This window comes from Chenopodium album, chromosome 2 (assembly GCF_948465745.1).
Source record: "Chenopodium album chromosome 2, dcCheAlbu1.1, whole genome shotgun sequence".
Lineage (NCBI taxonomy): Eukaryota > Viridiplantae > Streptophyta > Magnoliopsida > Caryophyllales > Amaranthaceae > Chenopodium > Chenopodium album.
In genome coordinates this window covers 10,354,221-10,426,309 of record NC_137835.1, presented here as the reverse complement: position 1 = coordinate 10,426,309, position 72,089 = coordinate 10,354,221, and the positions used below count along the sequence as shown (strand labels likewise).

Sequence of the window (72,089 nt, the reverse complement as noted above, 5' to 3'; positions counted from 1 at the left end):
ACAAATGCTCATGGATATTTTCAAGGGCATCAACAAATGTAAACGGGTCGAGAATACTTGACCCAAACCCGCTTATTTCGTGTCGGATTTTCGTGTCGTGTCAGCTTTAGACAGCCCTAGGTGACATTTCGCACGGTTTAGTTAGGGGCAAAAATGTAAAGAAAATAAAACAAGCCATTTTGTAAGTTATTCCCGTTTTGAAATTAACGTCTGGTAACCGCTCTACTCTCTTTGTTTCTTAAAATCTCCATTTTCACTTCCTTCATCACTCAAATTGAAACCCTTAATGGAGATATAGTCAGCTGCAATGTATAAATCAAAGACGGCGACAAAATTCCTACTCTTTGGGGTTAAACATGCCCCTTATTTCACCCTTTAATCTTAGGGTGGAAAATGGTGGCGGTGCACTGGACATGGCTGAGAAGGTTGCCAAAAAAGTCGATCTTGACTGGCTGGTCGAGGAGTTGTTGAATAGCCGGGCTAATCGCAAATTTGATGACAAGTTGTTCAATTCGGAGTCGGTGGAGGAGTTGTTCAATTAGCGGGGTAATCGCAAAGTTGATAACCAGTTGCCGGATAGTCAGTGGAGGAGTTGCTCAATTGCATGTAATGGTGAATTGTTTTTAAATTTTATTGGTTGTTTCTCTCTCTTACTTTGTTATTCTCTTTTCTCCTCGCCAAGTTTACCCAGATTTCATTGAGATGGCGTCAAATTTTCCATCCAATTAAGACCTGTTACACTATTGCAATAAAATATTGCAACTACGGAGTCCTAGTCAGGATTCCACTACTTTACAAACACAGATCAGAAAAAGTTCCAATTATTTATGATATTGCCATGATATCAACATAGCTTGTTGATATATGATATTAATGGGGACTAGCTCCTTTAACTGTATCGGCATCGTACAGACGCCTGTTCTTACATAAAATGCATAGGGATCTTACTTCATCTAAGTCTTTGGACTCGGGACAAATTCAATAAACTCATCTTACTTCATAGAAATTTGCATTGAAAGATAATGAGAAAATACCAATATATCATTATGGGTGTAATGTGTAATCCAAACTATAATTAAAGAGACTAAAATTTTGAAACTTTAATTCAAAATGAGGCTTTTACAAGAAAAGGTAGGAGACTAGGAGACTAATATTGAAGAGAAATAAGGAAAATATTGAATCGAAAATATGGAGATGAAAATATAAGTTTAATGAAAGTGTTAAGATAGTGTTTGGGAGATGAAACTATAAGTTTAATGAAAATGCAAGAAGACATGTCACATGTGACATATTCGGTTGAAAAAGAAAACAGGGAAGTGTAATAAGATAGGAACATGTGTCTTTTTAGATTTGAGTTTTTACACATTAGGTATAGATATAGATATAAACTAGCTTAATTATAAGAATTAAAATGGGCTAATTTAATTCGTTCACTCAAATTAATTAAATTAAGTTAAACCCTGGTTTTAAAAAAGTTTGAAATAACTCTTATGAATATTATTTAGATAGCTACACCATCTAAAATCTTTATTTATTTCTTTGCTCTTATTAATGTAAATTGTTGCTCTATTAATTTTTTTAAAAATAGTGTATTGACATTTATACCCTTAAAATCATATGTTCACTAATTTTCTCTCACTAATCCTACCAACAACCAAAATAGTGACAATTTTGGTAATTTGGTTCTTGTTTCGATTTTTGAGTTATGTGCCTACACCTAAAAATATGCATATGAAGTTAACTTTTCTTGTTTGATCGCAGATAATACTTTTTTAGAATTTTCACTCTATGAAAAGGAAAGGGGAAGGTGGAGATGGTAATTGTGGCCCTCAAGTTTGATATGAGTAAAGCGTACGATAGGGTGGAATGGGTTTTCATTGAAAAAGTAATGCTGCAGATGGGATTCCAGATAGCCTGGATTAATCGGATAATGCAATGTTTGTCGAGTGTATCATTCTCGTTTAAGTATAATGGTGCTATTTTAGGTGCTCTTATGCCGTCTCATGGTCTCCGACAAGGTAACCCAATTTTCTCGTATTTATTTCTGATTTGTGTTGAGCCTTTTTCTACTCTGATTTCGAAAGCAGCAATAAAGAAATTGATCCATGGGGGTAAGAGTTTGCAGGGATGCGTCAAGAGTATCACACCTTTTCTTCGCGGATGATAGCATTTTATTTGCGAGGGCTAATTTTGCAAGAATGCCCTATAATTGTTGATATTATTAGTACCTATGAAAGAGCTTTCGGTCAGAAAGTCAATATTAGCGAAACGGAGGTATCCTTTAGCAAATGTGTGGATTATGAGAGAAGACAGATGATTACAGAGACTCTTGGTGTACGGGAGGTGGATAGACACAAGAAGTACTTGGGATTGCCGACTCTTATTGGGAGATCTAATAAAGCAATTTTTACATGCCTTAAGGAATGCATTTGGAAGAAATTGCAAGGGTGGAAAGAAAATTGTTATCTTGCCCATAAGGAAGTGTTGATTAAGGCGGTGGCTCAAGCAATACCAACATACATGATGAGTATATTCCGAATTCCGGATGGTCTTATTAGTGAAATCCATTCACTTTTAGCTCAATTTTGATGGGGGTTCGATGGCTCGTCTAGTAAGATACATTGGCATCGATGGGAGATAGGATTTATACCTTCCAAAATCTATGGGAGGGATGGGTTTTAGGGACTTAAAATGCTTCAATCATGCTCTTCTTACTAAACAAGGGTGGCGTTTATGTGATGAGAACAATACTCTTTTACATAAATTTTGAAGGCAAAGTACTTCAAATATTTTGATTTTTGTGGTGCAACGAGAGGGTTTGATCCAAGCAACTCTTGGAGAAGTATTTAGGGAGCGAAAGGTTTGCTTCTTGAGGGATTGAGGTGGAGAGTGGGTAATGGTTCCTCAATTAAGGTGTGGGAAGATTCATGGTTGCCTATAAGCTGTAATGCCTCAATTGAATTGTGACATTGATTTGCGAGTTTGTGAGCTAATTGATTTTGATAATATGTGCTGGGATTCTGTGAAAGTGTCTGTCACTTTTAAGGATGCAGACTGTAGGGTGATTGTTGATATCCCACTGCCAAAGGTGTGGTCGACATATAAGAGGTACTGGTGGCCAACATTAAATGGGCTTTTCTTTATCGAATCAGATTATTAGTTGGGAAGGCTAGGCAAAGTGTAGTCTTGGGAATTTTTACACGGTGATCGTGAACGTGAGCACTAGAGAGATGTGTGGGATTTAAAGGGACCTCCAAAACTTTATCACTTCATATGAAGGGTGTGCAAAGGATCTCTCGGTGTGATGGATGTCCTATATATTTGCTCGTTATATTTGACCATCAAGTTCATTCTCTATTTGTGGAGCTGCGCGCAATGTTCCATTGCGCTTATGCTAACAGTATATGGCAGCACAACGAGTTTATGAACCCGATAAGTGAAGGGACCTCTTCCTTTTTTCATCATTTCTTTAGTTGAATTATGAGCAAAATTGATAAGACTCAACTCATGAAATTCCTATGTCTTGTGTAGGCGGCATGGCATTTTAGAAACAGGGTCATCTTTGATGGGGATTTGCGGTGAATGCGGTGATGGTGGTTTCTAGTTTCGTGAAATGGTACGAGGAGTATGTTACATACAATGCAAAGGTTGGGGGCTGTGTGTTTGCTCCGCTCAACTAATCCAAAGCGTGATGGTCTCGCCCTAATCATCATTGTGTTAGGGTGAATGTCGACACATTTGTGCCGAGGGATATGGATGTATGCTTTGGGGTGGTGATCAGGGATGAACAAGGGAGTCTCCAGCTTGTAGAGCCAAGAAGACAAATTGTAATTGGACCCCTGAATTTGCAGAGGCAACAACGACAAGGTATGAGATCGAACTTGCTTGTAGAAAGGGTTATGGCAATGTGATGTTGGAGTTTGATTCTTTAAGTGCTGTGAAGGCAAGCAAACTGAACCAGGAGGGTGCGGCACCTATATTTCATTTCTACGAGGATGTATCTCGTATGAGTATTGCTTTTATTAATTTTGAGTGTGTTCATGTACGATGGCGCGGGAAACATTGTTTCTCACCTAATGGTTAGGTGGGATACGAAATCTAGTGATGAATTTATTTGTACGAACTCTTTTCCCCAAAGTTTACAAGCTTTGACGAACATTGATTTAATGATATAAGTTTCCCGCGGCGGTTTAAAAAAAAAACATCTACTATGGCACATATACAAATTTTATGTGCCTACACCCCTTTAGAAGTGTGTATGTAATGGATTAGGTTTTAAATGGGTCATCCTAAATCTGTTCAATATTAGCTAAACTCTCTTATATACAAATTTTTACCTACACTAGAGTGTAGGTAGAACTCCCTATACCCCATCCCCACTGCATCATCCTACACCTCTCTCCACTACATCTCCTCCCATCCTTCCCCCGCTCATCCCAAGTTATAGCAGCTATAACCATTCACGGCATCTTATCTACAAATTATATACATCATTTATCTTTATTAACTCTAGAGAAATCCATTTTCAGCGATCTCATCGCCATTATCTCCTTCCCCAACGATATTATAAACCTCGACTCATTTGTGTAACTGTCGTGTTATAAAATCCAGTTGAATGACAAGACTAATCACTTAAAAACACTTGATTTTGATAAGGAATCTTTGACATTTGAAATTAAATTTAATGGCTGTTTACACAAATTTCGAGTCTAAATAAATAAAGACGGGAAATAAAGTAACAAATGAATTTATATTAATATGTGATTTTTGGGTACAATCTCTGTATAAAAGTTTATAATAAAATAAACTAAGTCCTCTGATTCTGTTTCGCAGCTTGATGATGACACGTATGTGACACCTGTAGGTTGACGTTTGATGACGTCGACTTGAGTTTGAATGCAGGGTGACGTTTGATGATGTCAACCTATATTCAAGGGTTTTGTTTGAATACACCTGAACGAGGGCTTTGAAGATTAGTCCCGTTCAAATGTGTTTGAGTGTATCTGAACAAGTCGGCACGAGTTTGATATGCTTGTTGACTTACTTCAGAGAGAATTCCGTTTGAGTTTTATGAGCTCTTGGAATAATGATTTCTGGATCCCCTCAACTGATGGAGGAATGGTGTATTTATAGGAGATGAGAACCCCTTAAGTTAACTTAGTTGTTTAGGGCCTGGCCCATTTTATGACTTAAAAGTCTTTTAACTGGTCCATTTAGCTTATTTTATAATCCGAATTGTATTTGATTAATTCGGATTAATTATTTGGGTGGGCCTAAAAATAATTAAAATGGATCATTCATATTATTTAAACCTAAATTAATTTATTTGATTTAATGTATGACACTTATAAAATTTCCGTGTCTACAAATTGCCCCCTCGAGACTGTGTCACATACACGATTTGAAGTGTTTGGCATGACAAGGTCTCGACCCTTTTATTTGATCGACTTGGAAGTCACTAGTACTTTTTTTTTTTTAAGTACTAGGTTTTGTTCACGGGAATTCTTGAGCCCCAAGGTTAGACTCCTAGTTGTACTAGGTTTTGATCTCCTAAAAGATTGTCGTCTACCATAACTTATAAATCAATGTAAACCTAATTGTCAACAACCCTTTTCTTGCCGAGTTAACATCCCCACTTTGATCACATCATCACTGTCGTTGGCCACGCTAAACCAACTAACATAGTCAAATCAAGGTAGTTCTCTTCCACCCCAAATTTAATCATTCGTCATCTAGGAGCAAGGAATCTCAACACCTTGATCCTTTTTATGTAGGCACTGTCATTCACAAGATTAATTAGGCTACAGATATTTGCTTAAGTTACATATTGACTTTGTATTGCCTAACTTCCTTGACGATTTGACTTGCTTTGTCACAAATTTGATAGATTAATTAATCAATCTTGCTCTTCTCTTTATTGGTGTGCAACACCAAGATAATAAGAATTTGGGTGACTTTGGATTTTGTCTGCAGCCGAAATCTCCAAGAGACTACACAGATATATAGTCCTTTACGTCCATCCAAACCAATAAGTAGTCTGAACGGCTCCTTTTATTTTAATTTTTTTTTTGCATTCGCACAGTTAATTTAATTAAAGAACTAATCAATTACTTGTTAAATTTGCCACCCCTTAATTTGAGTAATCGTCAAAATCGCAATCTTGGCAAAGTTACACCAGTAACCAAAGGTAATTGTACCAAATTTAGGCGTCTTTACTACTCATATTCATGTCAATATAATCACAATCAATCATGATTACTTGTTTAATATGAGAGAGTAATTTTTCGTTTGCGGGTGCTCAGTCAACCACAATTATATTATGATACTACCTGCATCAAGTAATATCTTCCTCTTCTTCTTTTTTTTTTTTTTTTTTTTTTTTTTTTTTTTTTTTTATCAATCTTGATATTTTTTTTTCTTTTTGCAACCTAATATTTATTAACTGCTCCTTAATCCTAGTTGCAATCCAAACCAAATCAATACCCAATATTTGTATTGTGCACTTTGCTGTGGTTTTTTTTTGTGTGAAATCTGCACGTATATATCCTACAAAAATACACTTTTTTTTTTCTTGTACTGTATATGTTTGTTCTTTGTAATGTTGTGCATATGACAGATTCACAAGGTAGCCATACGTTGCCGCCCATGTCGCGGTGGGTCAGGACTCTTTGTTATGAACCCATCGGGGATGTCAAGTCATGTATGCTAATCGTTATGAACTTGACATCCTAAGACTGGCCGTGTAACTTGAAGATTTGAAGTCGCCCTTGTCGCGATGAGTCAGGTTCCTTTGTTATGAACTCATCGGAGGCGTCATGTATGCCAGTCGTTATGATCTGGACGTCTTTAAGACAGGTCTGATAACTTGAAGATTTGAGTCGCCCATGTCGCGATGGGTCAGGACCCTTTGTTATGAACCCATCGGAGATGTCAAGTCATGTATGCTAGTCGTTATGAATTTGACATCTTAAGACTGGCCTACTCGAAATTCCAATACGAGATTGACTTCATGACATACTCATTATACATGTGCCATGTCAAACACTAACGATTTTTTTTTGCCTTGACGTTCACAGTTTATACTCTTGTGAGCTAGGAGGTTTTTTTTTTAATTACCGTACACAATTTAAACTCTTGCGGACCAGGAGTAATTTTTTTTTGTTTGTTTAGCCGTACACAGTGTATACTCTTGCGAGACAGGAGTAGAGATTTTTTTTTGTTTGTTTAGCCGTACACAGTTTATACTCTTGCGGGCCAGGAGTAGAGATTTTTTTTTGTTTGTTTAGCCGTACACAGTTTATACTCTTGCGGGCCAGGAGTAGTACAATGATGATGATTTTTTTTTGATGTGGCTGCACTTGATTTTTTTTTTCAAGCTGCCTACGTACTTACTAAATAAACGGGTTATCTTGCAAGATCAAGCCAACGTAGTTCAAACAATGCTTTATTTTTTTTATTTTTTTTGTAAGTAGTTTATCCTCTTACTTGGGAGTTGACAAGGCTTTCACTTCATGAATAGTAGCACTTTAAAAACTTGCCATTAATTGGACCTACGCGCAATCCCTCAGCATCAACAATTTTGTATGCTCCATTAGTGTAGACTTCTTGTACCACATAAGGACCATCCCATTTTGATGTGAACTTATTTCCAATTTTGCGCGAAGTAATGATAGGCCTTCTCACTGCCAGGACCATGTGTCCCACTTGAAAAGAATGAGGTCGAACCTTTTTGTTGAATGCACGTGTCATGCGAGCTTGATAGCATTGCAATTTCTGTTGAGCTTGTAATCTTTTCTCATCAAGTGCTTCAAGCTCAGCCAATCGAAGCTTGTCATTTTCATCACTAGTTAAATCCTCTTGAATGGCAATTCTTAGTGATGGAATTTGAACTTCTAAGGGTAGGACAACTTCAACACCATACACCAACGAATATGGGGTAGATTGTGTTGCATTCTTTTATGTCGTCCTATATGCCCAAAGTGCTTCCCCTATCTTTTCATGCCAGTCACGCTTAGACTTTGCAACGACCTTGCTTAGCAAATTACAAAGCGTTTTGTTAAATGCTTCAGCTAGACCATTTGCAGGAGCATTGTACATGGATGACTTATGTTGCGTGAACTTGAACTTTTGGCAAAGGCTATCCATCAAGTTGTTGACGAATGGCTTTCCATTGTCAGTGACAATTCTTTGAGGAATTCCATACCTATAAATGATATGGGTGCGAATGAAATCGACAACATTTTCTTTTTTCACCTCACGAAGGGGAATAACTTCAGCCCACTTAGAAAAGTAATCAGTGGCAACCAATATATAAGCGTGACCACCAGATAACTTTGGTGTGATCGGACCAACCACGTCAAGACCCCATCCTTCGAATGGCCATGATGTCACAGTTGGATGTAGTGATTCTGGAGGTTGGTGAATGAAGTTTGCATGAAATTGACATGCTTCACACTTTTTAACAAACTCCATGCAATCTTGAACCATTGAGGGCCAATAATACCCCGCTCTTTTGATACGATCATGAAGCTTAGGACCAAATTGATGAGCTCCACAAATCCCTGAATGAAATTCCTCTATTGTTTTGACTGCCTCTTCATCTTCTAGACGTCTCGACCATAGCTTGTCAAAAGATCGTCTATAAAGAGTCCCTTTGAAGAGAATAAAACGAGAGGCTCGACGGCGGATTTCTGTTCGATGTCGTGGATCATTAGGCAGCTTTTGGTAATCCAAATAGTCGATGATTGTTTGACGCCAGTCTTCTTTGTCAATTTGGCAGACAGTGATAATGTCAACCTCCTCGACCTCGTCATCTTCGACTTCATATTCTTCAGGTGCAACTACCCAATGATTGCAAACAGGCACATACATGATTTCCTCTGCCCCTAGTGCCAAAGTGGCTGCGAGACCAGCAAGCGCGTCAGCCATCTTGTTGGCACTCCTTGGAACATGGCTTATCTTGACAATGTCAAACTTGTCGAGCAATCTTGATGCATGTTTGTGATAAGGAATTAAATCCTCTTTCTTGACTTCATATTCGCCTAAAAGTTTACTTATGACGAGTTGCGAATCTCCATAAACATCAAGATCTTGAATTCCCATTTCAACCGCCATTTGAAGACCCATAATAAGAGCTTGGTACTCAGCCATGTTGTTTGAGCACAAATGAGTAAGGTAAAACATACTTTTCTGGCGACACAAAGACTACCCCTGCTCCTGCGCCGTCTTGACAAGAAGCCCCGTTAAAATACATTTCCCATGGTGGTAGTATTTCGATGTTAAACACATCTTCTCCAAGCAAATCAACGGACATCTCCCATTCAGGTGGTACTGGATGGTCAGCAAAGAAATCAGCGATGGCTTGTCCTTTGACAGACTTTTGTGGTACGAACATTATATCGTACTGTTTGATGTGTACGACCCATTTAGCTAGTCTTCCTGACAACACTGGTCTTGAGAGGATGTACTTGATTGGGTCAGCTTTTGAGACGACATGGACTGTATGAGCTTGCATGTAATGCTTCAACTTTTGAATGGCAAAAATTAACGCAAGACAAATTTTTTCAATTGGTGAATAATTCAACTCAGCACCCACCAACGTTTGAATCAAGTAATAAAGAGATATCTCCTTGCGATCTTCAATTTCTTGAGCACACATTGCCCCCAATGATCTTTCTTGAGCAGCTATGTACAGGATTAGAGGTTTTCTTTTAACTGGTGCCCCCAAAACCGGCGGAGAGGACAAATACTTCTTTATATTGTCGAACACTTTTTGACATGACTCATCCCATTTGAAAGGAGCATCCTTTTTCATGAGATGACTAAATGGTTGACATCTGCCTGCAAGATTGGAGATGAACCTCCGAATCTATGCAAGGCGCCCTTGGAGACCACGGAGTTCTTTGAGATTTCGTGGTACAGGCATTTCTTGAATTGCCTTAATTTTGGTTTGGTCAATTTCAATTCCCCTATGTTTTACGATGAAACCTAAGAATTTTGCTGAGGTAACACCGAACGCACATTTGAGAGGATTTATTTTCAATTGACATTTGCGTAGTCTTTCAAAGATTTTGCGAAGGTCACCTAAGTGATCCTCCCTCTTTTTAGACTTAACCACTAAATCGTCCACATAGCACTCCACAATTTTGTGCATCATATCTTTGAAGATCTTTTGCATTGCACGTTGATACGTGGCCCCGGCATTTTTTAAACCGAACGGCATAACTTTGTAGCAAAATATCCCTTTTAGGGTGCGAAACGTCGTGGCTTCTTGATTTCAGGCGCCATGTGAATTTGATTGTATCTAGCTGTGTAATCCATGAATGACAATGCTTCATGTCCAGTGGTGGCATCGATCATGATTTCTGTGACTGGAAGTGGGAAGTCATCCTTGGGACATGCTTCATTCAAATCGCGGAGTCCACACAAACTCGCAGTTGCCCATTTTTCTTCCTCACAGGGACAATGTTTGCTATCCATGTAGGGTATTTGACTTCACGAATGAACCCTGCATCGATGAGTTTGTTTACCTCAGATTCAATTTCCGGGATCAACTCTGGCCTGAATCGCCTTTGTGATTGCTTTTTTGGACTCACACCTTTTTTAATCGCTAATCAATGGACGACGACTTTCGGGTTAAGAACTGACATTTCTTTGTAACTCCATGCAAAGACATCTTTGTACTCAGAGAGTAATTTGAAGTACTCTTGTTCTTCCACTTGGGTAAGAAGAGCACTAATGTATATAGGGCGTGGGTCTTCAAGAGTGCCAAGGTTTAACTCTTTTAACTCATCTACTGTTGCTTGCCCCCCGTCTTCAAGTGTCTTGGGAGCTTCATCAATTTCTATTTCCTCGTCGGGATTTGGCGCCTCTTCAGCCGTCACATGATTCAAGGAAACAATCTCCTTATGTTCCTCTATAGCATGGTCTGACGACTCATTTTGGTGAGTGAAAACCACAGTGCGAACTCTTGCCTTTAAAGATTGTTTCTCAGTGATATCTATGTCTTGCTTTCTTTTCATGCGAGAGGGAACAACACTTTTTAACTCATCAATTTTCATGACATTATCTTCCCTTTTCTTTATGCGACTAAAATCTTACTGTCTTTGTTCTTTGCTATACGCAGTTAAAGACAGATACTTTTTGTCTTAAAGGTTGAGAACTTGAAGTTTCTTTCACCCTATGGTCACATTCTCCAAGCCTATCAAACACTGAGACATGATTCCTCATAGTAGATGGTTGAAGTCGATTAAATACAGAAGTTCTGGGTGTGGGGACATCGTTCTTACCTTCACCTTCCTTGAGTTCCTCGGTAGTAATGTACTGTAAGGAAGAAGCGTCTACTTTATGCCATACACCAATTTTGATTGGTTTGGGGCGTTGAAATCCTAGGGCTGCCTTGGATTCTTGATAACTAGAGCCATAGTCAAGCAGTTTCTTCTGAGTATCATTGAGTCCGTTAGGTTTAATGTCTATGACCTTACCCATGGGTGTTGGATTTTCAAAGTCATATCTGCCTTTGCCAATAGCTTGTATGCATTTTGGCCGAACTTTGCTTTGTTAAGCTCTTCTGCCTTAGATGACTCTGTTGATAACTTAGAAATTGGGCTTTGCGCGCCTTTACCCAATGGTACAGTTGTTTTACTCTTCAAGTTTTGGAGAGTAGTGTCATCAATTGGCTTTGCTACCTTAGCATCAAGGTTAACCTCTCGACACACAAAAGGTGATTCTCCCTCCTTGCGACGTGATTTTGGGATGTATCGCAAAATAGGAGTTGACAACTTTGGCTTTTCTTTTATGACGAGCTGAGAGACACTCTTTTCGTCCACTTCTACCTTTTGTTGAGACTTCTCCTCAGCTGGAGATGTCTTTTTGTCATTTTAAACCAAAGCAATGCTCTCCTTAACTTCTCTTTTTCCTGTTGAAAGGACTTGGGAAGGTAGTATCTCACTTGACGCCTCTTCTTCTTCAAAAAACTTGGCGTCAGCAAAGTAAGAATCTGCTTTGCTAAAGGGTTTGACATCCCCATTTATCTTATTTTCGCCTCCACAATAGTACTTGAGACATTGATGGAGGGTCGATGCTACCACACCATTCTCATGCAACAAAGGGCGTCCTAGTAACATTTTGTATGAAATCTTTGTGTCAATCACATGAAAGAGAGTTGATGACGTTGACTCTCCCATTGTGAGTTATAGGCGTATTATGCCTATTGCACGCTGACTGTCAAGGTTAAATCCTTGGATCACTATGCGACTGCTAGAGAGTTCATCCATCTTGATTCCTAACTCTATCATAGTGAATTTTGGCATGATGTTGACAGAGATACACCATCAACTAAAATACGACTCACTTTTTGTTCAGGGATGTACCCTGACACAAACAAGGGTCTATTGTGGGGTTTTAACCCCATCAACAAATCATCATCTGTGAACGTCAAGGCTGCGTTGCACGACACACATTTCGTGGCATCTTCCACAGGTTCTCCAGCATTTTTCACCTTATCGGCATACAACTCTGGTTGTTGAAGTGCAAGAGTTAACTGTTGACACATTTCTTTAGGCAAATGAAAAATTTGCCTCCATCCCATGCGTGAAGGAAGAGCATCCAAGACAGTAGATATTTTTAGATTTATTATCACCTCGGATTGTTGTACAACTGCTTTTGTTGATGTATCATCATCAACTTGTTCCTCCTCACTTTCCACAACGGAAACCATATTCACCGTAACCACTGTAAAGTAGTCTTCCGGGAAATATTCCTCCAAAGTACAGGAGACGACGGCTCTTGCTCAAGCAAATCAATAGGGAGGACCTTTTGCTGGCCTTTTTTTCTTTCTTTTTATCCTTTGAATGCTTGGATTTCCTCTTCTTTTGTTGCTTTCTTTTGCGATGAAAAGGTTGTGGTTTAGGATTATGCACTTGTTTCCTTGGCCTTCTCCTTGTCACCAATGTCCACCCTTCGTCATCATCTTCATCTCGGGAGTTAACACGTGTTTGGTGTTTGTAGGGAATAAATTCAAGCATTAACCCCTTGCTTGAACCCCACTGTGATCATACACTAAAATACGGTGGCATCCAAAAGGGAAGAAGATAGAGTAAAAGAGTCGCCAACAAGTTTTAGGAACTTGTAAACCGTTCACAGGGTGAAGGTTACACCCCTTAACGATCCAAGAGATCGTCAACTCCATAAGGTCTAGAACCAAATAAGGGTTCGGGGATGAGGGTACAAATCCAACCTAAAAGAGATTGAATCTGCCCTAATAATAGGCCTCTACTTTATTCTGATCGTATTCATGTGCGCTTTTTGACTAACATGCAATCAATAGGATTAACCCTAAACCTGTTTATCTATGTTGGTTGAATATAATGCACAAATAAATCTATTATTGGTGATCACTTGAAATCATAATCAAATTAACCCAAACAAGATGATTAAACAAGATGATTAATTATCTTATTAAGCGTGATTACAAGTACAAATTCCCTTTAAACATGCATAAAAGGTGTGATAAAGCAATAAAAATAAATTATCAAGCAACATAATAATAATAAATATCATGACAATAACAATCATCATAACAATAATAATAATAATAATAATAATAATAATAATAATAATAATAATAATAATAATAATAATAATAATAATAATAATAATAATAATAATAATAATAATAATAATAATAATCGTCATATTAAAATGATAATCATCAAAATAATAATAATAATAATAATAATAATAATAATAATAATAATAATAATAATAATAACATTCATAATCATCATAAATTATAATCATTATAATCATAATCATGTTCATGTTAATATTAAAGCATAATAATAGCAAGATCCTAGGCATGATACTAACAAGATTAATAACAAATCCTAGCATGTCACTTAAGCAATAAAAATCAAATATTTAACCCTAACATGATACTAATAATCATAAGTATTAGGAAGAAAATAGGAAGCATCGTAACAATCATATTTAATATTAAAATTACCCTAGACATGATACTAGGAATATCATAATAACAACATAAACATGATTTCTACATCATAACATCAATAAATCAATTAAAGTACTTACTTTGATGCCTCGTACCTTTTTCTAATAACAAAATACACACGTTAGTAACTTCAAGGAAAATAATAAACAAACAATTAAACTAAATAATTGAAATAGAGATTTGGGACCAAACCCTCAGAAATTAAACCTTTCACGTCTAGGGCGAAGGCAATTTCGAATATGGCTAGGTGTTTCTAGATCTTGTGAATGCGGAATTTTGTATGTAAAAACAAGTTTAGAAAAGAAAAAGAAAGAGAATGAATGAATGAAGGATTAAGGAAATCTTGATCTGATGAGAATTAGCGAATGATTAAAGAGAATGAAAGAGAATTGAAAACTGGTTGTAGGTGAATGAAAACGGAGTTTTTAATACGTTATTTATAGAGAAATCAGCCAAAAAAATAAAATTACAAAATAGAGCATCTGGCGCATGTCAAACAGAGTTGGCGCCAGCACCAGCTGATTGGCGCCAGGCGCCAATACTAGCGCCAGGCGCCAATACTAGCGCCAGGCGCCAATGCCTGGCGTCAGGCGCTAGTCCTTCTTTTGACGCGTTTTTGAAAATCAGATAAGTTTTTGCGTACAGGAGGATAAAATCGTATCTTTTCCTCGAAAATGCTTTTTGATTTTAATTAAAACTCTGAAAAGTCAACAAAAGTCAATCTATCAATGCTAATTGAATTAGGAATGAAAAGAACCTTCTAGAAGAATCTAGAAGACTAAAACCATTCCTAATTACATTAGGAATGATAAATCATATTAGGCCCTCCTCTAGATCATTGGGCCGCATATAAGGCTCAAACCGGGCCCAGTTTAGTAAATTGGCCATAACTTCCTCAATATTCATCGGAATCGGGCTTATAATATATCGTTGGAAGGCTCTTGTCAAGCCCCATCCAACTAAACTACTATTGGACCCTTGCCATGGACCAACCAAACTGGATTGACTGTCTTCTTAAAATAAGTTTTAAAAAACAGAGAGAAGAGAAAAGAAATTAAAACTATCCGCAACAATAAACTTTCCACACTTTCGCTTCATTCGATTATGATTCGACGTGAAAGGTACTCATCACTGGGTTTGGTTTTGGGGAGACACATTTGGGTGTCTACAGTGTTCAACCTGAGATGAGACTTCGTGTTGAATAGGTTGACTCTCAACAAGTATGATCACAGGCTCCAAACTTCCAAATTGCAAAGTTTGAGCCTGAAATGATGGTTCAGTAGCTACCGAGGCATGATTTGATGTCACTGGCTCGTCGACATCTAGCTCGATTGTCCCATCCTTTGCCAATTGCATAATTTTCTCCTTAAGTGATACACTTTTCAATAGGATGACTGATCAACCTATGATATGGACAATAATTGGGATCGGATGTCTTGTTCATCTGTTCAGGGCGCTTTGACTCAGGCAACTCGATGATTTTGTTTTCCAGCAATTTGTCTAACATGCCAGACAAGTCAGAGTCTGGGAAAGGGTACTTCTTAGCTTGAAGCTCTTTCAAAGTGGGTTTATCTTTGACAAATCTCGAAGATGAACCCTTACTTTCTTCTTTCTTCTTCCCTGAAACTTTGATGGGTGCAGAAGAAGTAGTCACAAAGAACGTCTCCTTATTTAAACTTTTGGAGGACTTGTCATTTTTATAATACTCCTTTTTTTCTTTCCTGACTTCTGAAGCAAGCCCCTTTTTCTTCCTGTTGTAGGTGATCGAGAGTTCCATGTCATGAGCTCTCGTCGCCAACTCTTGAAAAGATCTTGGTTTGATACCCTTTAGGATGTAATGTAGTTCCCAACTCATCCCATTGATGCACATTTCTATGGTGGAAGTTTCAGTGAGTCGATCCTTACATTCCAAACTTAGAGCGCGCCAGCGGATGTAATCAATGACTGGCTCTTCATCCCACTGCGTAGTTTGAGTTAGCTCAGTCATGATAACGACACGCTCAATGCTGAAGAATCGCCCCAAAAACTCCATTTCCATTTGATCCCAACTGTCAATGGACTCAGCCTCTAAGTTGGTGTACCAGTCAAAAGCAGTTCCCTTAAGAGAACGAACGAATTGTTTAACAAGCAAGTCACCCTTGGAACCGCCATTGTTGCACGTCTCTATGAAGTATGCAACATGTTGTTTTGGGTTACCCTTTCCATCAAAGAGTTGAAATTTTTTGGAGGTTGGTATCCAAACGGCATTTTCAGCTCATCTATCCTCCTAGTGTAAGGCTTCACATAACGTCGACTATTATATGAACCTCCCCCTCCAAGTTGGCTCCTGACAGCATTGACTATCATAGCTTGAACTTGTTCAGCAGTGATTAAATTTTGTGCCTCATTTGGCTTTAATTCTGTCGATTTAGTGCTACCATCTGAGTTGTTATCGCTTTCAGTCTCACTCGTTTTTTTCTCAAGTTTCTTTGTCAAAGCAGCAATTTGTTCATTTTGCTATTTGATTTGAGCATCTTTTTCCTCCCCATCTTTCTTCAGCCGTTCAAGGGTATTGCTCATTTCAGCCAGTTGTTGTTCAACCGTCTTAGTGTGCGTCACCATAACAGCAACAAAAGTAGGTTCAGGTGAACTTACACTAAACTCGTTCTCATGTCCTTCATAAGAGTGATCGAAGGATGAGTTTGTATGGATGACAGGCTCTAATGAACCAAACACAAGACTCTCATGTGGTTCATGAGTGGAGGACGTGAGAGACCTCACAGAAGCAGCAAGACAAGCGCGACTTTTTCGCGCTTTGGTTGGGATTGACGCGGCACGCAAGCTTCTTGCGGCGTAGTCAACAACAGCTTGCTTCATTCCTCTAATAGCGATGCCCTCATCAGTTTGGCTGTTAAGCATTTCAGCCAAATCAGCAGCCCTTTGTTGAGCTGTAGCAGAGAACCTTTTGACGACAGGGGTCTTTGAGGCCATTTCAAGTTTTTTTTTTGAACGTGCGAAAACAGAGATGAGAGGCAGAGATAGTCCCACCGGGCGTGCCAAAAATTTGTTTACACAAATTCCGAGTCTAAATAAATAAAGACGGGAAATAAAGTAACAAATGAATTTATATTAATATGTGATTTTTGGGTACAATCTCTATATAAAAGTTTATAATAAAATAAACTAAGTCCTCTGATTCTATTCCGCAGCTTGATGATGACACGTGTGTGACACCTGTAGGTTGACGTTTGATGACGTCGACTTGAGTTTGAATGCAGGGTGACGTTTGATGATGTCAACCTGTATTCAAGGGTTTTGTTTGAATAACCTGAACGAGGGCTTTGAAGCTTAGTCCCGTTCAAATGTGTTTGAGTGTATCTGAACAAGTCGGCACGAGTTAGTTTGATATGCTTGTTGACTTACTTCAGAGAGAATTCCATTTGAGTTTTATGAGCTCTTGGAATAAAGATTTCTGGATCCCCTCAACTGATGGAGGAATGGTGTATTTATAGGAGATGAGAACCCCTTAAGTTAACTTAGTTGGTTAGGGCCTGGCCCATTTTATGACTTAAAAGTCTTTTAACTGGTCCATTTAGCTTATTTTATAACCCGAATTGTATTTGATTAATTCGGATTAATTATTTGGGTGGGCCCAAAAATAATTAAAATGGATCATTCATATTATTTAAACCCAAATTAATTTATTTGATTTAATGTATGACACTTATAAAATTTCCGTGTCTACAATGGCAGTAGCAGTTTTGCTTCTGGGCAACAATTGTGGTTGTGATAGTAGTCACGGTTATGGTGGTGGTAGATGTATCTTCCATTATATGTAATAGCGGCGGGAAATATTGCAGTTGATATTCTATCCCATCACCACCACCATGGATTGTTTGTCATGGAGGAACTGCAGCTTGAGCTAATTTAATTGGGATGGCGCGGCGAGTTAGAAAATCGAACAGGGGAAATTGTTGGCAAACTTTTATAATTGAACATTTAATATTTTTGAAATGAACATTTTTTAATAGACATAAATGAACAATTTTGTTTTTGATTGTAAATGAACATTTATAATTTTATAAGTGAACATTTAATTATGGAGCATAACATATTGTGTGTGTCACAATTTAATTATTTGATCAATAAATCAAACAACTTTTAAAGAATATAATTGAAAAATAAGTACTACGTATCTAAAAGTCAATAACATAAAAAATTTAAGATATGTCAATTAAAAAATATTTATAACTTATATATATATATATATATATATATATATATATATATATATATATATATATATATATATATATATATATATATTATTTTAATGTTCATTTGTATATGCGCAAATGTTCATTATTACAATATAAATGTATAGAAAAAAAACAACTACTTCACGATATAATAGGTGTTTTAGTATCAAAATGAACATTTAAGTATATGTATATGTTCATTTAAAATAAATGCATTTACTTGTTCAATATGAAATGATCATGAATCATAATGAAAATGGACAATTATCAATATGAAAATGAACATTTACATATTATAAAATTAATTTATTTTTTGAAAAGTTAGTAAGCATATATGTGTACTATGGAAGGATGGAGTTTTAATATGTTATTAATGATTTTATATATTTAATGGGTAAGATGTGTAATTACTAATATGAAGTAATTTTTATCTTAGTATATATTTTTTGAGGAAAGGTTGTCTAACAATAGTTCTAAAAAAAATTTAATTAGAGTATAAGTATATCTTTTAGTCTATTTTACCCATTTTACTCTAGGGATTTAAGGTATACAAGTATAGCTTTTTGTGACCATTGTGAACTGTTTAAATGATCATGTAATTAGTAGAGAATACCTTCTTTTTTTTTTTTTTTTTTTTTTTTTTTTTTTTTTTTAATGTTTGACAAGACCCTGTATGTTATTATAATGTTTATGAATATTTGATGATATGGTCATAAACATATAGTTAAAGATGATATAATGTTGAGAATTTAATGAATTACTAGTACTGATATGATAATTTCACATTTTTTATAATAATATCTAGCAAACAATACTACTATTGTATGAAATATGACATACAAAATATATAACTTGTTTATACATCAAATATGCTAAAAACAATGTTCTATTTAAAGCAAAAAGAAATTGCTTATATTATAACTCATTTATCAATCTTCTTGATGCCCTTCACTTTTTTTTTTCAATACATTTCATTCAAAAAGCATTAGTTGAGGTGTGCATTCCATTTGCAGCTTCCTGATTTGATTTTCCTGTATATCCACAAAACCAATATATATTATAAAGATAAATGGTTTATTATTGAAAAAAAAAAGTGTCTAAATTTTAATAATATAAAAGTAATAAAATATGGCGTAGAACATTCAATAACATATAAATGAACATGAAGAAGTATGATTATGTACAATTATATACTTAAATTATTTGTCTTAATGTCACAAATCCATTTTTTATTAGGGTATTGGATACACACACGCAACAAGTCTATATTAAATACTAAATACCTTATATAAGGGTTGTCTACAAGTACGTAATGTTATGGTTCTGCAAATATTAGTACATATGTTCAAAATAAACATATTATTAGGAATGAATGAACATTACATTTTTGAATATGAACATTTGAATGATTATTTGAAAATCAATTTTAAATTATTAAACATTAATTAAGCTCATTTTTGAATCAACAATATGTATATGAACATTATTCATTTTATGAATGAGCATATGTTATTTTTTACAAATTAAATTAAAAAAGAAAATGAACATTCATTAGAAAAAAGAATTCCCACAATAAACTACATTTACATTTCAATCTCAACGAGTTTTGATCAAATTAAACAGAAAATTATTACAAGTAAGATATGTTTCTAATTTTTTGTGTCGAACACTCTTATAATTTAATAACTCACCACAAAATAGAGTACATGATACATAATTTAACTATAATAATAGGAAACCACAATAATTTCACATACATCATAATTTGATGGCTAGAATTTTCTGGTGAAATGGAAAAATTCAATAAAAATATATAAATGAGTTAGAGAGTGTGTTACTGTGCCTTAAGATGAATTTTTGTTTGAATGACGACGACCTAAATTATTACACTGTATTCAACAATCAAATTGGGGAAAAAATAGAGTAATCCAAATAGTCATTGAACAATCATATCAAATTACTTCAAATGTTCACTTTCATTAAACAACAATTCACAAAATAATACTACGTAATTACGTAAATCAAATTGAAAAACAAGGGAGACATTGGTACCTTAGCTTAATAACAATCTTGGATTGACAACGAGCTGGTGAAGGACAAAATGAATATAGGCAATTTCTGGGAGTAATGTACAACACTTTATTTTTTTAAAAGAGAGAATATGGGGGAATAGCAAGGAAACTGATATGCGAACGCGGAGCAATATGAAACGTGTCGTTTTGAGTGGGGGTGTATGTACATTTCCCTACTCTTGAGTGTAGGAATAGATAATTACTCTCTTATATGCCAATCTAACACATTTTCAAGTTTCAACCAATCAACCATCCAAAAGCCCAGATCTACTCACCCAACACGAAAACGGTGCCGTTTTAAACAATCAGTGAGCAAGACTGTCTGAGACCAATCCACAAATACTACTCCCACATTGTTCAATCTCTAACGTCTTCTCCAACCTTCAACAATGGCTGCCACTTCCCAATCTATCTCTAGAATAATACACTCACAACAATTCCCAGATTTCAGAAAACCATTAAAATCATCTAATTGCATTTCTCTCTCTTCACAGAATCCATTTCTGGGTAATCTTACTTTCTCTTTCATCAATCCTTCTTCAACGAGAACATCTCAATCACTCTCAATTTCAACCAAACGACGCCCTGTTTCTGCCGCTGTCACTGTCAGCCTCCCAACTGTGTAAGATTTTGTATTCTCATTGCTTTTGAGAAATACCCTTGTAATTTTGGTTTGAGGGTTTAAAGTTTCAATTTTTATTTGTTTTGTTTGGGCAGGAGTCCAAATGGGGTTGTTGGTGATAAAACTCCCAAGTGAGTTGAAAATTGTATACCTTTTTGGTTAATTTTATGGTTTATTTATATTGGTTTAATGTGTTAATTGGGTTTTTGATGATTGGTTGAATTAGGTGGTCAGGGAGGGCTATAAAGTCATTTGCAATGAGTGAATTGGAAGCTAGGAAGCTCAAATACCCTACAACTGGGACTGAAGCACTTCTTATGGGTGTACTTATAGAAGGTTAGTCCCTATGATGATTTGATGAATTGGGGATGATCAAACATATGGTTATGAAATATATTTCTTGTTTCAATTTTCGAATTCTATTGCTTATTTTGTATGTCAATATGTTGCTTAAATTGAAAAAATTATGCTACTAAGATATGACAATAATTATGTATATGCTGTCCTTATCCTAATTTAAAGGGAACCAATGTAATGAGCACTAGAATAGACCCGGTGTACAATAACTTATTGTAGACCCAACCTTCTAGTATATCATACGAATATAATTATATCATACGAAATGTGCTTATATTATTACAAAAGTGATTATATCACCTTGAAACTGTTATGTAAATGTATCACTTAAAAAGTGAATTTATCATTATAAAAAGTATCAAATTAATAAATCACATCATTTAAAAGATGATTTTTAAATTTTATCATCCTAAAGATAATTATATAATCTCATTAAATGGTTTGATATGAGATCAAAATATGACTCACAAAAAAATAATTATATCATCTAAAAAAGTGATTATATCATCCAGAATGTGATTATATTATTTGAATTATCAAATTTTGAGTCTAAAATAATTTATTGTAGACCGGGTCCATACAAGACCAATTGAATGAGCAGAGACGGATCATATAAGAGACTTATCGGGGCTTGGCCCCGGATAGATTTGGAAAAAAATTATACTATATGTAGAAGCCTGGTATACTACGTATATTGAGCTTTAATCAAGTTATCTAATAAAATAGAATGTGGAAGGCCGAAGGCCCAATAAAATAACAAAACGGAATGCTTTATTATTTACCTAAGATTATTAATACTCAGCTTTAATTTCCCACTCTCCAAAATAAGATGGACCCACAAGTCCACAACCCATCCCTCTCTTTTAGAATTACCACGTACTACGTCATCACTTTGTCAATATCCATTTGCCAAGTTACAATTCAACCATCAATTTAATTGAAGAATGAAATCATCGACATCACACCATCATTGTAATTTACTACGGAGTATTTAATGAATTCGTTTATTGCTATTAATCTTAGGTGTCGTTTGGTTGCTATGGGAATTTACTTCCCATAGGAATTTGTATTTCATGGGAATTAAATTCCTACATTAAATTCATGGGAATTGTATAAAGTTGTTTGGTTGACAGGAAGTTGTAAATCATGGGAATTTTGACTTACCTGGGGGGTTGGGTAATTAACTTCCCATGTTTTGTGAGAAGTTGCAATTCTCTCATTTACACTTTTTAATGTCAACCAAACAACTCACCCATTTTCAAATTCCCATGATTTTTCACTCCCCTCAGTTTCTTTGTGCAACCAAACAACCCCTTATTATTGTTGTTTTATTTCGTTTTTTTTAAAAAAAAAAAAAAATGTATTGTAAGAACTTTTTTTTTTGTGCAATCAAATTGGTATGTTACTTTGATTAATTTAAACATTCAAAAGAAAATTGATAATTGTAAGGCCACTAGATAATTTTGAGGTTAATAGATATCTCACTTAGAAGTATTGAGTTTTTACCTACCGTATGTTGTTATTTTCTAATATCTATCAATTAAAGGCTTGTTTTCAATACTTGTTATTTGATATTGCATTGATAATAGTAATGAACATATGAACCTATGAAAAATGCATTCAATTGTAAATTTATAGGTTTAATTGTTTAGAGTTAGTTTCTTGTATATGTTCATATTATATTTTAAAATTGGTTGCTTATCTTATTCTTTTCTTGTTTTATATATATACTTTATGTTGGAAGTTATTGGCCCCCGAAAGAAAAAGTTTCAAGATCCGTCACTTGTAATGAGTACTATTGATTTCCTTAGTGTTAAATATTGAGAAAATATTTATTGACCATCTGAATTGAATATCGTTGTTGGATTGATCTTGCGAAAAGATCCTCGATTCCTAACTACTTAGGGTTGACAATTGTTCATCTAGATCAAGCTTGCCAAATGCTAGGCGAGAGGATCTGTATTGGCTGGTCTTTGCTGTGAGCAACCAAGATTCAGTATTTTGTGTGGTTAAGGATTTTTGGATTGTTTATGAGTGTTAGTATCCTTAGGTAGCAGACTAGCAGCAAAGAACAAAGACCTTTCTTGGGTCATGCAGTTTATGGAGAAGTTGATGGATGTGTAGGGTCATACTCATAGTAATGGAAATGGTTCCTTTGTGGTGATTGCCTTTTGTTCATCAATTTCATCTTCTCAAGTGCCTTAGGTTTCTAATTCCTAGAGAAAGGGATCATGGCAGTAATAAGAGGAAAAAATATAATATGAAATTGTCTAAAGCTATCATAGGCAGTTTTAGGAAAATGAAATACAAGGGAAAAAGAGGTTAGAACATTAGAGTCAATTAATTAGTGTCCGGCATTAAAGTCTCAAGGATGCTAAAGAACCAAATGTGATTTCTGCGGTTGAAGTTGACGATATGTAGATGTGGGCCATGCAGTGGAATTTTTATATATGTGCTTTTAGGGGATGTTTGGTTCAAAAGTAAGTAATTTAGGTCCGAGTTGTGAGGTTTAAGTACCCTAGGGGAAGGTGGGTAATTCGGGTGAGACTTATACCATACCTTTGGGTGTCAAATAACAGAAAAGGGTTCATTCCCTAACAAAATCAAACCCATGGTATTAAGTATCAAGTTTCAACCCCATGCCATCATAATTTCATTTTTAATTCCAAATCCGTACCACTTAGTGAATCAAACACCCCCTCAACAATTTGGACGATATTGATAGTTGTATATGTGGTCTAATTGCATCAAATTCAAGTAGGAATAGGAGAAAGCTAAAGAAGCTATGTGAAAGATGAAGATTGAGAAGGCCAGTGGGCCATCAACTCTTATAGTAGCTTGGAAATTCCTTTAAAATGAGGCATTAGTGTATTCAGATTATTAATGTTGTTTGAAAGGTTAAACAATTAGCGGTTTGCCATGTTATAATTCAATAGAATAATCCAAAACTCAATTTCTTCTTACTTTTGTAGCCCCACTTTAACTCATATGTTGGAATTCTCCGTTCCATATTACATTGTAGTTGCAACACTTTAATTCTTGAAAATTTAGACCAAAAATATAGTCATTGCTCACCGGCATGTTAGAAAGGATATTGTGCATGGATCTCTAAGTTAAGTCTCCACTCTCAAATAACACTCACTCAACGTAGTTCAAAATTGAGGGGATTTTATTTCAAGTGGGAGAAAGGGAAATGATTGAGAAGGGGAGATTTGTGTCTTGTGTGTGTGTGGAGCATTGGGAAAATAATCTCTAGTTTCGCTAATAGTTTAGTTAGGGTTTAGGTAGTGGAAGAACTATATTCCATTAGTTAATGTTTGGTTTGAGAAGGTGATTCAGACCCTCGTATAATCAAACAATGCCACTGCTTTCGCCTCTCTAGTTTTCCTTTACACATCCAACATAACCATAATCACAAACTTTTAAAAAATTCGGGTGTACAATAATTATTGTACATCCATTATAAAGATAACCTAAATTGATTAAAAGTTACCCCTAAAATGAATAAAAGTTACCCCAATATGCGTTAAAGTAACCCAATTCAAGTAAAAATTATCTACCCTTTATTAATAACGAATCACATATTAAATGACTAAAAATCAATTATTAGTGATTGAATGTAATTAAATTACCTCTATAAAACTTTTCTTGTTGTTGATTTATATAAAAATTGTATTATGTTTAAAGTTACCCCAAAAAAGACAAAAAGTTACCCTAAAATTGGCTAAAAGTTACCCTTATACGGCTCGATGTACACTAATATCAGTGTAAACCGGATGTATACAAAAGTTTTTGAACCGTAATTGTCGAAACTTCCATTATGGCAAAGTGCATGGCCCCATCCATGATGGTTATATGACAATACTTTTATTATCTCTGGGGTTATGCCATTGTTTGCACCTCTTGCTGTTCGACATTACCCCAGTTGAAATTGATAGTTTTTTCTCTATGGACAGATTCTAATTGAATGGAGGGGGTAGAAAGGATCTTGTGCATGGATCTCTAACTTAAGTCTCCATTCTCAAATAACACTCCCAAATACCTTTTCACTCAATGTAGCTCAAAATTAAGGGGATTTTTTATTTATTTATTTATTTATTTTAATTTTTATTTATTTATTTATTTATTTATTTATTTATTTTTTAATATTCAGGCGTGAAAGGGAATGATTGAGAAGGGGAAATGTGTGTGTTTATGTGGAGGATTGGGAAAATAATCTCTAGATTCCCTAATAGTTTAGTTAGGATCTAGGTAGGGGAAGAATTATATTCCATTAGTTAGTGTTTGGTTTGAGAAGGCAATTGAAACCCTCATATTAACCAAACTATGCCGCTCTTTTCACCTCTCTAATTTTCCTTTGCACATCCACCGTAACCACAATTGTCAAATCTTCTCTGATGGCGAAGTGCATGGCCCCATCCATGGTGGTTATATGACATCACTCTTATAACTCTGGGATGATGCCATTGTTTGCACCTCTTGCTGTTCGATATTACCTCAGTTGAAATTGATTGTTTGATCTCTGTAGACAGATCATTCAACAGAATGGAGGTTGAATTTGTATGGTGGGTAATGGATGCGGGCATGTGGCTGTGATGATGAAATCGGCTTGCAAAGCTGTGATGCCAGTGGGTCATGTACTCATGGGTGTACAATGATGATGCCTTTTGTAAAGAAAGGGTAGGAGGTGTTTGGGTGAATCTAAACGTTTAGGGACAGGGTTATGGGAATCAGACTGGAGAACATTGGACACAACTTTAACTGTATAGAGGGGAAAGGGTATTGGAAAACAATGAACTAAACACCAGCCTAGGAAAAAGATGTTATCGAATGTCTTCTCTTTTATGGACACTTGTGTATCAACTGGCCCTTGTATGCATTAAAGTTAGAGGTGCTAGAGATCTACATGGTGAAGGTATTTTGAACTTTGGAGGTTAGATTATATTGGCGGTGGGGGTGTTTAAAGTTTCCTATTGATATTATGTACTTATATCCGTATAATCAAAGTATTCCAACTTTGAGTCCGTTTCCTAATACAATAGTCTAATTAGAGAATAGAATTTTTTTAGAGAGAAAAGGGCTTCAGATGAAGTAAAAAAGATGATGTACGAGAATGTGACCTCAAACATGCTATGAATGTCACTGTTAAAATTTTGGATCATTGTACTGTCTATATTTATTCAAGGATTGCTTCAGGCGTCTTTTGTTAAATTGAAGTTCATTGTACTCAGTACTAATGCTTGATGAGAAGATGAGGTTCTCGGGGTATTGAGCATTAGATCTAAAGAGAGAGGGGGGGGGGGGGGGGGTCATTTCCTGGAGCTTTTATGTTGCAGTTATTATACTGTGCAGGATCCCGTTTTCCCTGTTTCCTTATTGTGCCTTTTTCTCTCTGGTTAATGAGGTTATCCTATATGGCTGTTGGTTTACCTTTAACAAAAGCAAAGTAATGGTAATATAGTAGAAACTATACTTATAAGGAAAGGTAGACAAAGATCAACCCAAAGGGCCGTAGTGCAGTGGCTGTCTTTTTCTGTGCTATCAAAGCTGTAAGCTGAGTTAGGTGTTTATAATCATGAAGTTGAATATTCGTATGGATGTGATGACAATTCTTTCAGTCTTCCTAATATCAACTGTTTATGTTGAATTAGACACATAAGCTATTTAAGAGGATTAGCTTTTGTAAACAAGAGTGCAGCCACAGATGATGGCAACGATGTTGAGCTGGTTGCAGATAATTGGTTCTTCTGCCTTGATCAAAGAGTTCGTTTTCTGTAATTGCTGAAGGACCAAACTATCACAATTTTCATGCCGCAATGGTGAGATACTGAGATCCTGGGTTGATTCCTGCTGTCTATCGCATTTGAACTGGAAATTGTTCATATTAGTAAACAGTGTTTGTTCTTGAGTTTGAAGATGTTCTATGAGGATTATTCAGGAGATTTTTCTAAGGATTAAGTTGTTGAAGAATGCTACTCAGAAAATCAGTTGATTTATTTTTCCTTCAAAATATTCCTGCCCTTTACATTGCTACTTCTTTGTTAGTGTATCATTGTTGTCACTAATCTGCTTTGTACTAATCTGCTTGGCAGTGTATCTTTGTTGTCATTTACTCTTGTAAGGAGCTTTTTTTTTGGTATATTATCTCCCTCTTTTTAATTTTTTCCATAGAATATTGGATAAACAAATTGGGCTTGAGATATAGCCATAAGCTGTAATCATCAATTTTTCTGAAGTGATTGAAGTAAATTTTTTAGGTGCATTAAATATTTAAAGTACTCATCTATCATTGGCTCTTACAACTGGAGCTTCACCTTTGGTTCTCTGCAGGAACTAGTCCTGCTTCAAGGTTTTTAAGGGAAAATGGAATCACACTCAATAAGGTCAAAGAGGAAAGTATAAAATTACTTGGAAAAGGTGATTTGTACTTCTTCAGCCCAGAGCATCCCCCTTTGACTGAATCCGCTCAAAGAGCACTAGATTGGGCATTGAACCAGAAGGTGAAATCGGGTATGCGTTTTGTTCATATTATCTTGCAGCTCTTCAGCATGCTTGATTGTAATGGTGTTACTATTATCTTAAATCTTAGTGATTTGCTGAAATGATGGCATAGCTGGGTCTTAGTGTTGTCAATAATAAATTATCTCTTTAAGCTCAAAGCTTACTACTTGATGACCAATAAGGTTATATAAAAAGATGGCTTCTTTCATTGCTTGGTTTAATTGAAGGTTAATGGACAGGGGGATGGATGTGGGGTCATGGGGAAAAGTTAGTGATGTAGCTGTCAATTACTGGTGCCGGCAACTGGTTGGTGGGGGATATGTGTTTTGTAATGAACTGTTACTTCCTCCGTTCTTTTTTTCTTGACCTAGTTTGACTTTTGCAATATTCAAAGTTCAAACATTCATCTATTACCTTTTTTGTTATCTATACATAAGGTAAAACACTAAAACATAATCATGTGGATCTTGTTTGACTTGTCTCAATACATAATATCATAATATCTATTTGTTGTAATTTTTACTTTACAAGAATTTAAAATATTGATGGTTAAATGTATACATTGACAAGCGTGTAAATGAAATAAGTCAAGTGAAATAGAACAAGTAATTGGTCTTGTATGGACCCGGTCTACAATAAATTATTGTAGACTCAAAATTTGACACTTTCAAATAGTATAATCACATTCTGGTGTAATTTACTATTTGATACTTTTTATAATGATAAATTCACTTTTTGAGTTATACATTTACATAACAGTTTCAAAATGATATAATCGCTTTTGTAATAATATAATCACATCTCGTATGATATAATCACATTCGTATGGTATACAAGGTTGGGTCTACAATAAATTATTGTAGACCGGGTCTATTCTAGTCTTTGTATTTTCTTTTCTGTAAAATATATGCCAATAGATATGATAATTATTGCAATGTTGTAAATTCTGTTTGGTATTGCTTCTGATGTTCAACTATATCATTGTCTGAAAATTTTTCCAACCAAATCTTTAAAGGGGCCAATTATAATATCCTTTTGTTGTGGATTGCACCTGTAATAAGTAGTGAGTACTGACGACACATTACCACTATCTTTTGGATGTTGATTTCACTTTTGTTTATGGTTTATTTTTTCTATCAAAATTTAGACTGCTGATTCTGAACAAAGAAAAAAGAAATGGAACTTCAGTTTATATTATGACTCGTTACGCATTGTCCTCTATGCAGATGAAAATGGGGTGATTACGACAATTGATTTACTTCTTGGCATATGGTCTGAGGAGGAATCTCCTGGCCATAAGATATTGGCTGCCCTAGGTTTCGATGATGAGAAGGCCAACAAGCTTAAATCAATAGGCTCTAAACCTGGTTTTGATGAAGATAAGTAATTCATATTTAACTTTCGATGTTGCTAACATTGTAATTCTTTGATATTAGAAAGCATGTGAATGGTGACTGAGCTCAAGTAACGTGCTCAATTCATAGCTTTTCGTACATTCTTCAGTTGCGGAAAGTCCCTTTGCCACTCCACATGCTTTTTGTGTACTACCATTCCCTCGATGGAAAAATTTCCAGATGGGAAAATCATGATTCACTTATTCTAGAATTTATGAATTATAAAATCCGAATTACAATTGTTTGTATCTTCGGGTTTAGTATATAGAAATTTCATACAATTGTCTCTTACATTTACATTTGTATCCTATGTATCGCAGTGATTCATGGACATAGAAGATTAAATCATAGCTGAATCCATTGTTTTCCTTCAGTCAGATAATTTTCTTACTTGTAGGTGTGTCTGAATTCTCTGTCTTAGAATGCTGACCAATAGTGATCACGTAATAACTTCAAAATTCTCTCTTTTTTCCAAGGTTTTAACTGAGCCCTCATTTGATAAAAACTCTTCGCCTGTTGAGGCGCGTACTTGAGCCTTGCCTGCCTCTTTGACCCAATCAATTCTTGCTATAAACACCAGTAACAAAAGCAAGCAGGTTGATGCACCTACCAAGAACCCCAAGAAAAGACCCCCAAGCCCGAGCTTTGCTTTGAAACCCAATGCACTCCCCAAAGGTAAAGCCAGCAAGTAGAACCCACCAAGGCTTGCAAATGTACCAAGCCATGGCCTTGCTGTTCCTCGGACAATCCCTCCGGAAACTGTCAATGGAAAGTTTGCCACTTCAATCATAGCCATCAAGACCATCATTTTTTTGACCCCTCTGATTACCCCCTTGCTATGGCTGAACACTGAGCCCCACCAACCCCGGGCTGCCACCATAACCATGGCCCCCAAACATCCAGAGAACGCTGCTGTTATGAGGGACACATAGGCTGATTTGTAAGCATTTTTTGGTTGGTTTGCCCCGAGCTCATTGGACACCCGGGTTGATGCACTTACAGAAAGGGAGAGCATTACCGAGAAGAGCAAGTAATCGAAGTTGATCACAATTACAAGCACCCCAACCGCTTCCTTAGCATTAGGAAGTCTCCCTGTGAGAAGGACTAGGATCTCGTAGCACCACCACTCTAAGCAGGTTGTCAGGCAGCATGGCCCGCATAAGCTGAGCAAGGCAAACCATTCCTTGATACCCTGATCCCACCACCCCCCTTTCTGCCACTTTTCTCTCCCCCTCAGTTCCATGTGTAGCACGTATAATGCGAGCAGTAACATTACTAGAAGATCACTAATCCAGACTGCTATGGCTACCCCTTCAATACCCTTTGCTTTTATCAAAAGTATGTTGATGGGAACATGAAAAACTACTGCAAGAGTAGAGCTTAACATAATAGGAACGGTGATACCCTGAGCACTCAAGTATGCTTTCAGAGGGCAAAGAAAGGCGTTCACCATTAAATCAGGGAGCAGATAAAGAAGATAGCGTTGAGCCATAGCTACCATATCCTCTTGTTGCCCAAAAATAGGAAGAACTTTGCTAATATTCAGCCAAAGGATAGAGATTGGAAGGGTGGCGACGAGCAGCAAAAGAGTTGCCATGAAGAGGGTCCTATGAAGTAGTCTGTAGTTCTTTGCACCATATGCTTGACCACATATTGGTTCCATGGCTCCACACAAGCCCGTCAGTATAGAGTATCCGGTTACATTTGCAAACGTGAACCCTAGAGCACCTCCAGCCAATTGTAGCTCACCAAGTCGCCCCAAGAAGGCTACCGTGATTGCCTGCTTAATAAACCACGTTAAGTTCATCATCACCAATGGGACCGCCATCCCCTGTTGCTTCCTTAGCTCAGAAGTAACATCTTGGACCAAGTATGTTGTCCATGACGCCACTGTAGGAGGTAAAGATTGATGATTATCTTCTAGTTTCGGTATTGGCCGTGGTGTTGTAGACATGGTTGTTATCTATTGAAGGTGTGGATGATAGGGTATGGCAAAGTTAGTGGAATAGACTTTGATAAATAAGCAAGGGGAGATAGTGAGGGGTGGGGTTGTGGTCAGATAAAGGATGATTAAGCGTGAGTGCATGAGTTTTGTGATGGTTTTCTATTTGGTAAAGAAATTGTGTAAAAAAAAGTAAAGAAAAGATATTATCTTATAATGTGGAATTAATTGAGCATACAATAATTCATGAAGATTATATCATCAAGTGTGTAATGACAAGCGATGAATCATAAGTAGGCCAATGCCAAAGAAACCTCCCAACTCCTTTGTTTAACATTTTACAATATTCATATTGAGCTCTTTTTAATCATTTCAATTGTGATTTATACATAAATGAATATAGTCAATATATGATCTTTTTAAATTTGTATCGATTAATATAATCTAAATATAATGTTTTATGATTTTAAATATTAAAAATTAAACATATTCATAAAATGCATAGAATTATATAAACAAGCTAAGGAAGCATATATATAACTGTATCATATGGTAAAATGTTAATTAATTATATGACTTCTTGTTAGTGTAAAATTTGTTAAAAATTCTGTTAACGATAGATTACGTGTGCATTTCGATTCTAATTTTATTGTTTCTTTCATGCTAGATAGCTAACATATCAAAACTAAGAGCTTTTTTTTTTTTTTTTTTTTTTTTGGAAAGTTAGCCGGAAAATTTATTGCAAATCAAGTTTCGCCAAAGTTAAGATACTTTGGGGGAAAGAGTTCATACAAACACGTTCGGAACAATCATTTGTATCCCATCTAGCTACTAAATGGGCCACGGCATTCCCGACTCTCTTAACATGAGAAATAGTAAAAAAGCTAAAAAAACTCGAAAGCTTCTTAATTTTAGCCCTAGTTGATGTATCAATTGGCCAGTAAAGTTACTTTATTTTTGGTGGAGTTAAAGCTTGACCTCTTTGTTTTGTCCAATTGTTTGTTATTCAAGACAATCAATTTCCAATCACAAACAAAAGAAAAGTTAGCTTTTGAGAGCCAAAAAAGTTATAAAATAATGCAAATTGTCAAACGCGGGTCTGGGCCGCACCCGCAAACTAAGAGAGAGAGTCCACTTCACAAGTCCAAGGAGGTTCCATCCCAAAACCATATGGCAATAGGAGGAGTAGCCCCTTAGCGAGAGGTTATTCTTCAACACTCCCCCTCACATATAAGGTCCCTTTTAACTTTGTCTCATGTGATTTTTCGGGCTAGAGTGCTTCTTCACTCCCCCTCACACGGACCTACTCTTGGCCCAGTGAACTTTAGCCATTTAAGGTCCCATATCGTGGGCCTGGCTCTGATACCATGTCAAACGCGGGTCTGGGCCGCACCCGCAAACTAAGAGAGAGAGTCCACTTCACAAGTCCAAGGAGGTTCCATCCCAAAACCATATGGCAATAGGAGGAGTAGCCCCTTAGCCTTATAAAGTGTTTAACTCTCTCTTGTTCAATCAATGTGGGATACTTATATGTGGTGACACTTAAGAGGTTTATTCTTCAACACAAATCAAGAAAGCTTAGGAAAAAAAAAAAAAAAAAAAAGCAACCCCACTAGATGATCGACTATCGTATTCAATTCAATAATCTAACTTTTATCAAGTGTAAAAGAGGGTATCATTTGCCCATTGCCAATTGAAATCTTATGACATTATAAAGAACTAAAGAAGTTGCTCCAATTCAAGGCTACTAGGCAATTAGTTCCTTGCACCATGGTGTTGCGTCTTCAATTCAACTGAGCAAGAACAAATATGATAAAATGCCTCTTTCATATCCCGTTTATTAAATAAAAAAGTGCTACTCGTGCATAATATTTATCATATGGAAGGTTGACTCAAATTCCGTTTTAAATTATTTCCTTAGCTTGGAACCTATAGCCTTTTAGAGTGAATCAGTGAGACGGTGATGCCAAGATAGATGTGTTTTTTTAGGGGAGAAGTCTTGCTAGCCGGAGGAATTGGGGATCCCACACTTGCTTATTGGAATGAGAATTGAATCCCGGGTGAAGGAGGTTCTCCAACCATTAGGCCAACAAAAAGTACTCCACAAGTCCATATAAGCAAATAATAAAATATGGAGTACAAGTACAACGTATGTGTATATGGAGTTATTGTCTATTAAATTTTAAGATTGTAAGGAGTCTTTTTAATAATAATAATAATAATAATAATAATAATAATAATATAACTAATATATAAAGCTAAACTTTTAGCCAGGTCACGAGGTATTGACACTTGGCGTTTCAACTTTTCGCCAAGTGTCGCGCCACATTTGATAGATTTAAATAGACGATTAAAAAATTAATTTAAAATTCTATTTGGATACAATTTTAGGATAAAATTGTTAGTTTAGAGTTTTATTTTCAATAAAATACTAATATTTCAGAGGTACAAATTGAATTATAATTTTGTTAAAAAAATTTCAATAAAATATAGCAAATCGTCATAAAAGCACATCAATTTCCTAATTAATTTTGTATCAATGATATATTTAAAAATTTGACATATAGATTAAAAATTTATCTTCAATAAACAACACGGGTATCGCACGGGCACAAAACTAGTAATAATAATAATAATAATAATAATAATAATAATAATAATAATAATAATAATAATAATAATAATAATAATAATAATAATAATAATAATTATTATTATTATTATTATTATTATTATTATTATTATTATTATTATTATTATTATTATTATTATTATTATTATTATTATTATGAAAAAAATGTCCTAACTAATTTGCTAAAAATGCTCTTAGTTTCTTTCTTGGCTTCCTCCCTCCCTCCATTTCCAGAAAATTTCTCTCTAACAACATCTCTATGTCCTCTTCATTCTGGTGTTGAATTTTTGGTGCACTAGTCTTTCAATCATGCCCTTTTCATATTAAGGTTTTGCGCCCTTCTCTATCTCCCAATTTTATTTTATTTTTCATGTACAAGTTAATTATCTATCAAAATCATGAGATAATTAAACAATTGATGCTTAGAATTATTATTACAAAATTTAGCTACGTTTTGGATAAAGAAACTTGCAATTTGCGTTATGTCAAGGGTGTTTGTTTATATATTGCACATGTACATTTATTTGTTATGTTCAATTCAATGTTATTTATTTCTTGATATTACACAAAATTTTGATAACAAAAGTATTTAATAAAATGGCGCGTCTTCTCTAGAAATCGAATAAAAGCTTTCGACTCATTCATTCGTGCGTACTCCACATCGCTCATTTGGTAGAGCGTTACTCTTACAATTGTGTCATTGCTATATATGACACCTTTGTCTTATGTTAAAATGTATGTGTTCAATTAAAATCGACACAATATCTAGAAGTCGTGTCATTCAAATTGTTGTAATAAGGCTCTCATGTACGATTTATAGTCGATATTGCTATGCATAACTTGTACAATTCTAGTGCAGGATTATTTTGTCAAGTTGGTGACATTTGATACAGGTAGTCGTAAATATTAATTTCGCGACTGAAGTATTGACAGTCACAAATATTCAGTAGCAAATTCAACAATTTGATGTAGTGTATAAAGAGCTTACTTCCTCAATTTGCTTTAGTTGATCTACTTCTCCACGAATTTAGATATGTCGGCTTACAAATCACAGGTCATGAATGGTCAAAGAGAAAAATTCGTAAGGTATACGAACTCATAATCTTGTAGCATTATATGTTCATAATTAACTTTAGCTATAGGTTGCTCTGCTTTAGCTTCATTCTTATACTAATTGTTCGTGTCGAATTTTGTTACATTGATACTACTAGTCTAGATTTTGTTTAAAAGTGTGGCAGGTATAATGGTTTCTTATATTTTGACAGACTAAATAAAATGGACTCATTCTCAACAAAGAACAATGACTCTACAAATCGTTTTGCCTTCAGTATAGAAGGACTGAAACGTAGTGTTTATAAGTCACAAAATTCAACAAGGTCTTTTAATATAGGAATGATGAAACCTCATGGACTAAGGACAATTGGTAAATCACTACGATCAGGGGTTACTCGAGCAGTGTTTCCAGAAGATCTGAAAGTGTCTGACAAGAAAGTGTTTGATCCTCAAGATAAATCTCTTCTTCTTTGGAATCGACTTTTCGTTATATCTTGCATCATTGCAGTGTCTATAGATCCTTTGTTCTTTTATCTACCTATAGTTGAACATCAGAAGAATTGCTTAGGCATGGACTATGGATTAGCTGTTACAACTACGACTTTGCGTACCATGATTGATGCTTTCTATCTTATTCACATGGCTTTTCAATTTCGTACTGCATATATTGCACCATCTTCTCGAGTCTTTGGACGTGGTGAGCTTGTTATTGATACCGGAGAGATTGCTAAACGTTACCTACTGCGCTATTTCATCATAGATTTGTTAGCTGTTCTGCCCTTACCACAGGTATTATATGTACTTGTAATATTTTCTTGATGATGTCAAGTAGAGGCAATGTTATTTCATTGATTCGTCGTTCTTGGTTGTGCAGATTGTGGTCTTAAAATACCTTGTTAAAGCTCAAGGGAAAGGTATACTAGAGACAAAGAAATGGTTGCAAATAATTGTATTTTCACAATACATTTTTAGATTTGCTAGGTTTTATCCTCTGACTTCAGACTTGAAAAAGACTGCTGGTGTATTTGCTGAAAGTGCTTGGCTTGGAGCTGCTTATTACTTGCTGTGGTACTTGCTCTCTAGTCATGTAAGCGCGTTTAAATGTTATTACACTCTTTGTAAGTGCGTTCTAGTCTTGTTGTGGTATGTTTTGCTACGTGGAACAAGCATGGAAACACAATTCGCTACCTGATTTTGTTAAACTAGTCTAAAAGTGTACTACTAGGCCATGTACCATGTACCAATTCGTAGTTTGTGAGGGTATTAGCGAATTTGGTAACAATGGCCGGGTTTGTTTGTTTTAGTCTTGAAGGCTATATGCTAAGTGTCGAGGACATCATTGCAGATTGCTGGGGCGCTATGGTATTTATTTGCTGTGGAACGCATAGATACATGTTGGAAAAATGCATGTCAAAGACAAGGTCATAAATGTGATAACGATTTTTTGTATTGTGGGAGTCATGATATGGCTACTTTCGAGGTATGGCAAAATATTAGTGTGGATGTTCTTAATAAGATGTGCTCAGTTGAGGAAGAAGATTCAAACTTCAACTTTGGAATCTATACACAAGCACAATCCTCTAAAATCGTCGAATCTCAAACTTTTGTTAATAAATTTTGCTATTGCCTCTGGTGGGGTCTTCAGAATCTAAGGTTATTCGCAACTACTAAGCATTTCTAGTTCTGCTAAACATGTTAGCTATTTAGCCTTACTTTTTAACTCGTACATTTGTTGTACTAACGGCTCAAAAACGTTAATTTTTGCAGTACATTGGGTCAAGGGCTACAGACTAGTACCTATCCAGGGGAAATTATATTCTCTATATGTCTTGCTATATCCGGTCTTATTCTTTTTGCACTTCTGATTGGAAACATGCAGGTATTTCCTGTTTCGTACACGATTTTCTATTGATTACTAGTCAGTTTTACCTGAAAATGAAACATTATTAAACCATGTAGGGCTTAATTTTAGGAAAGAGATGTGACTTTGAACTCTGTAACTTCATGTTGTTGTTTGCAGACGTATCTACAATCACTTACTGTTAGGCTAGAGGAGATGAGAATAAAGAGGCGCGATTCAGAGCAATGGATGCATCATCGTTTACTGCCACAAGTTCTTAGGGAACGAGTAAGACGATATAACCAATACAAGTGGTTAGAAACACGAGGAGTTGATGAAGAGAGCTTGGTTCAGAGTCTACCAAAAGATCTTAGGAGGGACATCAAACGCCATCTCTGTTTAAATCTAGTCAGAAGAGTAAGTGTCTGAACTGTCAACTATACTAATTGTCAGAATGTTTTCTTTGAATTTTGGTGGTTCTAACTTCAACTTAATATGTATTTCAATTGTGCTTGGTATCTTTAGGTTCCTTTATTTGCAAATATGGATGAACGACTGCTCGATGCCATATGTGAGCGACTGAAGCCTAGCTTATACACCGAAAACACCTTCATTGTCAGAGAAGGAGACCCAGTCGACGAAATGATCTTCATCATAAGGGGACACCTAGAAAGTGTGACAACAGATGGTGGAAGAAGTGGATTTTACAACCGAGGATTGTTAAAGGAAGGAGACTTTTGTGGCGAAGAGCTTTTAACATGGGCCTTAGACCCGAAATCCAGCATAAATTTACCACAGTCAACAAGAACTGTGAAAGCTCTCACAGAAGTAGAGGCCTTTGCTTTAAGAGCAGAGGAGCTGAAATTTGTTGCAGGGCAGTTTCGAAGACTTCACAGTAAACAGGTGCAGCACACCTTCCGGTTCTACTCTCAGCAATGGCGGACTTGGGCAGCTTGCTTTATACAAGCTGCCTGGAGACGCCACATGAGGAGGAAGATAGCTGAGCTTCGACGATTAGAAGAAGGGGAGGAAGAGGATTATAATGATTATTTAGAACATGGAAACAGGTCAAGTAAGAAGCGTAGAGCCAAGGGTGATGAAAGTGGCTCTAGCCTTGGTGCTACCATCTTTGCCTCAAGGTTTGCTAGGAACGCTCTTCGTGGAGTCCATAGACTTCGTAGTGGGAACAGCACCACCGGCTTGGCGTTGCAGAAGCCTCCTGAACCTGACTTCTCCAACATTGATTGAGGTTTGTAGTCATGATTTTAGTTAGCAGTATAACCTATGTTATGTGATAGAGTTGTACTATGTTTTGCTTGGGCCAATTAAATTGTATAGTTACTTATATAGTTTGAATGGTATAAGGTGATATAGAATGTACTTTGTATCATTTGTGTGTTACATTTAGAAATGACTAGAGGAAATTGCCTAGAAAATAAGATAATGAAAACTTAAAGAGGCAATCAAAGAGAGATGAAGCATATGAAGTATGAAGTTGATGATTATTGTAGGTGATACAAAGAATTTGACTCCATGATCTTGTTATAATTTAGGTGTACTCAATTATCGTGTCATCGTGAACAACAAAATTTGTTTAACGTCTTGCATATAATTTACTTGAATTCTTCGAAACCTTTTTTTTCGTTCCTGTTCACAATCTCCATAGTGCAAAATTTTGTTTTCAAATTTGCATTTCAGAAAAGCTAATCTTTACATGATTAATAAAATTTATTTGCCACTTCATTTGACTCACGTTTTTTTTCCCATAATTCTTTTGTTATTATTTTACTAAAAGACATTAAAAAAAAAAAAAAAAAAAGTAATTGTTTCTTTTAAAATAAAACAATACAATTTGTCCCTATAAATGCTTAAGAACAATGACTTTTTCTTAATGCTCTATAACTTTTTTTAATTCTTAAATAGAAAGTTCTCTTGATATTAGTTTTCAAGAAAAGATGAAGGAAATAAACAATGTTTATTGGCACTATCAAGATTTTTAATTTTAATCAAACTCGTTCTAATGGATTTTGTAATGGACCGTTTTTCATGAGTGGGCCCGTCTTCTTTTAGATGCAGAAGTATGTTTGGGCTAGGAATTCTAAGAACTTTCGTCCAATCCTTTGATTCTCAACTGCCAACTCGCTTAAGCTTAAGCACATTGATCGTCAATTAGTAGTGACAAAATTAATTTGTTATTCTCAAATTTCACTGTTCAAATGTTCCATTCAAAGGGGTGTTTGTGGACTCATATTTAATGGGAACGTTGTTACTTTTTAAGTATAACTCCGGACACTGGTGAGTTTGTTCTGTAAGACACTTAAACGGATACCACAAAGTCTTATATGTGGCTGGCCGGTCAGCGCTAGCCACTGTAGGGATTACTTTGCTAGTGTAATGGAGGTTACTTGATCAGTATTAAAGGGGTTACTTCGTCATTGTTATGAAGTTATTCGGTCAATGTTATAGGGGTTACTTTGCAAGTGTAATGAGGGTTACTTGGTCAGTATTAAAGGGGTTACTTGGTCATGGTTATAGAGTTACTCAGTCAGTGTTATAGGGGTTACTCGGTCGGTATTATAGGGGTTACTTAATCAATGTTACAGGGGTTACTTTAAGTGGCCACACGGTGTGGCCGACCGCACACAAAACGGGCTTAACAGATAAAGATATGAGCTTTAACTTATAACGTCTCATAAACTAATTCGATGTATCACAAATTGGTTTTATTAGAATGATCTCTAAATGAGATTTGATAGGAGATTTTAATTTCACTGTGTTTATTACTATGAACTACCATTGTCCATTAACGAGTAGACTTTTTGAGTTTTTTGTGCTTGTAGTATCGCTCGTTACCTTGGTTACTGATAGAGTATAAAACATATTCCTGGGCCTCAACCATCAGTTTAAGCTTTTGGTTGAGTTGGTCCTCTAACACTTACGATGAACCTAACAACAACATGCATTATTAGCACTGATTAAACTGTAAGTTCAATGGTGATAGAGCTCATCGAAAAAAAAAAAAAATTCTTATCTTGGCATTGATCAACTGATGTGTAGTTCTTATCAACGGGTTTGTAATAATAAAAACATGCATTTAATTTGCAATATTGAATAGCTTATTGAGATATAACTAATTGTTTTTATCCAAAAAATTATGTACATAATACATCAAATGTTCTTAATGCTCATAAGATCAAATCTATATAGGTAATCTACTTAATTTGGTTATGAATGATAGCCATTTTACTAGTGATATGTTAGTGGTTAATTATGTGAGATATCACATCAAAAGTTGAAGATCATTTTTCATGTTAATGGAAACACAACACTAATCAAATATTATCAAAACCAAAGGTGATCAAACCAATCCGTATATTATCAAATTAAAGATGAATAATCAACTTGGATCATACCCAGTATATGACTTTGACCTAATAATTTTACATCAAATATGTGATCCCTTTGATTTATTTTTCTCCATACATACTTTGCACTCTCCCAATCCAAATTTGATCAGACTAATTTTGTTTTACACGTATAATTATTCCTGTGACAGTTTATTCTACTTAATTTTCTATAGATAAATCTGAATTGTGATTTATAAATATATGCTATGTATAAGGCATAAGAATGTCATATAATGTTGTATATACTATATAAAACTTACAGTATTTAGGTTATTTTTGTTAATCAATGAATAGACTATTGACACAAATGCACCACATCGGGTAAAAGAATGCCATTTAATGTCTATTGTGCACCAAAAGAACACAAGTACATAAAATGAGTAATACAAGTACATATGTGATAGAACATGTGATTTTATGTGATAATAGAACATATTTTACATTATCTTGTTCCTAATGTCATGCTCTTGTACATAACCACATGTGTTTACAATACTACATGGTATAGCATATCAAATTAGTATTAAATCCATGCATCTAATTAATTTAATTATTAAGGGTGTCTTTTATTAATTTAACTTTTATAATTCAATTCAACTCATAAAACAATCTCACAATAACTTATGATAGAATTGAGTTTTTTTTTTCCCATATTTAAATTTTGAACAAAAAACTTTAATTTGTAATCTCCTAATAACATATATATACGAATGAAACACATAAACAATATCATATAAGACTATCCCGGCCCTTAATATAAGGATATACCATAATATATATGGCCATATTGTTTAAGGGTTTATTCTCTTCAACTTAATTTTAATTCAATTCAACTTAGTTCAGCTCAGTTTTTATTTTCCTTCTCTCGTAAACAATTCATTTCATCAACTCAGTTCAGTAAATTAAAACAGGCCCTAAATCCGCAATGTTCCTACGTGAAATCCAGAAGATTGGACAGTTTACAATATAGGAATAGAGCCAAAAACAAGAAATGAAAAAGTGGGGTAAGCACTTAAGATTGAAGCAAGCAATTGAGCCTTTTGGAGGTGTTTCTACTACAGGGGTTGCATAGGCTGACTACCTCGAAAAGGAGCTCTGATCTGTTTTAACTGTAACGGCAGTGCACGTGCAACTCAGCACCCACAATCCTCATTCACCATCTTGTCGACTAACAACCCATTTATGCATGCCACTGCTCTTTCTTTCTTTCTCTCTCTTCTTTATGTTTTCTCAAATTTAATTTTTCATTCATTCTCGTAAATGGAATAATCTATCTATCAGTCACCTAGAGGTGGCCAGTGGGCCGGGTTGGACCCAGCCCACCCTGACCCGCACGGCTGGTGGGTCAAATGGGTCCAGCCCGGATCCGACTCGGCACAACCCGGCACAACCCGTTTGAAAAGGTGGGTGCGTCATGGGTCCAAAAATTCTAGGCCAGCCCATTTCGACCCAGCCCATTTTGACCCACATGATTCGGCCCAACTCGTTCAACCCATTTCGACCCACGTGATTCGACCCACCCAACCCACGAACCCACCCAACCCGACCCATCACGCACGGCCCACCCAACCCACCAACCCGCACAACCCGCCAGCCCACCCAACCCGCCAACCCGCACAACCCACCAACCCGCCCAACCCGCCAACCCGCACAACCCGCACAACCCGCCCAACCCGCCAACCCGCACAACCCGCACAACCCGCACAACCCGCACAACCCGCCTAGCCTAACAGCCATATTCCAAATAATTTTCAAAACTAACGGCTACTTTTTTTTTGAATTTGATGAAGAATGTTAACGGCTAGTTTTTTTGTATTGTATGATCATCCCCTCAATTTTTCCTATAAATACCAATTCCATTTCATTGAAATTTCCACACAACTCAAGCTTTCTTTCTCTCTTACTCAAAAATTCTTAATTGTTCTCAAATTCTCAAGTGTTATTTAGTGTTATATAGAGTTTTATTTTTGTTAAAAAAAAATCTCCTTACTATTATTATTAGTATTCTTAAGATTCTAAAAAAAAAAAAAAAAAAAAAGTTCTTCTCCATATTATAATTAGTAATCATAAAAAAAAAAAAATGGGCTCAAGAGGAGGAATGGGAAGGAGTCAAAGTGGTGGTCGAAGTGGTGGCCAAAGGAGTGGTGGTGCAAATTTTTCGTATGAAATTAATACGGAAAATTTAAACCAATTTGTCAATGAATATGGAGATTATGGTTTAGGAGATGGGCAAAATATTCAAACGTCTCCACCACAACATTTCTCCCACCAATCATCGAGTTCAACTATGCCACCTCCATCACAACCAACATCTCAACCTTCATCTCAAGGTAATTTCTAATTTAATTTTTATTGTTATGAATATTTGAAAAAAACTATTATTAATGATTATAAAGTTCGTTTAGTTCCAATTTTCTATGATTTATAATTACCATGAAAAATGCGTTTAAATAATTATAATTAAAATATTTAAAATTTAAAAGCTTATTTTCATGAATAGCGTTTAAAAATTAATTTCAATAATTTGATTTATGAAAGGTGGTGGCGGTGAAAGTAGAGGTCGAGGACACACTTCTTGGGTGTGGAAACATTTTGACGGTGTTGACGTCACACCCCCGGGATGGCAACCCGGTCAACCAAAGAGGTTCACGTATACATGCCTAGTTTGCAAGGCGCTAGGTGCAAATGACAAGTCATATAGTTGGAAAACGGGAGATGGAACCGGAACCTTTAGTCGGCATTTGCAAAATAAACACGACTTGTTCGAAAATGGCCCCCGTCCTTCGGGGGGTAAGTTGCCCGTCCAAACACAATTGGGTGGATACATGAGCCATCTACCAGGCGGAGGTACACCTTTCCATTATAATAAAGATAGAATGATTGATGAAATGAGTACTTTAGTTATTGCTAATGAATACCCTTTTAGTTATGGTGAAAATGCAAATGTTGAGCATTTTAATAAAGTTGCATTACAACCTGCATTTACTCGTGTCCCCCGAAACACCCTAAGACGTTATACACAAACTTCTTATTATAAATATAGGAGTGGTTTGATTGAATTATTTCGTACTTTTGATGGTCGTGTTAGTTTTACAAGTGATACATGGACTTCTAGTATGGGCGAACCTTTTCTTTGCATTACTGCTCATTGGGTGGATGATGATTGGTTTATTCAAAAACGTATACTATGTTTTCAAGCTATGGAAGAAAGGCATACCGGTTTTAACATCAAAGTTCGTATTTTGGATTGTTTAAAAGAATTTCACTTGAATAATAAAGTTTTTTCTTTGTCTCTTGATAATGCAACTGCAAACACAAAGTGTATTGACTATTTGAAAAATGACTCCGAGTTGCATTTGTTGTTGGGTGGTAGTCTCTTGCATGTTAGATGTTGTGCTCATATTTTGAATTTGTCTGTTCAAGAGGGTCTCGCTGAGTTGCAACCATTGCTAAACCCAATTAGAACAGTTATAAAATGGATTAGGATAACTCAGTCAGTTAGACGAAAGTACATAGCTATGTGTAAAGAAAGAGGTCTTAAGAAAAGACAATGGTCTATTGATACCCCTACCCGTTGGAATTCTACTTTCAATTTGTTGAATGATGCTATAAAGTATCGTGATATTTTGACCCAACTTTACAACGAGACTCGTGTTGATCCTACTGAGTTATTAACCGAAAGTCAATGGACTAATGCTTCTTTTGTTCGTGATGTTTTAAATGCTTTTGATAGTGCAACTCATATTTTCTCTTATATCTACGAGCCTAACATTCATTTAGTAGTAATTGAGTGTGTTAAAGTTGTTCACACCATCGAAGAGCATATGAAGATTGATGAACTTCGTCCCGTTCTTGATAGCATGAAACGTAAGTGGCATACTTATTTTAGTGAATTTCCAATTATTTATGGAATTGCTGCTATTCTTGACCCCGGTGTCAAAGCTGAAGGTTTGGAAAATCTTTTAGAATTTTATTATACAAGTTTAGGAATCGATTATGATGTTAGTGAATATATTAACAAATGCAAATCTGTTTTGGGAGACCTTTATGATCATTATGCATCTATTTATGGTTTTGATTTAGCTACACCAACTAATACTAGTACTTCCGATTCTAGATTTGGTTTTCTTGATAAAGTTATGAAAAAAAAACACAAAGCATCTACATCATTCTCATCATCATCTTCTTCAACACTTGCTATTAATGATTATTTGTCATATCAACATGAGACCAACAACAGCTTTCAAATTATAAAATGGTGGCAAGAACATCAAAAAAGTTTTCCTATATTAGCGAGAATTGCAAAAGATATACTTGCAGTTCCCGCTTCATCAGTTGCTTCCGAGTCTGCTTTTAGTGCAGGTAGAAGAGTGTTAGATGAAAAAAGATCTCGCTTAACTCCGGAAAGCATTCAAATTTGTGTTTGTAAGAAAGATTGGGATCAAGCTGAAAGAAGAACTCAAGGTTTAAAGCAAGACGAAGACGATGAAGATGATCCTGTGATGATATTGGAGTCGTCAACGGATGATGCAGCTTCCGGGGATGATGATGCAACAAACATGGGTGGCTAGAAAAGTCTTAATCAGGTACGCTAAGAACTACGTGGGCTTTGATTCTTTCGGGATACGTAGGCAACTTATTTTTCGAAAATTAGAATTTAATTGAAAAATTAAATTTTAATTTTCTAAAGATAGGTCCAAGCCCCCCTTCCTCCCCCAAATTCCAAAATAAGTACAATATAAGAACTACGTTGGCTTTGATTCCTTATTTTGTGATATAAGGATACGTAGGCATCTTAATTAAGAGCAAGCCATCAAATTGTTAATTTTGTAAAAATTAAAACATCACACACCCCATTTAGCCGTTTCACCCACCCGACCCTAACACACGAACCCACCCGACCCTAACACACTAACCCAACTCAACCCAAACCCACCCTTTGACCCACCCTAACCCATGAACCCACCTCGACCCACCCTAACCCACCTCGACCCACCCTTTGACCCACCCTAACCCACGAACCCACCTCGACCCACCCACGACCCGTCTAACCCACGAACCCAGCTCGACCCACCCACGACCCATCTAACCCACGAACCTAACCCTAGTGTGTCCAACTTCTCCGACCCAACCCACGACCCGGCCCACCCTACCTAACGTGTGTCGTGTCGTGTGTCATGAAACCCCAACCCGCGACCCACCTAACCCTAACCCAGCTCGCACGACTCGCACGGTGGACACCTCTACAGTCACCCTATTACTCCTCACTCACTTCCATTCATTTCATTTCTTCCTTTGCTTTTAATGCTCTACTCTACGCACTCTTTCACTCCACCCCCCTTTTCTCGGAGCTCTTTTTACCCTTTTTTTTTTTTTGGATTTACATTCATGCATGAAACAAGGAATGTTGGTACCTATACAACTTTCTTTTACTCACCCCTTGCTCCATCCGGGATCATTAATTGTCACGATGCTAATACTGAAACGAGTAATATGACAACTAATTCCAGGCAGAAGTGAGAGGTGGTGGTGTGTACGTGTTATTTTATATATATTATAGGGGACAACGGATAACAGTTTCATATGATGGAGTGTCATGTTGTTTAAATATGTGATTTGTTTTTTATCAACTTGTTTAGTTAATGTTCAATGATCAAATACAAGTAGATAGGTTGTTAAGAGGAAAGTTAGAGGAAGAATACAAAAAAAAAATATAAAGGATTGGTTAGTTAAGATGAATGAAGTTATGTTGATTATTGTTGGAAATTGTGAGTAAATGAGCTTTGGACCAAGAATAATTTCCATTGAATAACAATGTACAATGATATATCATCCTCAATCAAAAATTAATAAAAGCATCATGCAATCTCACAAAAATAATTAAACACCAACTTCAATGACCAACAAACTACCATCAACTTTAAAGTAAGGAGAAAAAAATTGCAGCAATGGGTGCACCAAACCTTAAATCTCCCCAAAAAGAAACAAAAATAAAATTAAAAACACATGGCAATTAACAGTTTTTTCTCATCGATCAGCACTCATCTTCTACCTACAATGTAAGTAAAATTTGAAAAGTAGAAAAAAAAAAAAAAAATCCTAAAATGAACCTCTTGCTAGCTACTTACTTAGCTTGCACTACCAACAATTAACCAAAGAGTTTTCTCCAAGCGAAATACTTGACTGACCTTTCTTTTTCTTGGTGATTCATTCATTGTAATGCACCGTCCTTGCATTTGCGTTCATCACGTAACCAGCATCCCCCGTCCACAATTAGTTGTCACATTTCTGGTTCAAATTACAGATAAATATTTCAGGAATATTTAAAATTGAGGTCGGCCAGAACCCCAATACCCCTCCGGGGGCATTTGGACAGAGTTAAGCAGATTAGGCGGCATCCCTTGGAACAACCCGGCCCCTCCGTTTGGATCGTTTCCAAGCAACTGTTGAGCTGACGGTGGCATCCCTTGATGATCCATACCACCACCGCCACCACCGAGTTGACCACCACCCCCTTGCATTCCTCCCATAGGCCCACCACCTTCTTGGTCTTCCTCTAATGGCAATCTTTCATAAGCAGCATTGCTAAAAGAAGCAGCCATAATAACAACAGGACCAGACGCTAACAATTGCCCAACCACACTACCACCCACAACTTGTCCCTGCCCGCCCGCTAAGTATATGCTAAGCCCCGTAGCAGCGGGCGGGGCAGGAGGCGGAAGAAACGATCCCGCCAATGACAAGATCTCGAACCTCCCGTGAAGCGTGACAACGGCGGGAGGACCGCCGTTGCCGCTAGAGGTCGAACCCGGTTGCCGTATAGTAACATTAGCAACCGTCCCAGTACCACTAAGAATACATACACCTCGTTGTCGAAGGCGAGCAAAAGTAGCAACACTTTCCATTATGTCACAACCATCAGAAACCTCCATAACATGGGTTCGGAGAGCGTTAGCGCTATCTCGAGTAATGATGATAGGCGGCTTAGGCTTGTTCTTAGACCCAGCTGGTCTCCCCCTCGGCCGCCTCGTCATCATATTGTGGTGATCTCCACTTCCATCTTTGGAATCTTGGTTGTCGGTGCCGGTATTATCGGTGGTGCTTGTGGTATCGTCGTCTCGCTCTCGTTTACCAACCCCGCCAAGGCGGGGGGAGAGGTCGGATTCGGAGTTGTTCTGAGGTTGGAGTTGGTGGAATTGGTGGGGGTGGAGATGGAAAGGAGGTGGAAGTGAGTGCCCATGTGCCGATGCCGAAATCGGATCCATATTCATCCAACAACTACTCAATAAGCTTACCTAGATCAACTTGTTAAAGAACTCAAGATAAAGGAAATACAGTACTTTGTAGAAAGTAACAAATAATATAAGAAATTAAACAAGGCAAGAAATAATCTTGACAAGTATAATTAGTGGGTGATTAGCAAACATAGTGGAGGTGTAAAGGTTAAGAAAATGGAGCGGAAAGGAATTTGTATTAGTGGAAGTACAACGGATGGGTTGGATGAATAGTATGTAATATAAGCTAATAAGAAGAAGACTTTTTTCACAAACTTTTTTTTGGGTTTATCTAACTTTTTGCTGGCTTAGCTAGCTAAACTTTGGTACTTTGTTACAGCTTTCGAAGGGTGTTTTTTTTTTTTTTTTTATATCTCTATTGAATCATAGAATTGAAGAAGAAGAAGATTATAATAAACTCACCATAATATTTGAATTGAAGTTGAAAATTGTAGCTAGCTACTCAACTCTGAAAGGAACAATAATTTACAAATTAATAATCGATCTGAAACCGAACCGAATGGATTAGCTAGAGAAGAAGAAGAAGATTTGAGAAGAGAAGTGGAAGGATGAGGGGAGTATGGGTGTTTTTGGGAGAGAGGTGGGTTAGGGTTAGATGAAGAGAGGAGGAAGAGAGAAATGAGTTAATGATATGATGGGGAGGTTGGGTTTTTGGTAAATATAAAAAAAAAAATTAAAAAAAATAAAATAAAAAAAGAAAAGAATAAATGGGGTCCATTTAATTTCAAGTCTTGCGCCTCCCTCTTCTTCTTCTCTAATAATATTGCTGTCTATGTCAGTTGTATCATGAGAGTGTATAGGCCAATAGTTTCTAAACCATCATTCAACTATATCCTCGTCTTGTAGGTTTTATTTGCCTTTTTTTGAATTTTTTCATTTTACTAGATTTTTTCTTCTTTTGTTAGATTGCTTGACTTTCTTTTTACATTTTTTACTACTAAATTGATGGCTTAAAATTATAACATTATTTATAGTCTTAATTAGCGTCATTTTTACATTTAGAAAATTATATATATTCCAACGTTTTTTGGTCCTATTCGTGTGCATACGAATTATTGTTAATAGTGTTGATGGTTGGAAAGGCACACATATTTGTCAATTCTAGTTTTGAAATTATGTTTAGTCACTGCACAACTACAAAGTACAAGACTAGCATTAATTGTTAGTGAGACGATGATTGATATAAAAGGGTTTTAGAGATGTTGAGTAGGAAATAAGAGTGTAGGATCCCTAAATTGATATTTAATCAATGAGTGTAATGATTACATGGTTCAAATGATAACTTTTTTTGAAGAAAGGTTTAAATGATAATTAGTTGCATTGTATCCCAAAGTGGCCAATAGGGCAGTATTTATTATTGAGATTAAGATTGTAGCCTAAATAAGTAGGCTTTACCCTTAATAACTCTTTTGAAAATTTAATACTCGCATTGATCATCAATATTTTCTCTATGAGAAACTATATTACGACTTATGGCCATTATGAGACTCATTCTATTAAGTTTGATTATATATTCTTCATCAGTATAATGCCCTTAGGATTTGTTCTGTTCAGCTTATTTTCAGTTCAGTTCAACTCCAATCAGTTCAGTAAATCAGAACAAGCTCTTAATATTGATATGTGGATCGGGTGAGGTTTGTACTAAAATATCTTTACCAATCATGCAAGAGTCTAATCAGTGTAAGCTATATATAAGATATTTTTAATTTGAAACAACGTTTTTAGGTTAATAGTTCTATATGCCCATTATTTAACCTACCGGACACTTAATTTAGCAAATAAAGCTTTCTAAGACATTCATTTTAATAGATTCATCATTACCATCTCTAGGAAGCTGACCTAATAAGGTACTCTATATGATCTTAGCAGCTCGAGTACAGGTAGATAATGACTGATTGATGAAATTTTTTTATTTTAAGACCTTGTTTGGAGGTAGCATTTGTGGCAGTAGATATAGTATTTGCCTAGGTCAAAATCACTAAAAACACTAGTTCGAAAAAATAGAAACATTTGGCAAGGTAGTAGATACTGATAGAAAAAACGTTTGGATATATAATGTTTCACATGTTAGAGACCATCTCAACCAAAAGCTTAAACTTATGGTTGAGGCCCAGGAATATGTTTCATACTCTATCACTCCTCCTCGCATGAAAGGCCCTTTGGGCTTGAAATGTGGATGCCACACAGACCCACCCATACCTGGTGCGAATTAATTCCACTTAAAAGGAGGGGTGGATGAGATTCAAACCCGTGACCTCTATGTCACGTTGGCTCCGATACCATGTTAAAGGACCATCTCAACCAAAAGCTTAAGCTTATGGTTGAGGCCTAGGAATATGTTTCATACTCTATCATCACAAACGTTATACTTGTATATAGTAGCATTCGAAGATATCGAGTAACAAATAATGTCAATCTATATTTTAGATAAATATATAGCCTCTATTGTGTAGCTTACAATTAATGGCTACTTTTGCGAAACACTAAATTAATACTATCATCAACTATTTTGAAAACTGGCCTTTACCAAATACTAGTTGATAGCTACTTGTTTCTCTGTACCCAACAACTAACAGCAACATGTTACCACTAGTTTTGCCTATTAGGGTATTATAACGAATATGCGTAATGGAACGATATGAAAACTCACCCTCTTATACAATGTAAAATAAATAGAAAAACACGATAATAAAAAGAGACCACGTTTATGAGGAAACACCCAGCCACCCCCTAGTCCCTCCCCCAATACCCTAGCCCCTCCCCCACCCTAAAACCCTAGAGACTAGGGTCTTGTGGTGGGGGAGGGTGGCTGGGTGTTTCTGAAGGTCGGGGAGGAGTTATAAGGAATTTTTTGAATGAGGGAGGGTTACAAAGGTTAGGAGGGAGTGGGTCTTGGTGGCACCGACGCTAGGGAGCTAGGGAGGTGGTGTCTGGCTGTTAGCTGACGCTGGGGGGTAGGGAGGTGAAGCTAGCGTGGGTGGAAGGGGGGTGGCTGCTGGCATGGGGATGGGTGGTTTTTTTTTTTCAATTTTTAAATTTTTTTTAACCAATCTTGTGTCACTTGTTGACCGGTTGGGACTACTACAGGTACAGGTAAAGTGATAGCATAGTTGGGATTAGTAAAAGTATATTGTCCATGAAGGGAGTAGTTCAACACTACAAGAAAAGGGCCGTTTTGCGACGGAAATAATTCGTCGCAAACTGGCAAAATTCCGTCGCAAAGTGACTTTGCGACGGATTTCCGTCACAGGCATGGCGTCGCTCGAACTTTCGTAGCAAACAGTCCTTTTGTGACGGAATATCCGTCGCAAAACGAATTGCGACGGATTTTGCGACGGAAAGGTAGTTGTAGCTGAAAACAACATTTGCGACGAAAATTCCGTAGCAAGAGGAGTCATTTTGCGACGGAATATTCCGTCACAAATTTTGCGACGGAATGTATTTCCGTCGCAAAATGGATTCTTTTGCGACGGAATATTCCGTCACAAATTTTGCGACGGAATTACATTCCGTCGCAAAATCAAGTTTTTTGCGACGGATAATAATCCGTCGCAAAATACTCCATTTTGCGACGGAATGTAATTCCGTCGCAAAGTTATTGTAATTTTAATTTTTTTTTTTTTTGTATTTTGTTTTTTTTTCCTGGAACCTGTATTCCTGCAATCCTGTTTAATTTTTTTGTATTTTGTTTTGTTTTCCTGGAACCTGTATTCATGCAATCTTGTTTAATAAAATACGTGCATTTAAAATAATTTCAGTCAAAAAGTCCACGCCCTAACATAATTCAAATATATACAACACGTAGCCGTAACTACCAAGTACGGTACATGATATAATTTTTTAAACTACAATGTCATCCATATACAAAAATCGAAAAATGACACCTAACTAAACACAAGCTGGCTGTCCTTGGCCTGCACCACCACCACCACCACCACCCGGGTCGTTCCTGGGGTCTCGAATCTGAGGCTGAATCGTAGAACAAGTGAAAGGAGTGGTCAATCCTGTAAATCTACTGGCTAACTCCTCTAAGAACTCCTTGTTCTTCCTCTCGATTTCAGCCATCCGTTCTGCCACTCGAGCCTCCACTCGAGCATCGAGCTGTTCCGCCACACGGCTATCGATCTGGCTCTCAATTGCTTCCACCCTCTCATTCAACTCCTTGTGGAAGTTTTCCTGCATTTGAGTTATGACCGACGGTACGTATTGGCTGGAAGAACCCGATCCTCGTCCCCTAGATGTGCCGTAGTACAAGTCAGCACCAACACCAAGACCTCTAACACGACCCTTCTTATTACGACCACCAGCCGCCTCAAAGAAAATTTCATTTTCAGACAGTTGGGAACCCTGGGTTCTTGATTCCTCCTGTCTGTGTTGGTACGCCTCCTGTAACAAACAAAGGATATACAATGCAGAAATAAAAATAAAGAATGAGAACCAATAGTTTGAGGCTTGATATAGTTCATAAGTGGCAATATAGGTTCACTAGGTCCTAAAACTAGGAAAATTGGGTGAAAATGGGGCGTTTTTGGTTCTAACTTGTCTATTTCTCACATTTGTTATCTAATGAACCTATTTTTGACCTTAATACACCTAACTAACATAGTTACTTGAGTTTGAGGCTTGAAATTGTTTATAAGTGGCAATATAGGTTCACTAGGTCCTAAAACTAGAAAAAATGGGCGAAAATGGGGCGTTTTTGGTTCTAACTTGCCTATTTCTCACATTTGTTATCAAATGAGCTTATTTTTGACCATAATACACCTAAATAACATAGTTACTTGAGTTCGAGGCTTGAAATAGTTCATAAGTGGCAATATAGGTTCACTAGGTCCTAAAACTAGGAAAATTGGGTGAAAATGGGGCGTTTTTGGTTCTAACTTGCCTATTTCTCACATTTGTTATCTAATGAACCTATTTTTGTGACCTTAATACACCTAACTAACATAGTTACTTGAGTTTGAGGCTTGAAATTGTTTATAAGTGGCAATATAGGTTCACTAGGTCCTAAAACTAGAAAAAATGGGCGAAAATGGGGCGTTTTTGGTTCTAACTTGCCTATTTCTCACATTTGTTATCAAATGAGCTTATTTTTGACCATAATACACCTACCTAACATAGTTACTTGAGTTCGAGGCTTGAAATAGTTCATAAGTGGCAATATAGGAAACAAGTGGCTTGAAAATGGGCGAAAACTAGTTATTACCTACATGAGGTTTTAGATGACATATATCCAGGGGTCCTTATCACTCCAACCTAACCCATCCTTGGACATCTTATCTCACTAGTGAATGTATGCCTAGTGATGAAACACATATAATTAACACACAATTACCCACATTCAAATAAACATACATACACTAACATGTATTTTTAAATTAACATATATTTTAAACTAATCTAACATATATTTTAAACTAATCTAACATATATTTTAAACTAAACTAACATACATTATAAACTAACTAACATATATTTTAAACTAAAATAACATACATTATAAACTAATCTAACATGTATTTTAAACTAAACTAACATACATTAAACTAATTCTAACATTGCAATATATCTTAAAAATTAAACTAATTCTAACATTGCAATATAAATTAAACTACACTACACTAAACACAAGTAATTAAATAATAAAATTTAGTTACAAATTAAATTAAAAAACATAATTAGAAAAAGTTAGGGTTTACATTAAAATTAAATTGAAAACAAAAACAAAGGGGGATAGTGGAATACTCACCGGGATTTGAGGGTGTTGTGGCGGAAATCCGGCTGCCGGAAGGAGGGTGGTGTGGTGGCTGCACACCGCCGGCGAACGGAGGGGCGTGAGTGGGCTTGAACGGAGGGGGTGGCGTGGGTGGGCGTGAGTGCGCGTGAGTGGGAGTGAACGGAAGGGGTGGGCGTTAGTAGGTGTGAGTGGCCGGATTCCGGTCGTTCCGGTGGCGACAGCGGCGGTGAAGTGGCCGGATTTTCTTTCTCTCTCTACGCTTTCCTCTATCTCTCTCTACGCTTTCCTCTTTCTGTTCTTCGTTTTCTTTTTCTCTCTCCTTCAGCGAAACTTCAGTTTTTTTTAAAAAAATTTAAAAACTTTTTGCGACGGAATTTCCGTCGCAGAATCCGTCGCAAAATGTTTTTTTAATTTTTTTTTTAATATTGTTTTGCGACGATTATTTCCGTCGCAAACAAACTTTTGCGAGGGAATAAATTCCGTCGCAAACTTTGCGACGGAAATTCCGTCGCAAAAGTTTGTTTCCGTCGCAAAGTTGCGACGGAATTTATTCCCTCGCAAATTAACCCTTTTTGCGACGGAATTGTAGTCCGTTGCAAGGTTTCCGTCGCAAAATGACCTATTTCTTGTAGTGTCAAATTTTTGCTTATAGAGTGATCAACATAAATTAGATCCTACAGGTAAGAGCGTATGTGATATACATCCTTCTCTCAAAAGAACATATATAAAATTTAATAAATAGATTATATTGTTTCAAATTAATGAATACAGAGTATATATTATCGTCATATGGATGTGAAATATGTGCATGTAGTAATATTGTTTTGCTAAACTAAATAAAAGCATAACAAAGAGGACTTGTAGGTGTAACAAAATTAAAATTACTATACATAATGATCTTGAATTTAAAATCTAAGTGTGAGGAGTTTAGGATCAATAGTTCTTCGTGATCTTCGTAACTAGGTCACTTATTAACTTAAAAAATCACCTCTCGATCTTGTTAGTTCTCTTGTATATAATAAGATTAGTAACAATCCATAATTAATATGATTGTATGATGAGATATGTAAGATGACTTGATAGTGTTATGAGCTCCATCTAAACTTATTTGAAGCTATCAATGGTACTTGTGTGATGATGATACGCATAACGGCACAAGTATATTTTACATCAAGCATTTTCTCAATCATCATCACCATTAATATACAATAAATAATTGTTACATGTTTGGGGAAAGGTCTAAGTTGATTCTATTAATTTTGTAAGTCAAAATGTTATATTTTTGAAACTTTTCGAGTCATTTTAGATAATCTTTTTTTAAATAAAAACTTATAGTGTATAATAAACAAATTACTTATATGTATTTATTCAACATTCGTCGTTAATCACCTCATCTTAGGACTCCCACTCCCACTCCCACCTAAGATTTTGTTATAAAAATATAAGAACGATTATTTGTTTTGTAATATTCTAGTAGTTGAATGAAAAATAAATAATAAGCGACAACATAAATGGGTTAAATAAATAAAAAAGAAGTGATAAAATGATGAGTCAATGACAAAACTAAGTTTGACGAATAAATGTAGTCCTACCATAAACCATATAGAGATGGATGTTGAGAGGGGGAGAGGTGGGGCCCATTGGGACGGCTGATGAGAGCGCAGGTGGAGCCCACATTAAGCAAGTCTGATGTATGTACACCAACAGCAAGTTGAAGTGGGACCCACACACACATCCAAATACTCGTCACCTGATTGATTCCTCTATTTTTCATCTTATCGCGTTCCTCTTTAATTTTCCACCCCGTTACCATTTGCGCTAATTTTTGACTAACCACTAGTCAAAATAACGCAATCAAAATTTAACCACCGTTCATGATTACTTATAAGGGGCCGTTTGGTTGGGGTAATAATCAAAGGAAAAGGGAATGAACAAGCCCTATTCCCTTTGTTGTTGTTTGTTTGTTACTATCAATCATTCCCTTTACCCTCTTTTATTATTGACTTTACCCATTTTTCCTCTAAAGTGATTCCCTACCCCTCCTAGACTTTTCCATTCCCTTTCCCTAGCCACCATATCCACCCTAGCTAGCAACCTTCTACAGCAGAACCACCACCCAGCCACCACGCCGTCCCTCCGCCGGCAAGCGCCGCACCTCCCACACCCTTCGCCGGAACACGGCGCACCTCCCCCACCCACCCCTTCCCCCCGGAAACATCTCCCCTCCTCGAAAAAACGTCCCCCACCCTAGAATAACCCTAAAAAACCCTCCCCCTCCCCTTAAAACCGTCGGCCGCCCCTCCCCCCACCCTCGAAACCCTAGCCGCTAGGGTTTCGAGGGTGGGGGGGGAGGGGCGGCCGACGGTTTTGAGGGGAGGGGGAAGGTTTTTTAGGGTTATACGGGGGGGGTAAGTTTTCCGGTAAATGAAGGTCAGAGATCGAACGGAGGGTGAGGGGCGGCGAGGTTGGAGGAAGGAGGGTGAGGGGCGGCGAGGTCGAAGGAAGGAGGTTGAGGGGCGGCAAGGTGGTGGTTGAACTGTAGGGTGGCTGGGAATTGAAGAAAAAGAGTTGCTATGGTGGATGTGGTGGTGCTATGGTGGAGGTGATTCCCCTGTATTTTTTATAAAACAAACAACATGCTAAATGGAGAGGGATTCATTCCATTCTCTTTGATACCCTTTCTCTATTCCATTCCGATTCCACCGTGCAAACCAAACGACCCCTGAGTATAATCTACATACTTTGATTTGGCCAGTTATAAAAGTAGTTAGAGTCTTAATGGGTACTATTTAAAACCCGAGATTAAATTTTGTCTACATTATTTATATTTGTAGTAATCTTTATACTAATAAATATTTTTTAAAAGTTATAAAAAAAAATTAATATGGAGTACGGAGTAGTATTTAAAAAATATTTTGTATATGAAGATTAATCTAATAATACTTATCACAAAAAGGAAAAATATATTTTAATAATCCCTATTATGTGTGATTTATTTCTTTTCTATTAATCGCAACTAAGGTTTATTATCTAATAATAGTGACCTGCTGAAAGTTTTTTTTTTTTAATTGTCACGTGTCAACACGCGAATGGTCCAAAAGTTTTTTTTAAAAAAACTTCTAAAACATTTAAAAAAATTAATAAATCAAAATCCAAGCCACCCTTTCCCTACCCCGAACCTCACCGAAACCCTAACCCCTACCCTCAATCTCGCCGAAAATTGGCCGGCCAACCCCACCTAACAACCAAAACAGTCAGTCGTCTTCCATTACCCATCCCCAACCCTCGAAACTACCCAGCCAGCTCTCCGAAATCCCTAAAACCACCTTAAAACCCACTTAACCACTCGAAACATCTTCCGCTGCCAATCCCACCACAGATGTCATCTCTGATGAGAGCATTTCTTCTGACAACCACCCTCCTTCCCCCGTTAGCGAATCAATTGTACGACGTGAGCTCGAGATATTCGGTGAAAGAGCCGTTCAGATTGAACGAGTCTCGAAAGGAATTGTACAGTCACCGTCCATTTTTATGATCTGAGGGCTGGGTAGGTGTTTTCGAGGGTCGAGGATGGTGCTAGAGGTTGGACGACCGATTTTTGTGGTTAAGGGATTGGCCGACCGATTTTCGGGCGATGCTGGGGGTGGGGAGTAGGGCTGTGCACCGGTCCAAAACCAAAACGGGACCGGAATGGACCGGAACTCAGAATCAATTTTTTTTGGAGACCGGGATCGGACCGTAATCAACCGGTCCGGGTTCCAGTCCAGACTTGTTTAATCCGGTCCTGTTTTGGGCCGGTTACATTTTTTTTCATTTTATTATCTTAATGTATACATACATTTTTAACGTCTTGTTTTTATTTGTGTGCTTTCCTATTTTGCACCTAGAATTTATAAATTACAAGTTTTGTACCTAAATTTTTTAGAAATTTAAACATATAGTTTAAAATTTTCACCCAAAAAATTACAAAAATACACTTTTCGATCCATTCCGGTTCGGATCGAAAACCTGAAATCCCCAATTTGTGAGGACCGAAGATTGGATCAGAATCAACCGGTCCGGTCCAATTCCGGTCTAGTCCCGGTCTATTTTCCTGTCCAGGTCCATTTCTGCACACCCCCAGTGGGGAGTGGGAGGCTGAAATTTTTTTTTGTTTTTATTTTTTAAATTTTTTTTGGACCAATCATGTGTTTATACATGTTATGGTCGCATGCTATAACAAGTCATTAACTCGTCGTTGACCGGTTTGGACCATTGGAGGCAAACTGACCCCATATAGTTGGGATTATTAAATAATAAACTTTAGTTGAATTATTAGAATTAAATCGCCCATAATTGTGATTGTTAATGTGTATTTTCCTCACAAGAAATCATTAAGAAAATGTAATTAGAGTTTATATGTGAACAATGTTAAGTCATATTATTACAAAACGAAGGAGTATATGAGTAGCATTTTGACCAATCAACATAGCTTGTTGATTTAGAATGCTTAAAAAATTGGCTTAGAAGGTTGTGTTATACTTCAAAGATGTCCTAGAGTAGTATTTATAGCACTTATTAGGGTTTTTTTGGTGCCATTGGGAGTACGACGGCTGGTTAGGAGACTTGGTCTTCAACGGAAATATCTTTAGGAGAGCACGATTGGAGATAGTCCTTAGACTAAGTCAATACTTATCTTTTTCTAAAAAATCAAACAAGAGGTTTTTTCGTTACCACTATATAGTTCAGGTAGTAATAAATTAATAATGACATCTTGTGACCACTACTAGTCGCTGATGTTGTCACTACTTTTCAAAATTACCCATATCTGTATTTAGGGTTCAATGAACCTTATGGCTTACTCAAATTCTAATAAAGTCTAATCACAATCAAGTAAAGTGTGACATGTATGCTCATAGATTTTGAAAAAAAAAAAAAAAAAAAAAAAAAAAACCACTCGTAGCTAAGATTTGACAACTTTGTTAAGAATAAAATTTCTGGTAAGAGTACAAGGTAACTCCCTAATCCCTATGGTATAAGTACGTCGTACGTTAGTTACTGGTAGTCAGTAACATTGATAGGTGAGTATATACTGTGTGAATGAATAGACATCAAATCAAACGTCGTATCAATAAAATAGAGTACAAAACAAATACGGAATAGATATTACTGTTTGTATGAATTTCTGCGCTTTAATAATAATCATCTTGTTCCTATGTACTTGGCCGTGGTACGTTAATTTACTTTGATCTTTGATTTTCAAAGTAAGATTATTATGACTTAGAACTATATAACACATGCACGGGGATATAGTCAATATTGGCTTTATATATTTTTGTGGTATAAATTGATTGAATGAGCAAAAAAAGTTGCAAGCTTATTTATATATTTGGTGGAAGGAGACTCTCTAACCAATAGGTCAACCTTATTTCTCATATGAAGTACGGAGGTACTTCTTAGTTAAATTTTGAAACAATATGAAATGGGTCTGGACAACTCGAACAAGGAGGAGGAGAGTTTGGTCCACAAATAAGGCTGAACTTAGAGCACACCAGAAGGTACAAATATAAATCCTCAGCTCTTTGGGAATGAACATTCAATAGAGGCCCCTTAACCAGTGGCTTGACAAATGCCCAGTTATAAACGACCCAACAAACCTGGGCTCTGATACCATGTTAAATTTTGAAACAATATGAAATGAGTCTGGGCAACCCGAACAAGGAGGAGGAGAGTTTGGTCCACAAATAAGGCTTTGGAGCTTCCTTACTAAAACCAATTGACAATATTAGGAGTAACTCCTCTACCTTATAAAATGGAACTACCTCTCCTCTTTCTACAACGTGGGACACTCACAAGTGGGCTACAATTGGTTTCAACAGTAGTAGTAATACTTTGTATATATGTTAGCATGCGATAAATTACATTAGCCTTTAAATAGCGTGGAAAGTAGATGTTAAAAAAATGTAAATAAATAACATGAAAAGTATGACAAAATTGAGTACCTAGTATGTTATAATAAATGCACCAATTCAAGCAAAATATTTGATATATATGACCTTCAAAACCAATACTGGCATACTGCTATATAAAATATAAAGGAGCCATATAAAAAAAAAGGCCTATTATCAATGGTTCATCCTAATCTCCCAAACATCCTTATCAATATTCAATAATCATATTTTTTTTTTCCTATTTTATTTTTCTCCCTTCGTGGTGGTTCTGACTTTCTCTTTATCTATTCTTGTTCCTCTAGCTCCTACCTAATTAAATTTTGCTGAAACTAATATTGACCTTTTGTGGTTGGATAGTAGTGATTGCAAGAAAGAAAGGGATTGGAGGCCAAAACCATGTGTTACAAAGTACGGAGTATTACTTTTTTAAAATAAAAAATACTCCATATTATATATCAATACATAGTCTATTTTCTTTTAAATTGCAACATATTATTATATGTTTTTGTCAATATATAACTTTAACGATCTATTTAAATATTTAATAATATTTAGAAATTGTCTTGAATTAAAAGGTAAATACAATAATAACATTTCTTTTCGAAACAATATGAAAATTTACTAGTGAGCCTTAGCAAGAGAAAATATCTATAACGTTACACATGGACTTTAGCCCTACTATAAGAGTGTGTGAAAATTGAGATGGTTGTGAGTTATCAAATATCGATGTACGTTCGCCATACACTTCTAAACAATTCCTTCTTAGAAAAATAAAATAAATAAATTTTGTTTCCTGAGATCTTAAATTAATCTATATTTGTTAATATTTGTAACATATATAAATTTATAATGAAATTACACAATATTGTGGAAAAATTCAGAACTAATAGATGTGGTACATTATATTCAAATCTACTATCATATAACTAATATATAAAGCTAAACTTTTAGCCAGGTCACGACGTTGCGACACTTGGCGTTCTAACTTTTTGCCAAGTGTCGCGCCACGTTGGAGCGATTCAAATAGACTTCATAAGATTAAAAAAAAAGAATTTTAGGATAAAATTTAAGTTTATAATTTTATTTTCGATAAAAGACCAATATTTCAGATATACAAATTGAATTATAATTTTATTCAGAAAAATTATTAATAAAAATTATCATATAAATTTAATTTTTTATGTCATGATATTTTTTTTAGAGCGAAGGAATTAGTTTAAAGTGTTAAACATCTATTTATAATATATACTAATCGGTTAAAATAATATACTTCACAACTAAAAGAATTTTATTACTACATAGACCTGTCAATTAAGGTTGAGTCATGAATCATCTCGGATTGGGTCACTTTAGGCTACGAGTCAAGAAATGTTCAACCCTTGCCCAAAGTTTTGGGTTCGGGTCAACCCAACGGGCTTTGAACATTTATCTTATTTAATTTATTAATTGTATTTTTTTAATGTATTAAATCTATCGAACATTCCCACCAATATTTATTTTTGCTTGATTTTCTGGATCTTTATGCTTGATTTCCTTTTTTTTTATTTTTTTTTATTTTATGCTTGGTTTTCTGGATTTCGTCTGTGGGTTTGAATTTCCTTGTTCGATTTTTTTGCTTGTTCGAATTTTTTATTTAGTTAATTTTTGTGGGTGATTTGATTTTTGGTTTGCTATTGTTAGATTTCTAGTTCGTTTTCGTTTGATTTAATTTTGTGGGTGATTTGATTTTTGGTTTGCTGCTGGGATTTTTTTTTCGATTTTTTTTATTTTTCTACTGGGTGACATTTATGGGGGTGGCTAGGTGAGATTTATGGGGTGTGCTAGTGTTTTCGAGGTGGTTGGGTGGTGTATCGGGGGTGCGTGGTGGTGTTTTAGGGTGGGCATGGGTGGTGGGGCTGGCTGAGAAGCACAGGGAGTCAGGGAGACAGGTGCTTTTTTTTTGTTTTTTTTTTTTTTAATTTTTAGCGACGCCTTTAGGCAGTCGCTAATATCCAGTTTTGCGACCGCCGCTTAAAACGGTCGCAATTATTATTATATGCAACCGTTCCCCTTACGGTCGTTGAAAATATTAAAAACCGTCGCAAAAAATCTGCGATCGTCAAACGGTCGCAATTTTATTTTTCTACGACCACGTAAATAACGACCACAATGTTACGACCGTTGACGGTCGCAATTCGTATTAGCGACCGTTTTTGCTATTTATTACGACCGTCAGAGACGGTCGCAATTTGGCCTAATTTTAGTAGTGCGAGTTTTTAGAGAGCCACATAGGATTTATTTTTCTTAGCGTGCTATGTAGGATTATGAATTTAAGTTGTAGCCAATTAAATAAGAGATTATTAATTTATTTTACAATTAAATAATTCAAATGCCACGTCACCAAAATTGACGAATGAAATTTTAAAGTTTAAATTAATTAAATATATAAAATATTATCTTTTGAGATTAGAAATTTTATCTAATATTTTAAAGCTAATATAATACGTAGTAACAAAAATCACATAAATATGAAAAATATTTTTTTAAAAAAATACTATCAAACCGTGCATCGCACGGGTTTCATCTAGTACAATTATAAACGAATAATGATGGTAATTAATTAAGCTAGTGTACAAAATGAAGAGAGGCATAGTTTGACCGCATATTAAGAGAGGAGGGGGTTGTGTTGGAAAGGCAAGCAAAGAGGAAATGCATAAGGGAGGCAAAGGGCAGGAAGTAGCACGAGGAGAGAAGTAAGCATAAATAAAGATGAGATGGAGAGCAAATTAAACAAGCGTGAGTTGCGCTGACAATTACCTCACTGACAGTAAGTGCGAGTGTGCGTGATCACACATACTGTAGCAAACAACCGCACTTCACCACTACTACTACACTACAACACTGCTAGCCTACTACCCTAGCTGCTACTTGTACACTGTATAATCATTCACTTATTATGTAGTGAAGATTCAATCAAATTACAAGCAACATTTGCTAGAGATTGTGGCATTAAATCTTATTGGAGGTCATTTAATTTGGGGTGATGGATCTGATGAATGATGATTCCCTTGTCCTCTATTTGACACGTGAGAGGTTTCGGACTAGTAAGACCCTTCTCCTTTCTGCTAAAATAAAGGACTGCAAAAATGTGGAGTACTTTTCTATTTACAAATGATCTTTCTGTTTGTTCTATATAAAATGTTCATTTAAGATGTTTTTGTTACTTAAAAAGTTTAAATGAAAAGTTCACCCTAACAAGTTATCTCTACATTACTAATGTAATATGGATCTTTCTTCATGGAGTAACTCTTTTCTTTATATTCTTTGTACTACGTATATGTTATGTGGGTCTATCCTCGATCTAGCTTATTCACTAACTATCTTTTAGTCAATGTATATGCGGAGTAATCATCGTTTGTATATCCACTCTTTAACAAACATATTTATTTATCCGGCTGAGTCATGGAGTGCTTATTATATGTTTCCAAATCAAACACAATTATTATTTGTGGATCAAAGAATACAAAGTTTATCTCTTGTTCAAAAATTTAATAAATATTGCAATATGTTTTGTTAGAGAGTTGATGGTTTCACCAAGAAGTTGGAGAGATTATTGTTGTCAAGTGTGGGAGCAAAGCAAAGCCTATTTGAAAGGTATTTCGATATCTCCAAATTCGATCATCATTTCCTTTCACACTATAATAATTACTGAGTTACCTTCTCTATATTTTTAAACTTCTTTTCACTAACTCCGTAAATTTTATGAGTAATTCAGAAGATTTTTGTGATTCATGCCACTCTTATTACCTTTAATCCATATTTTTACATCTCATAAACTTTCACATGTTACAATATTATTGGAACGGAAGTAGTTAAGGGGCTCTGAATTTGTTAAGGGAGAAAAATAAAAGAAGAAAGAATAGAATGACTTGATCTTGAGTTCTTGACTTCGAAAGGGGAAAGATGAATGAAAATATACAAACACCCATGCATAAAGATGCTCTTTGTCGGGCTCTCCTTTAAATCTGGCTTATTTCCTTTCATGGTGGGCCCCGCTTTATTATTTTTTCCTTTAATTTTAGCCAATCTTATCCTAAATCTCAATTCTCAAACTCCCTTGATTTTGACAATAATTAAATTTAAGTATTTCTTACACATCCTCAATGAAGGTCATGGACTTTTGCTCCCCACATCAAACATGCATTTGGATATGTGCATGCATATATGCATACTTACGATTCACTTGGATAAGCATCGTAAGTCTTTTGGTTTGTTATTGCTTTTCACTAATATTAAAATTATACATATTAATCAGTATTATATATATATAGTGTTATTCAGCTCAAATGAATTACACCAACTCAGATTTTGACATATCAAAAAAACTACGTGAACGAAAGATTATGAATTTTCATAAAAGATATAGAGTACAATAAGTAAGAAATCAAAGAACCGATTTTATTGAGCAGAAAAAAGGAATTAATTCAAAGAAATCAAGGGAGTGTAGACAGACATTACTCACATTACCTTAATTACATTGGTCATCCAACTTCGATCCCCTAAAGGCAAGTACGTAGGCTAAAGAATCCCCATCAACAAGTTTATCTATATGAATGTTTTTGAACATAGTTCTAATGAACCTTTCACTACCAGTAAGGTAATATCAAAAGAGATAGAACGATGGAGAATTAGAGGTGTTAGTTGTCTCTTAACTAAAGATAAAGCATACTATAGTCATAGGGCATAATAGACTAATTTCACACATTTTAACAAGATAGAAAAGATTTTCTAGAAAAGCTACTTTTTTTAATTTGTGATGAAAAAGCTAAGATTGTTCCTTTTGATAAACATTTTATAAAGGTAATCAAATTGTTACCATTCTTTTTAGGTAATACCTTATGTTTTAAAATATCATGTTGACTCTCATATTCAAATATAGTTGACTTTAAGCATAAGCTAGTAAAGCATACTTTGATTGATTGGAAAGATGTTCCTATCAAACTGATTGATGTTATGATGGATAGATCATGAATATAGCTGGAGTACGTATAGTTGCTATTATTGTCTTGTATAAAAAGTAGGTTATTATCTTATTAGCTATAGTTGAATAAAAGGTAGTCACTTGGATCAATAAATCGAACTAAAACTTATTCTAATACGAGTATCGTAATAAATAGCTTGATAGAGAATATACACATATATTTCTTCCAGTTTATTAACTATATATAGGATGAGCTTCATTATAATATTTTTGGTATAGTCATAATCAAATTTAATCTCGAAAATTAAGCTTAATTCCAAAGTGAACAATTGTTAGTTCTAAACCAGTAGTAGTTAGCTAAAATCTAAAAATTGTTAAGTTTAGCGGTTGGAGCCTTGTTAATTATATGCCTTGATAATAGATTAATAAGTTTAAGAAAAGTTGACTAAAGAAACCGAATTCCAGGAGAGAGCAACCAATAAACAAAGGATACAGTGATAATGATGTGTCACCAATTATTTTCATATCATTCCTTATTATGCACCAATAATATTCCTGAAAACTGTATACACTAAAGTTTTTATTCATTTCAATGTGAACTTGAATAGTGTACATTACAATTTTCTTCTGGATGGTGAAACCGTGATTTGAGGGTCAATTTCTCTCTCCAAATCTCGTATAATTATATAAGTATCCAATATTAATTAGTGGCCAATGGACACCAACATCTATCCTCAACAACAAGACAAAAAACTCATAAGAACTCCTAAGTTTTAGGAGAAAAAAAAAATTTATGTAAATGTCAACTATCTTTATTAGTAAAATTTTTGAATGATTTACCTGACAGATTTTTAAATTATACTATTCTTACATTGGAATTAAATTAAACTTATTTTCTAATAACTTATTGTTTATGTAGCATCCGGTATAATAACTCATTTTTTTTTAAATTTGTCAAAGAAAAATCAATGCTTAAGATAGCGGATTCGTCACAATTATACAAAGTAAAATCACTATTTAAGTAAAGTTTTGCCTTTTTAATAATTTACAAATTTAATTTATCACATTTTTTTTTAAAAAAAAGTTACTAATGTAAATGACAAGTAAATCACTTTTTAGATAGCGGTTTTACCATACAAAATGAAATGAATGAACTTCATACCGAGCCTATGCGGACAATAATTAGTTTTACTCCATAGCACAAACGAAGATCATTTTTAGAAGGACAACAATTCCAATAATTCTAAGGTTTTGGGGTATGTATGGCATTAACAGGATTGAATTCCGTATAAATAATTAATTTCTATTGTGGCATATTTTAATTGTCAATGTAGATTAAATTTCATTATACAAAGTAATTTGCAATACTAAATACTTCATAATTATTTCATTTCCTCTTGGTTCTCACACAATGGCATAATCTTGATCACAATTTATCATTGATGACAAATAATCATTTTGTAATGGTGATCACACAACTATATATTATACAATGTAAGAGAAAAATAAGGATTCATTCCATCATTCCCTTCGATCTCCAAAAATCCAATTGACTCTCATTGTAATTTGTAAATTCTTGTAATTATAAGTCTAAAATATTATCATGCGATTCACGCCTACTTATTTTACACTCTTATTACTTGGTTTTCATATTCAAAAACTATAACCAGAGCCTATAGACATCCATAGGTCCATGATACATTAAATTATGTGGTTGAACATAAGAACATTATATTATATATAATGATTATTACCTAGAGTCCAATAATTTTTAGATGTCTTTAGAATGAAGCTTACATACTCCTATGATATTGGACCCAGAAATTATGGACATTATAATTTTCTTAAAAAAAACCTATGGCGTTATAATTTAAATCATTTATATATATATAAGCCCTAAAATCCGACCTACTTCAATATATTAATTAAAGGATAAAGCAAGCTACATCCTTTTGGATGTAAAAAAAAAAAAAAAAAAAAAAAAAAAAAAAAAAAAAAAAAAAAAAAAAAAAACTTGGTCAATATTTACCTTCTAAAAATGGCATCAACAGCAACATTGACCAGCCGATTGCCAATCAACATACGTAGAACAAGTATTGTAATAGAATGCTTTCTTCACTTCAAATTATTATTATTATTATTATTATTATTATTATTATTATTATTATTATTATTATTATTATTATTATTATTATTATTATTATTATTATTATTATTATTATTATTATTATTATTATTATCAAAAACAAAAGTCATACAACCTACAATAAATTAGTGGGAAGCCGAGATACAATCTGGGCCCCCACTCCTCTAGCTATAGCAAATCCTACCCTAGTGAAGATATGAGCTGCAGCACGAGCCCCAATGTCTTGCGTCGTCGAGAACCTCTGAATCCGCTTCAGTAACGCAACAGCCTCCTTCTCTAATTCCCCAAGCGAAGAAAAGGAGAAGGGAATGAAACCATATCCAATCGCCTGACATCGAGCTTCATACTTAACCCGCTTCCGATGAGCAGCATCAGCCACAACCCGCCCAGGAATAAAGTCAGATAGCCCTGACTGTGTCAAAGGAGAAGACCCTGTCAAATCAATACAGACATCGCGACCACGATCCCATGAATAAAGTAACACATCCGCAGGTCTGAGGGCCTCGTCGTTCCCTCCAGCCAACCCAATGTCAACCTCTTTTCTCGCTGAAATCCCAGAACGATAACAAACATCAACAAGGGTATCCCGAACAACATTATGCCGATGTTTAATACCCACAATACCAGCACAAGACACCGCGTGATCACCGAAAATATCTCCAGCAAAAACCCTCGAACAAGCAGAGCACGACGTCGAGATAGAGAACAATGGAACACCCAACCGATAGGACAACACACAGCGATAAGTCTTGGCGTTCATCGTCTGACCCAACCCCGAAATAGGAACCGCCCGGAGCCAAGCAGAGGTGTGATCACCCTGCTGTGATTTCCACAATGCTGATTGTCGAGGAGTTAAAGAATAAGCAGATTCTGCAGAAGCGGTAATCTTTGTGAAATACATATCTGCCAATTTCTTCATGAGTTTAGGGGCAGCGACCTCACTCGGATTACTCAAAATGTCAGACTCCACTGTTCCATTAAACAAACACAACGCATCCTCAAAGGCACGTCCAAGACCAACAATGCCAGTATGCCGAAGAAGTTGTGTCTGCAACCCAGCAGACTGCAACCGAGAAGCAAGAAAAGCATAGTGACGAACATCACCTGCAGAATAAACACCAAGCCCTCCAAACGCAAATGGTAAGGTGGCAAGCCGCCACTGCCAATCACCAAACCCAGGCCCCGAAGCGGTAACAATACGCTCCAAGGAAGATCGAAGAGCTCCATCAAAAGTGCGCTGAGCTACCTCAAAAGTACTAGGAGGACAAGTACGTAATGCAAAGTAGAGTTTTGAAACTCCAGTACATGCCCTAAGTAACAACAGTTCACACTGAGGATCATCTAGCATAGCGACCTTATCCATAAGGGCAATGGTCTTGGTCACCCTCTGCATCACAAGCTCACCACAGAAACCAGAATCGGAACTAGCGGGACCTCCAAGCAACCTAACACCACGCAAAGGTCGAGCAATATTAGGCGGAAAGACACCCACCAGCCTGCTTCGAGGGTCTTCCGTAGGCCAGAAAACTTCAGTTTTTTCCACGTTAAGACATAACCCAGAACGAGGTCCTTCCTCCATAATCAACTGCAGAACTTGCCCCACCACCAAAGTGTCTCCAATAATCGTGCCGTCATCTAAATACCAAGCCTGAAGACATACATCAAAAGTCTCTCTAATTATTATTATTATTATTATTATTATTATTATTATTATTATTATTATTATTATTATTATTATTATTATTATTATTATTATTATTTAACCACAGAAAAATTAATTGTTATAGCTGGAGAATATAGGAACAGAAAAATTAATTGTTATAGCTGGAGAATATAGGTATCTCCAATACTCAAATTTGATCATTGAATGACCTCAGAATGCAACTATAGGTTAGTCTAATTTATTGAAAGTTGATTTATAAAAATATGCCTCAATACTAATTTACCAATATTATACTTAGGGCCTGTTCATATTTACTTATTTTCAGTTCAGTTCAGTTCAGCTCCAATTAGTTCAGTTCAGTTCAGTTCAGCTCTAATCAGTTCAGTTCAGTTCAGTTTTATGCATTTTAATTTTTCAGTTCAGTTCGGTTCAGTTCAGTTCAGCTCCAATCAGTTCAGTTCAGTTCAGTTCAGTTCAGCTCCAATCAGTTCAGTTCAGTTCAGCTCAGTTCAGTAAATATGAACAGGCCCTTAGTAATATTCGGTTTTATAGTATATAAGGTCCCATTCACTTCACCTTATTTTTGTTGAACTAGATTATTTTTAATGAACTGAAATTATTTTTGCTGAACTTAAATTATTTTTTTACTGAACTGAAATTAATTTTACTAATCAAAAATTAATTTTGCTGAACAGAAATTATTTTTACTAAATTTCTATTATATTCCTTCTTTAAAATTACTTTTTTTTATTGAACTGGAGTTGTTTTTTTACTGAAATGAAATTAATTTTATTGAATTGAAATTATTTTTACTGAACTGAACTTATTTTTACTGAAGTGAAATTATTTTTATTGAATATTAAGTTTTAAAGGTGAGGTGAACAGGACATAAGTCTAAAATATATAGTCAAAATCAAAAAATTAATAATGTAAAAATTATTATAATATATTGGTAAAGCCTTGACTTTTTAATTGGGGGGGGGGGGGGAGGGGGAGATTGTGTTATATTTGGACCATCACTTATAAAATCATACGATATTCCATCCAAAACCAATTAGTATGAGAAAATAATTGTTATATATTTTTCTACCATTTTCTTATTGTAGATATACACCGAGTTAAACCCCATACAATGTATAATTATTAAATAGTTATAATAACAATACATTTAAAATAAAATATACATAGTGAATCGACTCACCGAGTATTAAAAATATATGAAATTTAATAATAAAAACGAAGAGTGCAAAAGAAAATAATTAAACGTGTAATAGTTATAATAGACAACTTGATAATTTAGGAAGTTTACCTTTGATTTATAGATTAAAAGTCATAATAATATGGATGTATACAACGAAGCTTTGTAAGTAATTAAATTCGGAGGAATTTTTTTTAATATTACATACGTATGTTGCCAAGTGTCTCTCTTAAGTTTCTCTTTAGTAGTATCAGTATGTAATAGCGCAACCTAAGCTAAGTAGTATGTGGGAAGTTACTAATTCTTAAATGAACCTGGTTCACACTAATTTATTGTGGACCACTAATATTAGAGAAACTATGGGTGTTTTATTAATAAAATAAAAAAGGCCACTATAATAAAAATAAGGTCACTATGTTGAAATAAAAGTCATTTTGGTAATATATAGGCTATTTAATGAAATATTTGTATACACCGGTCAATATGAATAATAATGGTCACTATGTTAAAATTAGGGTCATAATGTCGTTTTCAAGTACACAATAATGTTAAACGTTACACAAGTTATAATAAAGGTTACTATGTTTAAAATAAGGGTCACTATGTTCAATATAATGTTAGTTGCGTGTGTATAACTCTCGGGTCCACAATAGTATTATTGTGATCCAGTCCACGCAAGTCTTTTTGATGTAAAGTTCTTATAAGGTTATTACATCAAATATCAAGATATTTAATGTAATAACCTTATAAAAACTTTACAGTGTGTAATAGATTGATAATAAACATGCATGAATTTGGTTCATACCTCATATTTAATTTATCTTCCATCATCTTATATGTTTTATCTCACCTACTTTTATTGAATTCTCATATTGTAAATTTGTATATACGTACATTTATCATAATAAATAAGTTTCTAAATCCCATTATGTCATTATTCATAATGCAACTTTAACCTCTTAATCATTGGAAAGATGACCAGCTTTTCGAATAATACCTAAATTATAAAAGCACTTCAATAATTAATTTGCTTCCCTTCTAAATTTCTGTAAAATATATCTAAATTAATCAATTTAATCAGAAATAGAGGCAACATTAGCTGTTTTAGTTGGTTAATTAATTTTATATAAAAACAATTGCGTGCAATTGACAACCCTCTGGCATTACATCGATTCAAGGCGGCTTAATTATTTCGTACACAAAAAGGTCAAAGCTTCACAATATATATCAATAATTATTCTATGGGTTTAAGCAACAAGGTTTTTACCTACCAAATTTACAGGTTATTGAATTGACTTTTTCAAATGTTTATATTCAAGTTGAAACTCACGTTATATACTTTTATTATCTTAATCCTAAAGTTAATTAAGCTTATGTGCGTTTACTTTTCTTGCATTTAGGTTTAACCGTACCTATGCATGCATGCTCAAATTATGCTTCATTTTTTTTTAGTTAAGAGGGCTTGTTCCATGACTTCCATCTATATTATTCACTTCACTTTGCTTTATTCCTCATTTACTTTACATTTTTATTTAAACTTTTGCTTTAATCTATTCGCTTTCTCTACTAAAATTGTGTGCCTATTTCTAAATCTCATTGGATGTGTTGTGTGCATGCCCTAGGTATACATATATTATATCTAGTACTATCTCCGTTTCATATTAGTTACAACTTTAGGTATTATTTGTGAGATACGAAGTATAAAATATTTCAAAGTTGCAAATAATGTGAAACAGAGGTAGTATATAGTGTCTTACATAATGCATTCTTTTTAACCAATTTTGAGGTGACTTTTAACATGTTGCATGCATATTGAATAATTTTGTACATTAAAATATAAGAATTGAAGTTAATGTTTTCTTTTTTTTTTTTTTTGGGTGCAAGAATTGAAGTTAATGTTATTAAGGGGGTACATATTTTATTAGAGGAGCAACTTATCGTTTAGAAGAAATAGGCAACTTATATATGTCTTATATCAGGATTACTTTTGATAGCTTTAAGATTTTTTATTTTTTATTTTTATTTTTTATTTTTTTTAATTTTTTTTTTAAATTTTTTGAAAGAAGCTTTTAGAATCATCATTTAATTAGACCCTTCTTATATATTGCAACATTTAATATTAATGTACATCCACATGCCTTAATTAAGAGTTTGTGTAGATTGTGATGTAAAAAGTGAAATTTACTAATAACAAAGATGTATGTATTGATATCTAATTAAATAAAACTTCTCGAAAAAAGATACATATATACTTGTATATGTTAGCTAATGAGAAATTGTGGTGATACAGTACATATAACAGTAACTCATGAATTGCACACATTGTCCACAAGGTAAGCATTAACTCTTATCTATATATATTACTGTTTAGTAACAAATTTTAATTAGTTTATTAACATGCAATCGGTAATTAAAGATTATTTACTTTTTATTAATTAATTTACAACCTAAACATCAAATACTTTTTTTAAAATTAAAGAAAACAGTTAAATCACTGAAAAAAATTAATTATTATTATTTTTCATTTTTTTTTTCACTGGCTAGTTTGACAACTCAATCAAATCAAAGAACAAAAGATGGAGTTTTAAATCACTAAGATTTGCTCAAAACTAGGGTTTTGGCATTACCATATACTTGTATTTGTCACACCTAAAAACCCTCCTAGACTTTTAAGGTTTTGATGACCCCAAAAACTTGTAACCTTTTCAACAAATTTGACGTTTGAAGGCTTCCAAGAACGGAGAAACAAGCAAATTGCCCAAATTGATAGAAGATGGGGACAATGACAATTATGATTGAGACTTTGCTGAAAGTGATGTACATGAATTTGTAGTGAATTTTAGCTTGTTATTTTGGAAGACTCATAATCTTTATTTGATCCTTTGTGACTCTAATTAAGAATCAATAATATAATGTATTTTGTCTTAATCCTTACCATTTTTCCTAATTAATTAAGCAAAACCCTAAACAATAATTAATTATTTCCCAGCACAAAATTAATTATTATTATCATCGTCTTCATCATCGTTAATGATATTTAATTAGGCTAAGTATGAAACTAAACTATATAGAGGCTGGACCATTTGTATTG

General features: G+C 35.3%; 2 protein-coding genes, 1 long non-coding RNA gene and 2 pseudogenes across 4 annotated transcripts; 2 read left to right on the top strand and 3 right to left on the bottom strand.

Moving 5' to 3' along the window:
* Positions 1 to 19,021: 19,021 nt before the first annotated feature.
* LOC145595884 (uncharacterized) lies at positions 19,022 to 20,431 on the bottom strand. The gene is made up of 2 exons (XR_014103033.1): positions 20,302 to 20,431; positions 19,022 to 19,280 (listed from the first exon to the last, which is right to left on the bottom strand). It is a non-coding gene; the product is annotated as an uncharacterized LOC145595884 (long non-coding RNA).
* Positions 20,432 to 20,569: 138 nt separating this feature from the next.
* On the top strand, positions 20,570 to 29,294 carry LOC145595868 (ATP-dependent Clp protease ATP-binding subunit CLPT2, chloroplastic-like). 2 transcript variants are annotated; one of them, XM_081652300.1, is made up of 5 exons: positions 20,570 to 20,943; positions 21,039 to 21,074; positions 21,170 to 21,279; positions 27,631 to 27,810; positions 29,028 to 29,294. In XM_081652300.1, exons 1-5 carry the CDS (start codon positions 20,711 to 20,713, stop codon positions 29,186 to 29,188), a joined length of 720 nt encoding a protein of 239 aa, XP_081508426.1. In that variant the 5' UTR covers positions 20,570 to 20,710; the 3' UTR covers positions 29,189 to 29,294. The 2 variants fall into 2 exon arrangements, with proteins under 2 accessions (XP_081508426.1, XP_081508433.1); XM_081652307.1 differs by lacking the exon at positions 21,039 to 21,074.
* A 112-nt stretch (positions 29,295 to 29,406) lies between these two features.
* LOC145595858 (protein DETOXIFICATION 56 pseudogene) lies at positions 29,407 to 31,273 on the bottom strand (annotated as a pseudogene).
* A 3,627-nt stretch (positions 31,274 to 34,900) lies between these two features.
* On the top strand, positions 34,901 to 38,076 carry LOC145582802 (putative cyclic nucleotide-gated ion channel 8). Its single transcript, XM_081639827.1, has 6 exons — positions 34,901 to 35,611; positions 35,697 to 35,909; positions 36,168 to 36,475; positions 36,590 to 36,701; positions 36,843 to 37,079; positions 37,188 to 38,076. The coding sequence occupies exons 1-6, from the start codon at positions 35,045 to 35,047 to the stop codon at positions 37,908 to 37,910; spliced, it is 2,160 nt and encodes a 719-aa protein (XP_081495953.1). The 5' UTR covers positions 34,901 to 35,044; the 3' UTR covers positions 37,911 to 38,076.
* Positions 38,077 to 45,961: 7,885 nt separating this feature from the next.
* LOC145595847 (AT-hook motif nuclear-localized protein 18 pseudogene) lies at positions 45,962 to 48,402 on the bottom strand (annotated as a pseudogene).
* Between the last annotated feature and the right edge of the window lie 23,687 nt (positions 48,403 to 72,089).

Bases quoted from the DNA above. Each gene is read 5' to 3' on its own strand.
- LOC145595868 (XM_081652300.1), top strand. From the start codon at position 20,711: ATGGCTGCCACTTCCCAATCTATCTCTAGAATAATACACTCACAACAA. The intron at 20,944-21,038 runs GTAAGATTTTGT...TTGTTTGGGCAG, and splicing joins ACTGTCAGCCTCCCAACTGT to GAGTCCAAATGGGGTTGTTG. The intron at 27,811-29,027 runs GTATGCGTTTTG...TCCTCTATGCAG, and splicing joins GAACCAGAAGGTGAAATCGG to ATGAAAATGGGGTGATTACG.
- LOC145582802 (XM_081639827.1), top strand. From the start codon at position 35,045: ATGGACTCATTCTCAACAAAGAACAATGACTCTACAAATCGTTTTGCC. The intron at 35,612-35,696 runs GTATTATATGTA...TTGGTTGTGCAG, and splicing joins CTGTTCTGCCCTTACCACAG to ATTGTGGTCTTAAAATACCT. The intron at 36,476-36,589 runs GTTATTCGCAAC...TAATTTTTGCAG, and splicing joins TGGGGTCTTCAGAATCTAAG to TACATTGGGTCAAGGGCTAC.